This window comes from Aythya fuligula, chromosome 3, assembly GCF_009819795.1.
Source record: "Aythya fuligula isolate bAytFul2 chromosome 3, bAytFul2.pri, whole genome shotgun sequence".
NCBI lineage: Eukaryota > Metazoa > Chordata > Aves > Anseriformes > Anatidae > Aythya > Aythya fuligula.
Window position 1 is genome coordinate 79,143,016 of NC_045561.1, and position 54,446 is coordinate 79,197,461.

The window sequence follows — 54,446 nt, forward strand, 5'->3', positions numbered from 1 at the left end:
CTAGCCAGAAAAGTTCTGCATCATACGGCGTTTGATGTATGACTTACTTTTTTAACATTACCATTTATTCTAACAGACTTGTGCCATGTAACTCCCTTCCCCCCCCCCCTTTTTTTTTGCCAGAGAATTACAATACCTAGATTTTTTTGTTACTAAATATGCATTTTCCTAAACCCCATACGTGCAGATCTGCTCAGCATGTCTGAACATGTATAAAATGAGCACTGTGGCTCATGGCCAGAACTGGCAGCGGTATATATAGCCAACAATACAGCAAACTTGACAGAGTTACATTTAACCTCCTACATCGTATTTGTGAATATTAAACGAACAATGGCAAATGCTGATTAACACCAGGCTCTGTATCCTACCATCAGCTATAACAAAATCCCAGTGACAGATAGGAGATAGGATATAACTCAGAGAAAAATAAATCAAAGTGACCTCTAGTCACTGAAAAGACTCAAGAAAAAATGCCAGTGCTCAGAGTTTTGTTTAGAAGTACCTCTTCAATTTTCTTCTGCATGACCTTCCATTGACATTCCCATTCCTTCCTTTCATTGTCAAATCTCTCCAGCAGCTCCATCTTCTCCTTATTCCAGTTCCTCTCTGTATTCTCCAGTTGTTTACGCAGGTCCATGGTTACAGTCTGTGTAACAGCAACAAGATAGCTCTGCTTTTTTCTTTCTTCCCTGAATGTTTCCTGAAAGTTTATCAGAATAAGTCTTATTTGTCTTTGAATCTAGCTTCCAGAAAAAAAAAAGAAAAAGAAAAAAAAAAAAGAGCAAAAATTCCACAACCAAATAATTAATGGAAATGAGCTTGCAGGAGAGAGCAGTACAAGATTGCATTATATATATCTGCAGTATGACTGGAAGATGAAAAACTAAGCGTTACAGGACACTAACCTAGGGGTAGACAGGCCCAGTCTGAGAAGAGGAGGGATGCACAGCCAGCATCACAAGATTCACCAGTGTCTCCCACAACAGGCTGTGTACCATGGCCAATTCACATCTTTGATGTTACTACTCACTATAAACATGCTTTCAAAGAAATTCGAGTCTATGTGATACTGAACGGCACTTCAGGACCTTGGGATCCTGTGAGGTCTGCCCTTGAGGGTGAAAGCTATATTTACATTTGTTCAAAAGACAACTGCAGGTGTGAAGGTATCATGTTTGCTGTCTCACTCATGCATTTAGCATGGAAAAGACTATGACATTCTTTTAGGAGTTAAGACTGTAAATGAGACATGAGAAGAAAGTTCTCATGGCTATATGAATGCTTTAGAACACACAAAGAAAAAGTCAAGAGAAAAGCAAGTAGCAGGTAACAAAAACACATAGCACAAAGCATTAATCTATAAAGATTTCACGTATTTTGGATTCACAAATCTACATCTATAAGTGTTAGTTTTAGGACTAGCAGAGAAAACTGGAAACTGTTCTCTGAGAGCACTAACTCAAATTTATTTCAAAACCTTGCTCAGAATATTTCACTCATTTGTGATTCAGTTTCTAAATCCTCTTCAGAACTCTTTGGTTTCCTTGTATGTGTGGATGAAAAAATATTAATAGAACTACCAAACACATATTTTAAAGGAAATATTTTGGATCTTCTCATTTGACATTGGAGCAAAACAGTTACAGATTTTCTGGGCCTGATATTCCTCGTGCTTTGTTAGGCTTACAGTAGAAACTCCACTACTGTCAGCACACTTACTATGCCAGCTAGGCCAAAGTAATGTTCATTCATTCAGTTACAGTGAATTCTGTGGCGTAATGGCTGGTACATGCACACTGATGCTTCAGTTGTTAACTTTGGCTCTCAAGGCATGCTGTTGTGTTATTTAGGTGGACCTGGAGTTTTTTGTGACTTTAATCACAAAATGCCTGTGCATTGCCTTGGTCTCCAACCAGAAACCAAGTGTACAGGCAGGCAAATGGCTTATCAGAGAGTTAACTAGAGGTAAGCCCCAGTTTATGTTACTGGAATTTGTTCATTTCCCTGACTGACAGTCAGTGACTCTCAGCTCACAGGAACAGCCCATTTTACCACCCACATTTTCTTTGATGTAGTGAAAATTCACCCTCAAGCTTCACACAGTTCTTCTTCATCCTGTATTTTATTGGGCAAGTCTTGTTGATTCAGCTGTGGCTACTATATAATCAGTGCTTACCAGTGTCTGCATTATTTCAGCTGACTGGTAAGCTGATGCCAAACTTGGAGTCAGCTTCTTTCATTAGCAAGTGAGCAGAGAGCTCCACTGAGCCCCATTTGTTTTGTGTCACAGGAAGGCCTCCTACAGCATCTTCCACCAGACCAGGCCATCTTGGGCCCAAACCTAACCCCGGGGTTATAGAACCATTAACCCTCAAACAGGCTGGGACTGAGGACTGAGAGAGTAAGCTAGCTATTCTCCAAACATCTCTGCTAGTCTGTTTCATAGCAATGTAACCATGCCACCACATAACCTGGTACTGGAGCTTACTCTTTCAGTCTTTGGCCCACCCCTGACTAGGAGCTCTGAAATGGCAATCTGTCCCTCAACTATTTATGAACAGATTTCAGGCCCTTCTTCTTCCACCTGCCTAAAAATGTGTGGGGCAGTTTTACAAACACATAAAACTTCCTGAAATTAAGAGCTGCTCAAAGACAACACAGCATTCTCATCATGAAAGAGGTCAAGCACTGGCTTGGTTGTGGCTCCTTAGGGAAGGTGGCCAGGCTATAGAGACTGCAGCTCTCCAGGCCAAAGCTTTGTGCCAAACTTCACTAAGTGTTGACCAAAAACAATTTACAAAAAAGAACTTACAATAACAAAGCAACAAAAAAAAAAATCTTAAAACAACTTACAAAAAAACCTTAAGATCTGTTGCAATCTAAGCACTTATTTCTAAATAACTTTACAACTGTTTCAATTCTTCCTCACTTCGTTACTTCAAAGGTCATAATTTTTAGTAGATTCTATTTATTTATTTATTTTGCTACATTTATGCCTTTATTTCTCAAGACACCTCAGAGAAATAAACAAAAGTCACCTCTCTACTTACTCTGCTCCGCTGGAGCCCGTTAAATATGTGTCAGGAAGCAACAGAAATGTGCAAGCACTGTAAAGTCATGAACTAGAGAGGCAGAAAGAATCTGTCTATAACTTGCAGAAGTGGTGATTTTGTCAGCGTACTGTAAGTAGCAATGGCCATGCTTCAATTGGCAGCATATTAGTAGTAAGAAACACAAGACATCATATCACATCATATATATATATATATATATATAAGAATACATATGTACTCCTTTCAAGCATGCATATATCATCAAAAAAGCCCCTGGTGGTTTCTTTGTGCTGGGAACTACTTTTGTTATGTTTGCATTCATCTTAACAATTTACAAGCTGTTTCATATGAGACTGTAATTATGAAAAGAACCTGAGATGATCAAAATGCAATCAAGTCTTGGAAGAGGTGAAGAGGCTAGTAACAAAAGTTACAGATCGTTACTTGTAGCTCTAAGATCCACAAAAACCTTGTATTGCTTATGTTTCTCTGATATCCTCTTGACATAAACTCTGAGAAGAAAACAGCTATTTTACTGCTATTGTAATTTCCTCTGAGAGTTTTAACTCCTGTTTCTGTGGCTCTATTCCTGTTTTTATTTTATTTTATTTTTTGTTTTGTTTTGTTTGTTGTTGTTGTTGTTTTTGTTGTTTGTTTGTTTTTTTTTCTTGGTTTTTATTGTTTGTTTGTTTGTTTGTTTTGTTTTGTTTGTTTGTTTGTTTTACTCCCTACTAGCAATAGAAACCCATGTGTAGTTCAGGTAGTATACTCTCTCTCTGTATGGTGTACCCAGATGTCCCGAGGGATATTGCATATGGCTTAAGCAACGTAAAGGGATGAAAAATTACACTTTTTCATCTGCTGTGTGGATCAGAGCAGTATCTGTGCTGTTGCAGTATTGGCACATTCTGCATGTCCTAGACAAGGTCAGAAGCTCATTGCAGCAATCAGCTTCAAACAAATAATCAATTTTGTCTGCATCATCTGTGTTTTCTCTTAACTTTTCCTTTAGCCCTCCCTCCTTTCAAACAAAACAAAAATGTTTTAAGTTATTATTTGGCATTACTGTTACTATCTGTGTCTTTTTTATCTACCAGTTAAAGATGCACAACAGTTTGAAATCAAATTTTACTAACTTCTTAAAATAATCTGCAGTGACATCAGCTGAGGAGACGTTATTTTTCAACAGAGATTAACTGGATGTTCATGACCATTCAGATACACAAAACTTCCACTGATTTTACAAAAAAAAAAAAAAAAAAAGATATTTCCTACAAGGTACTATATTTTGATATTTTGGATGACTAAAGAAACTATAAAGTAATTTATTTGTTCAATTATAAAAGTGAGTCAGGTGCCATGATACTGTGCACTTTATACTTGGAAAGAAACTACATTTGAGAGAGAGAAAGAGAGAGAGGGAGAAAGGGGCAAGGGGAAGGAAGGAGGAGAAAGAAAATGAGAAAACAGAAAAAGAAAAAGAGAAAGAAGGAAAAAGAAACTCCAGTGCTCATATGATACCTGTCATCCCTGTTCTGTTGATATATCTGTGTTTGCACTAAAGAAACCGACTAAACTAATGCCGAGTCTTTATCTAAGAATAAAAAACATGTGCACCATACATAAAACACCATATAACATATAAATAGAAACATCAGAGAGATGTTTAAATAACTGTTTGTTACATTAGCAATTTGCATTTTTTAAAATTATATTAACTGTTCAAAGCCGTTCAAACCTACTGATTTCAAATAAATCATAACCATACCTTTCATGGAATAAGAAATCCTTCAGAAGTTTTTCAGTCCATTTCTAAACAGCAGTGAAAGCAATGAAGCGCGTAGCTAGCTGAGATCCAGTTCTGCAGATCTTGATCTTGAAAAGAAACAAGAAAGCTAAGCTAACCTTTCACTTGGGACAGCATTTGCAACTCTCTTTGAATAACTCCACAACTTTTGCAAACTGAAAAACAGTTCCGCTCAGCATCATCCCAGCAGCTGGCTTCCACGTGACGTCAGCGCACGGAGGATGGCTTTAAAGCCATCTCTTCCAACCCCCAGCTCTGTAACTTTATATCTCCTCATATTTTGTGTAAACAACTCCAAGTCCAGGACATTTTTAGGTTTTATAGTGCAGTCCAGTCTTTAAAGCTTGCCAAAGCAGCCAGTGCTAACATTACAGCTATGACAATAGGCAATTTTAGGTTTCTTTTATTAGCGTCCATGTCGTGAAGGAAGATTCTTCTGTCTCCCAGACCCAGTTTCCAGGGTTATATTTTTTAGTGCAATCATTTTGAGCTTTGCAACTTGACCCTCATAAAGCGCTTTGTAAAGGGAGTTTGTTTAAAGAAGCAGTTTAGCTGTCTAATAGCTATCTTAAAGAGCTAAAAGCAAAAGACTCCTCCCTAAAATCTTTTTCTGCGTTCATATACTATCACTTACAAAGTGCAGAATTACTGGGCATTGTGTAATCCTACTGTCCCGCATTCTGGGAATGGTGACAATGGTTTCTTTGGGATATGCCCAAATATTCCTGCTACTTTATAAGCTTTCTGGATCAGATTCCCTGGTCTGTTAGGATACTTTTTATTTCAGCAAAGTGCTTGAAAGCCAACGGAATCTCCTTTGCACAGGGAAATTCATCCCTGGCATAAGGCTAGCAAGGATGGTCCAAAAGCACCTCAGCCTGGACGTAAAGCACTGGGAGTGCCCACAGCAATTGTCAGCACAGGAAGGGACATGGGAAGGGGAAGGGGAGTGTGACAGAAATGACCCAGCAAGTGAGAGTTTGCAGGAGACCCTGAAGCCACTCTGAGCACGAGGAGCTCTGGCTGGCTCCTTGCATCTCTGCTCACCACCATGCCTCGTGCAGGCAGCAAGGCTGTGCCACATGATGTGTGTGTCACACTGCTCTCCTGTGGCACAGCCAGGGAGACCCCAGGCAGGGCTGTGCACACGTACTGCTGACCCACCGGGTACTCATGTCTGTGGGCAGTGATTGGGAACAGCCACAGCCAGAAAACTCACATTTCAGGGACCATTTGTTCCCATGTGGGCCCTGAAAGGTGCTACCACGTACCTGACTAAGGGAGCATAAAACTCTGGGCAAACTGACCCATCAGATGTTTGTCTTCAAATGCATCAAGCAGGGGTGATGTATATTTTTGTGGGCAGGGCAGCTGATGACAGGAGGATCTGGGAGACAGAGGACATGATATGATTCTCACCTCCTTGCTTAGTCAGCACCTTCCTCCTCAGGACAATAAGATGCATGTGTGATAAAATCTACACACAACATACAGATTTTAGCTCTGGGTGCATTTTAAAGTAAATACCAAAGCAGGTTTCAGTGAAAACACATTTTGTCTCCTTATATGGTCTAGCTGTAAGTCTCAGAAAACACATTACTTGGGTGCTTATTCTGTCCCCATGTAACATAAATAATGGGACTTGGGCCATTTGTGAAAATTTTACAGACAATCTAAAACCAAACAAAGATCCCCAAGTATGAGACTGAATGTTCCTGAAGAAAATCCTCAGCCTCCAACTGCTGAGGAATTGCAGTTTTCCCGTTCATAAGGCAAAAGTGTGACTTGTTGGGGAGGTTATTTCCAAGCAGGCCAGCTGCCATGGCTGGCAGCAACGCCGAATGCCTGGGGGCAGAACAGAGCACACAGCTGGAGGCTGGGTGCCACAGTGCTGCTCCTCCCTGCAGCCAGCACAGCTGCACCCCTGCAAATAGAGACAATATGAAGGGATTTTTTTTCCCTTTTTTTTTTTTTTTTTTTTTTCTCTTTTCTTTCTGTATATTTCCCATCAGTATTGGCTATTATCCTTGTGTATTTAATATTGCTAACTCAACGTCCCTTATCTTGCTATGACAAGTCCTGGAAATACAGAACAGCAAAAGCAAAGGAAACAATGGACGAAATCACAGCCTTGAGTTTTCACTCAGGCAAAATCCTGCATTTCTGACAGTGAGAGGAATTAGAAATGTGTGAGACTGAGGGGCTCATGTAGAGCTGGACCCCACTCAGTTGAATGGGACTCTCCAGGTGACACTGCAGCTTCACATCCAACCTTTGCTGAGATGGTGGGATCTGCATGAGGGTGTAGGTGCTTGGCTTTCACTAAGAAGACAGAGGGCTTCATTCATGAGGACCATGAAGGAGCTCTGCTCCCTCATATCCTGGGCTCCCTGAAGTTAAACCCCCATGGAAGCCAGGCATTACTGCTGTCCTGGATAGCCACAAACTCTATTTCACTCACACTATTTTGCAGGATGATATTTGGAGAAAGAAAATTTCCTGACCTACACATCACACTGGAAGGACAGTTCAGAAACAGCTCGAGGCTGGGTAGGGAAAACTAAATGTTTCTGTGCATGGGTCAAATGGCCATGTTAAACTTCTAATATGGGAAAAGAAGAGCAAAGTTGGGATAAAAAAAAACAACAACAACAACAACAACAAAAAAAAAGTGAGCTATTAAAACCTGGGCTCAGCGCTCCTCACAACCCTAAGTGTAGCAGTAATGGCTTTTGCTCTGGGGGAAAAGTCATCCAACACAAACTGTCCATCCTTCAATATCACCAGAAAAAGTGGCAAATGTGGCTTTCTGGGCTCTGGTACAGGCAAAATAAGCAGGAAGGAAATTTTAGGTTGATTAATTCTGACACATGCCTTCCATAGGCAAAGTGCACTTTGTCCATGCCTGGTATCAGCTCAGCTTGTGTTAGAAGTTAGCACTTCAACAGAACAAGTGCAAGGGCATTTTAATCAGCTCCTCTGCTAAATTTCTCTTCATTGTACAAGGCTGAAGACAAAGGAGTGCAAGTTCAGCATGGGCTATAATCTGATTACATACTCGGGTAGTGTGTGCTGTGGATAACAGCCTGTGCCCAAGACCATTTCAGAGCACCTTTAGTACTAGCTTGGTGACAGCGCACCCATGTTGTTCTGTCAGCATCAAGTGGGTAAGAGGAGGAAAGAACAGCACTGCTGCCACTGCAGTCAACCCAATCACTACACCAGATCCCTGGAACATTACAATTTACACCTCAATAATTTTGGCAAATACATCTCAGCTGTGGATATATCTCAGGAAACGGGCAGAAAGCAACACAAATTCTGCCTCCTCTAACCATTGTGCGCTTCTGCAATCGCATCTGTCTTAACGGAGAAACAGAGCCAACAAAGTGTTATGTCATGCCAGTTCTCCAAGGGTACATTGGAAATCGGTGGCAGATACTTTAGATGTTTACTTTAAATAGAGCCACTGTAATTTTCCCCATAGGCAACCGCATGTGTAATGGCAAAAGTTGGGTTTGAATATCACTTCCCTCGGCATTAAATCAGAGACAGAAATGTAAGCCAATGAGAGCTGGGCCCCTGATACCGATGCCTTTAGAAGTCTCCTACTCACCTATCAAATTCTGGGGTGATTAAGGGGAAGGACATCTAATATCCTAAAGCTCTGCTTGTTTTTGTAAACAACACCCAAAGTTCATGTGCAGTTCATCTCTTTTTATAACACATATTTACAGCCATGTTTTTGGCAATTTTCTTTTTTTCCGACTGCCAGGCATATTTCTGCACTATAGCACCTGCTCTCTTCTGGTTTTGATTCTGAAGCACTGGTGATATGTGTCAGCAGACACTTATTCTCTCTCTAACTGGAGCTTCAGGCACAGATATTTTTGGTTGAAAAAAATATCACTGATCCTGGAGAAGACGATCTTTCTAGTATCATGGGAATTCTGCAGTAAGAATAAAGAAAATATTTATAGAGGTATTTTCTCAGGGTATCCAGAGCTGACTCTCAATAGGAAAGAAAATTAATTGTATTTTGCTGTTTGCAGTGAAGTAAAAAATGCATCTATATTCTAAGTGACACAGAAAGTCATCTGATTTACTTCCAATTTATACAAATGTTAAAATATCAGAATTAGATCTACATATGCAAGATCTCTTCTTTCTGAAAGAATGTGGAATGAATTCCCTGGGAATGCAGGATACAGAAATTTAATATTTCAGAGAAATGCAGAAATAAGGCAATCCTGAGGCTGAAATTTAGTTAAGTGTTTTGCAAGAATAGAATATTAATCCCAGCATCCAGCCGAAATTCAGCTTTGCATTAGTTCTATCCACAGAATAAAACTCCAGTGCTCATTTAAAACATGTTGCTTAATTTCATCCCCTTCAGTAAAATGTTGTACAGCTTCTTCGTGCACTTTTAAATCAGATTTCCAACATTTACACCCTAGCATAATGCATTACCAAATTTGTTTTAATAGCCCTATTAGCAGCAGTAGATATTGTATCTCACAGTTTTATAGGACTGCATACTTGTGCAACTCCTACACTGTGCTTCAGAGGAACTGCATTTCATCAGCTGATAAAACGACTTGGGATGACTTGCACAGGGTAACTGCAGTGGTGATCTGTGAGAGGAAACATACTTCATAAAAAGGTTGGTTAGCTTTATGATGCATGTTCACTTCCTTAACATCTGAGTTTTATGCTATAAAAGAAGACTTCAAAATATTAATCCTACTTATGGAGAATCTATGCCTTTTATTGTGGAAGCACCTTCCTTTCACTTGAAGAAACATATAAATTTGGGTTAATTTAACCTTCTCTCATCATGGGTTTTAGAGAGCAACAATAAACATTTCTTTAGTCTGCGATACCCACCATGTTCTGCTATTGCAGCATGTTCTAAGAAGCACTTTGCTTACAGAAGGGGATTTGTGAATCTCTATAGGTATAACAGATTTGAACTGATAGGTAATGTGGCATATCTGGCTTGTTGCCACATAAAAGCGAAATCTTATATTCTTCTTATTACTGCTCTTCAGAATGAGATGCTGTGCGGCAGACAAGTTAATGAATCAGCAGTGTGCTGTCTGGCTCTTCTCTGTCTGACTCCCACGCACTCCTGCTAGAGGATGCAAACATGTTCAGCTGCATTTATCTGCTCACCTCTGAGGTGAACTTTGCCCACCAGGCCAATAACTGAGAGGAGAAAATCTGCAGCCTTTCTTGGCAAGTATAACTGTCACATTTCTTTGTGAGACCAAGCTATTTCCATTTAGCAAAATACAGAACTCTTATTTTATTGGCTAGATGTTATCTTCTGGCTATGGGTCTGTACTCATTTTATCAGCTTTCTCAGAGGCTTCTGAAATAGTGAAAAATGGAGGTCTGTGAATTTCTCTGCAATACCCAGTGTGAAAGTTAAGCAGCTCTGATCACTCCCTTCAAGCTGAATGCAGCACATGAAGGATGCCTTTTATTTCATAGAATTATAGAATTATTTGGGTTGGAAAAGACCTCCAAGATCACCAAGTCTAACTGTTAACCTAGCACTGACAAGTCTACCATTAAACCATGTCCCTAAGCAACACATCTTACATGTCTTTTGAAAATCTCCAGGGATAGTGACACAACCACTTCCCTGGGCTGCCTGTTCCACAACCCTTCCAGTGGACTTTTTTTTTCCTAATATCCAACCTAAACCTCCCCTAGCACAACTTAAGGCCATTTCCTTTTGTCCTATCACTTGCTGCTTGGGAAGAGAGACTAATGTCCACCCCACTACAACCTTGTCTGAGGTAGTTGTAGAGCAGGATAAGGTCTCCTTGAGCCTCCTTTTCTCTAGGCTAAATAACCCCAGCTCCTTCTCTGTAGTTCCTTCTCTGTAGTTCCTTCTCTGCACTGAGGTTTGCGGAGGTCCTCACTGTTCTTGCTCATCACAGATTCAAAGACTGCGGGGACCTTCTAAAATGATTTTGGATGCTTCAGGATCCTTTAATTTCAGATTGTAGCCTGTACAACAGCTCCCTAAATGCCCCCAGAAGTCTCAACATTGACTGGCTTTCTTGATGCTTGACATAATTAGGATGAGGAGTTCAACTCACATAAAGGAAATCTAAAACTACATGAAACAAAAATCACCATGACTAATCAGTGGAGATATAATTGCCAGTTCTGTGCAGAGGACTTCTTGGCCTCTTGACTCAATAGATTCATGGTTACTTTTCTGATTTCCAAGAAAGACACAAATCTTTTCCAAGTTATTTCCAAGACATATCCAATGTATAAATTCAGTGTATTAACCTTTCCTACTACTTTACAGTAGTATCCTTACCAATCCACTCAGTGTAAAGCAAGATCTCTCTAATCATCTTGACTACATATAAGGCTGAGAAAGGCATAAACAAGTGTAGGTTAAAACCTGAAAGCCCAGAACTTCAGATCAGGTTTAAGCATGATTTGTCATCCTTTATGGAACTGAGCCTCTAACATTTAAGAAAAAAATAAATCTATTCTTCTCCCAAGGGCAACAGTAAAACAAAAAGAAACTCAAAAAGTCAGTCTTGCTCTAAGATTTAATATGACAAGTTGAAGCCTAGAACTATTATATTTTAATATCCAAATGGCAAAGCCATGAGGAAAAAAACAAACAAACAAAACAACAACAACAACAAAAAAAAACAACACAGAATTTTTCAAACAGTTGCTGCAAAATCTGACTGTGACAAAAGCAGCAAAAAGGCCTTTGCTCAGTGATTTGAGAACTATCTTTAAGGTTACAGAAATTCACTGTGAAGGTAAGTTGTGACTGACCATATCTGGTAATAGTTTCTAATATATGTAACTTAACTTTTAGGCAACTGAGCATAAATTAGAGCATCTTAGAAACTCTTCAAAGTTTCAAACTCTCCTGGGCCTGACTTTCTCTTTAAACAGGACACCAGATCAATTAATCTCTACTTATATGTTGACTATCATTTCTTTTACCCATATCTTGATAACTACAAAATAAATACGAACAACAATATCCCCTGATAGGAGTAAGTATTTGTATTATATTAAGATTAAGTGATTTAACTGATCAGTGTTACTACACATGCATAGAGTACACAGTAGCGCTAGACAAATACGTAGAGCTAGACAAATACGGAGAACACTAAGAGTTTTGTTTAATACTGAAAGTAGTAAGTTTACTATCTTTTTTGTTCTTCTAAAATAAATTCTGTTGTCCAACCTCAGCTTACCTATAAGGGGTTTCTCTAAAGACATTGTCTCTGCTATTTCAGGTAGTGGGATACAGCCCTTGGCAGGATTCTGATTAGTTGGAGAGAGGCATGGAGGTGAACTCTTCTCACACAGGAACACATTAAGTGAACAGAGTGCTGGCATGGAAAGGAAGTCCTTATTGTCAGCTGTAAAAGCAGCTGCTTTATTCACTAGATCCTTTATCATGGCATCTGCACGAGACTTTCATTAATACACTCACTTGTAAATGATCAATTTTGGAGAATTCAAAATTGTGTGACTCTGGTTTCAACACAGGTTGAAAAAAATAGATAAAACTGAGCTCCATTGGGGCACTTCAAATGAGGTTTTCACAGTGGAAGATCTTGTGTTTGTAGTAACTGCCTATGTTCAGTGTTATAGGAAGATCATGTGTGGCCTCTGCTCTCTGTGCAGCCTCTTGTAGGCAAGACAGAAATATTCAGTGGCTGATGATGCACACAGGCCTCCCTGATCTATGATTGCTCACCACCGTCCACGTGGTTAAACAAGGGTCACTCAGCAGGCCAAGAGTTACAATGTTCCTTCATGCCCAAACTGGAGGGAGAGAACCCAGGGCCCTAGTAGCTACAGAGCACACAAGAAAATGTTACCTAATGCAGTAGGTTGCTAGGAAAAGATAATTGGCATCAGAGAAGGTGACTTCACCGTCTTTAGTTCAGACTGTATTGTGACCACCTTTCTAGAGCAGAGAATGCAGCCAGCCTACATCTCTCAGAAGAATCCTTGCCTGCTCTGATACCTCCTCCTTTTGTATCTCATTCTCAGGGTTCCAGCTCCTTGTCACATTTCCACATCAGAGTGTCCAATCTCCATTCTCATTTTGTCCCTCCATGGTGTCTAATACACTTAATACGGTGCTGAAAAGTATTATCATCAAAACCAGGCAAAATATATACAGACTGTGAAATACAATTTCAGAACACACATCAAAAGTGGTTTCACTATTCATAGGTGGCTAGAATACAAATTCTTTTTCTGAGAGTGGGAAGACAAAAGGAACAGACTCTTCACACCCACTCTGCATATTTCTATTTTGCTTCTGATTTGGTACAAATTAATGAATATTAAATTGGTTCCAGACACTCAAGAATATTTTATTCAAAAATGAGAAAAAGTAGGCAAAGTGAAAAATATTCTTTTATGTTTGCTTACCTGGAACACTGTGATGAGCAGTCTTTCTATTCAACTGGGTGATTTTCAGGGTGCTTTTTTCAGTTTTTTGGGGGTTTGGTTTAGGTTTGGCAAACAAGTAGTCTTCAGTGTTTTTACAGCAGTGGCTATTACAGAAACTATGTCTCTTGCACGTCTTATCTTGGAGGGTGGACAAAATAAACAAACTGAAAATAATACTACAATGAACAGTAAATGATGAATGGCTTACAGTACAAAAAACAGTGTAAAAAGGAAGACAAGTTTAAATATTGTTGTGTATGAAAGGGATGAAAATAATACAAGGATGAGAATAAGTAAAATGATAGGCTGGAACATCTGGGAAAGTAAATACAAAGACAAAGAGAACAGTCAGTTAATGGAATAGCAAGTCCAAAGTTTTAACAAAATAAATAGTGAATCAGACTATGCTTGTGGAGGGACCAAGTGCCCATCTCCCATTGACATCAGTAGGAGTTCTGCATGGTCTAACGTTGAAATGCCAAATTTAATTATTACTGTTATTTGTTCAGAGAAAATACCAATTAGATTGCTTTAAATTTGTATGAACCCATGCAGTGCTCTGCCTCTAAGTTAATGGGAGCTCTACAAGCTCAGAGGTATTGCTAGATCAGAAAGTGAGCATGCCAAATGTCTTTTCTGTTTGATTTCATGCAGTACATGTATAGTAAATGATTAGCTTCAAACTCACTGCGTCTGTGACTTTCTGATACAAGGAAACAAAAGACTAATTAGTCAGCATAGGGATAAGAAATAATAGCTTTCAGCTTCACCTGGTAACTACTTTGACTGTAAACTAGCAGGACAACACAAGTAAATTAACATAGCAAGAGACTTACTAAAACATCTGGATAATACCGTGAGCAATAACAGCATTTGCCAACTATAGGATTGCAATATAAGATAAGGGTAGGTAATTTTCATTTTTCATGGCAGAAGATCTTGAGTCAGCAAGGAATTTGCTCCCCAAAACCTCTTTGGAACAACTCTGCACATCACATGCAGGATGCTCGTTGGCTCTTTCCTTAGAGGATGAGAGAAGAATAAAAAAGAACTGCAGAAAAGACGCTAGTCACTGTTTCATGTAAGCAGTGACCCACAGCCTTTCAACAAAAGATACAACGAGTTACAGCAATTCCAATATTTACACACTACTGTGCGGCTCTGTGACTTTATAATTTTTCATGGTTTATTTTTCTCCGTGGTTTGTCATAGTCTTTATAATTTTGGAAACTGTATGCTTCCTCCTGTTTAAAATTAATACATTTTGTTTTTATTAATTTAACAGGGACCCAACCACCAAGAAAATAACCATGCTCATTTATGTGCCAAAAATGCTATCATACACTGCTTTAGAAGGCACAACTCTGGCAAATGCATCTGCAAAGCCAGAAGAAGGAGTAAAATCTTTCACCTCCTACAGTACAATATATTCTCTATTATACCTAGAGTATAATTCTTTTAAATTCATGCAGACATGATTTATTCACTGTTCATGAGTAGGCCCCTTGGTAGAACAAGGTTTCATATGGCCAAATGAGGATTTTAAGTAATTTAAGAAATAGAGACTTTTGTCCACAGTTTAGTGTAAGAATTTTAATATGCCATACGTCAAATTTTAGGCTTAATTCATTTGGCCAAGCCTTTTTACCTGTAGGCCGTAATAAGTAAAAGTCTACCTGACTCACTGACAAAGGTTCGTCTGCACTTCGATCATCTGAAGACTTTGGAACTTCAAGTCTGTCGATGAAAGTCTGGAGCTCTTTCCTGAACGCCTTCATCTGCGCATTGATCCGGTAGAGAAGCTCATGCTCACGTATTCTGCTGCCATCGTCTTCCTCATCCATCAGTCCAAACAGGTCCCCATTAGCTACATAAATTCTTGCCTCTGTTATGATGGTGCTTGTGTCAGAAATTAAGCGATCTATTGTCTTGCCCAGTCGCTCAGCTTCACAGCGAATGTCCTTCATCTGCTGCCTATCAGTGAAGCTTTTCTGCCATCCAGATGGTGTTGGATAAAAAGACCTCGTGGGTGTCAGGCATCGGATGTTTCGTACCTCTTCAGAGTCACTTTCCCCACCAATGGGCCCTTCCCTTTTGCGGTGAGGGGGGCGGGAATCATCATCGCTCTCCTTTTTTCCTGCATCACTTTCTGCATCACTGTCTCTGGGGCTGCCACGGATGCCAAGATGAGAGGCTAAATCATAGCGCTGCATGTTGGACATGAGAACTCTGTTCTCATACTGGAGTTGCATGACTTTGCCACTCAGCTCATTGATCTGCATTCGTGCAGCTTTTAGCTCCTCCTGCAGTGCTTCTGTCTTGGCATTATCATGGTGCCTGGAGCTCTCATGGGCCCCAGACTTGTACTTGTATTTGTTCAACTCAGCGGTTATGCGCTTGTTTTGTTCTTCCACATCAGCTAAATTTCTCCTCAGCAATTCTGTTTCATCTTCTACTAGCTGCAAATGCTGTCGCAATTCTGACAGAGATTCACTCTGTTCTCCCAGGAGCGGATTAGAGGTCCCTGAGAAATCGTCTCCTCTTAAATCATCAAGCTCTGCTTTCAGTCCTCTATTTTCTACTTCTAGCTCCACTATTTTCCTCCCAAGAATGTTAGCTTCCTCTTCCACAAGTCTCAATCGAAGCTTAAGTTCAGCTTCTCTTGTGGTAGGTGGCCCACCTGCTTCACCTTTTGGCAAGGGACTGTCCAAATCCCCATAAAATGATCTGTATTTTTGCAGCTCATGTTCAAATCTGTCCTTCTCCTTATCAATCTTGGCCATTTTCTTCCTCATCAAAGCTGCTTCTTCTTTGACAAACTGTAGCTGGCATTTCAGGTCTTCATTGTCCTCCTTAGGAAAAAAAAAAAAGGAAAAAAAATATTTGAAGAAATTTGATGTAAAAGAGGAGACCTCCAGTGGATGGTCTTAAATTACAAGATCACCAATCACAGGTACATGGTTTTATAAACAAAGGATTTCCCATGATCATTGTTTTTCATTGATTTGGCAAAAGAAGGAGAAATAAATATTTAAATTTAAAAGAGGGAGAAAGCCTATTTTACTTGCAATGAAAATCTGCACAGTCTCCAGAAAATACAATTGGGGGCACCTTGTATTTTCGAGACTTGCAATGCTGCAACAGACTTTACACCACTCAAAAATCCTGAACTTTGTGTACAAAGAGTCTATAATCTTGTTCCAATGGTGGTCTGTTTACTTATTTTGCCTAAAGTATACAGAGCACATGTAAGCTGGTGGGTTCTGTTGCAGCACCAGTGGTTCATTTAGGTGGTCCCTGACACCATGCAAGATGACTGTAGGTATGGGGTAAAAGTTCGCCATTTGGCAGCATATATACATATAAAGAAAACACCAGAGAAAGCAAGCAGCTGAAGTGTTTATACATCATATACATCATTTCTAGAGTGTCCCTGAAGCCTAAACATGAGGATCCAGAGTACTGATATTTTAACATACCTCTGTTGGTGTCTGCTGTGACTTTTTTTCTGATTTTTGTAGGTCTTTGCTCCCTCTTCTTTTCAGTGATTGCTGCAACAACACAATGAGAGGCACTGAATATTTCACTGAAGATGTATATAATTTAGTCATTCTTTTTAAACAGTGAGACAAATGCAAACATAAAAGCAGTAATTTCTTTTAATCCTTGACACGATGCAAACCACACAGCCAAACCACATAATCAATGTCAGTGACATCCCACCAGCTGACCTGGGCATGTATCTACAAGCACATCTTTCTCTGTGTCCCACCCACAGGCTTCAAGCTTGCAGTGGACTACCATCACTCATCTCACAGGCATACACTGTAGACAAACTCTGTGCAGACAAACACATAGATCTGGTCACTGGGGTCGTTCTGTTCTCTGAATGTATTCAATAAATGTGACTTAAAGCTGCTCAGACTACAAAGTCTTACACAAAGTGAATTAGCTTGTGACCAGCACCACACAAACACATCTGTGTACCACCATATGAACATGTTCCTATGGTATCTTCACCTGTGCTATGTAGCCAAAGTGAACAGGAAAGAAATTCCTGCTTTTATAGCAGGATGCACTGGGTTCAAAACCTACTGGAAAAAAATCTCATAATTGCTAACAATAAAAAGTTCATTAGCAGGCAAGCGGTAGCAGTGGAAAACAACTGCAACCATCCCACTGTCAACACTCAATACAGATCATCAAGAAAACAGCAGGAGAGAGGAAAGTGCCTGAGAAAATATGTTAATACATAACATCCCACTTGCAGCTGTTCCCAGTTTTTATGCTCCCCAGGTAAAATGTAGGCCCTGCAGCAGGACAGGAATACAACTGTCACCAACTCCCTCCGAGATTATTCTCTGGTAAAAGGACCCTTTGTGCCACTGGGAATCGAGAAACATGCATTTCCCTGCGGCAGCCAGGGAGAAAGCAGCTGTGTCTAAAAGCCATCCAGTTCTATATGGTGGGAATTCAAATCTGTTCATAATCCTCAAGGAGCAGAGTACAATGGGCAAGTATGCTGTACATTACAATCCTTTGCTGTATTCGCCTGCTAGTACCAATTTTTCTCCTTCTTCTACAGATCACCTTCCTAATGAATGTTAAGCTCCATGGACTGCTCACTCCAAAGGAAAAGTCAATGCCATAGAAGTGACTCAAATGTAAATCTAAGCAACCTTAAGAGGTAGTTTCTTATAAGGCTTTTTGCTCAAAATCCCTATAGAGTTATGCAAGAATTAAAATAAGCTCAGATTTAGAAGAACTAAAATTCACAGATGGATTCACTAAGAATCAGAATCAAAATTTTTTAGTCTCTTGAAGGAATGCTCAGTGCTCTCAGCAGATAAGACAATAAAGCCAAAGATGATGCATAGGTATCTAGCTGAGATACTAATCACAGGATTCTAGAAGAATCTAGAAAAGACACAAGAATAGTTAAATTAATTCACCCCTTCCTTTAAAAATAAAGCTAACTACTTAGGGATTGAGTCTACAAATGATTCTTCTCCAGGGTCACCCAGTAGTTATCCTATTACAGAACTGATATGTGCATGTGGAAGGCTTTTTGTTGTTTTTCTTTCTGAATTGCATATCTATAAAGAGTTAAACTTTCAGAGATACATCTTCCTCCTGTTCATTGCCATTAGTTATACCACTATAAAAAGCCCCTTTCCAGAAGAGTTATCACTGCAAACTTTGGCTTGCACCAGATTCTTGCCAATGCCACCCACTGATAAAGTAACTAAGGGATAGTTAAGCTATATTTCTCCTTGATTACATAAATTCCTTCTTGCCAAGCTCAGCATCTCTCCACACATAATGAGGTTCTGAAATGCTGAACTACATCTTCTTGTGTACCCTACAACTTTTTGGAAGATATGAGATATATGAAAAAGTTTCAAAAGTTTCAGATGACCAAAAAAAAAAAATAATCCTAGAGGCCGAAAGTATTTTTATGGACTTGACATAAAACTAAAAACTTGTGTTTCTCCTTTCTCTCTTTTATGTTTTTTGTTTGTTTGTTTGTTTTGTTTTGTTTTGTTATTTTGTTATTTTTTTTTTATGTTAAAGTCCCTTTTGATATTGTCAGGATAGTTCCATTTTAACTACAACAATAGTTGTGGCTATTTAATGACTAGGCATGACTTTCTACTCTGCTCTACTTGAATTACAACAAACCATGCACAAAGCTTATAATATTCACCAATGAAATTATGGTGTGTATTAACATAATTTCATAGCAGAAAGCAATGAAGAACATACACAATTCAATGGGCCGGATGATTTGGGTAAGTAGGTTAGACCCAGCAGGAATTTATATAATCTCTTTTCTTGTGAAAAACACCAGGACACAATTTCTGTTCACCAGAGGTTAAGATCTCATTTACACACCGCAGCTGACAGATGGCATCTTCAAAATCACAGTGCCCCATAAACATCATGTTAGGACACTGAGGCAATACCCATACTGAATGAAGAATGCCACATATCAAGCAGTATATCCTGCTATAAATAATCAATATTGAGAGATTTATTCAGAGTTCAAAAGTTGTTTGTTCAAAAAGCTTTGTGTTTGATCCTCTTTTAATATAACTCTCCACTTGCTGAGCCTTTTCCTATGTCACAGTGTACCGCAAAGCATATTGTAATTACCCTTAGAGGTCACCTCTACTGTTTCTCAACTAAAGAAAAACAAAACAAAACAAAACAAAACAAAACAAAACTCAAATTTTAGAACTGGTTTTGAGAATTTGTTGCAAAGGGTAATTTCAGGGCTCAGAAAATTTTTCTTCCATTTTTTTAAAATTACATTCAGTTCAGTCTATTTAATGATGATGAATTTTAAAAAGAGAAAAATAAAAGTAACAAACACAAGACTGCCTTTGTACTATCTGATCAGTATGCTAGCCAGACAGCTTTATGGTTTTAATAACCTCGAACCAAGCTACCCATCTGCAGGAGAAACGAATAAACAAAAAATGCCTATCATACTGTGATATCTACAATGGGGAGTTTGCTAAACTGCTCAAATAGTATTGAAATATTTCAACAGTGCTAGGGATAATAAGAGCTGCAAGTAGGGCATATATGCCTGTATTGTACAAGCTCTGCTTACCTCTGGAGGAAGGAAGTACACCCAGGTTTGAGCTGACTATCCCAGCATTCGCTGTTGTGAGCACACATAAGGCTGCATCAGTGTCCTGGCAACGCTGAGGAATTGCCACAGCCTAGATAAGCCCACAGACAATGTCTGCATTATATGCACACCGGATCACATGCAATGGGCAATTCTGTTGTGATGTTCAGCAGCACCAGTTCTCCAGTGACCCCTCACTGGAGTTATTCCAATGTCTTGCTGGAGATGCTAAGCACTTCTCAAGACCAGATGGCAAAATCCTTCTCTTGCCAGCCTTAAGCTGCAATCCAAATGTGCAATCCTAACCACCTGCGATGCTGAGTGCTTCACGGATACAAAAAGACCTGAAATCTACTCTATAAAAATACAATGCAATGAAATAACAGCATCACACTCCAAGTAGCAAAGCTGTAAAATGAACTCAGTTATCACTGCCTGACTCTAGACTACAGTAAATCTCCCTGCAATTTATAAAGAAGCCCTGAATAAAACATACAAGATTTCAAGACACTTAGGTTGATTATTTCAAGCCTGATCCGAGGGTAAATGATCAATATATAAAAATATATATATAAATATATATATATTTATATATATATAATATATATATATAATATATAAAAAATCAATATATAAAAAATCAAAAATCAACCACAGGAGGAATTCCCAACACATAAAGGGTTATATGGGTGCACAGGGCTCCCCAACCAGCCCTTATCCCTCCTCACAGAGCAGGACAAGGCAAAGGATGTACAGCGTCTGAACCTCCACAGCTGCAACTGGCCTTTCTCATTCCCACACAGTTGCACTGTACACACTCACAGTTAGCTGCCTCCTAACTGCTGTGACAGATCAACAAAGCTTTCAAAAATCAGAGCAAACCTAACACCGTCTTTATAGTCATGAAGCAACATCTTTACAGCCTTTGATCTGCCTCATCTGGTGGGAGGTGTCCCTGCCCATGGCAGGGGGTTGGAACTGGATGGTCTTTAAGGTCCCTTCCAACCCAAATCATTATGTGATTCTATGAAAAGTCACTGAATATTGAACAACTTTGGGGCAGCACAAACTTGCCGCTGGTACTGAGTGACCGTGATCAGGGAAATGGAAATTTGCCCTAAGACTCTCACTGTACTTTCCCTTCAGGCAAGTATGGTCGGTTAGCTCATGGATCTGGATCAAAGCAGACACAAGACAGATTTTTCAGTTTACTGCCACTGAGTCTAATTCAACATATCAGATTATGTAGTAAAAAATAACTGGACACTCTCCATGCTGTCAAACTGAAAATACGCTGTCTCCTGAAAGCAATCTTTGTTTTTTAAAACGTCTCCTTTATTCTGCAACTCTATCAACCTTTTTCACATACGGACTCCTTAAAATGCCAGCCAATCTGTGGCTGTTTACCAGTAACAAACTCAAGACACTGGCTTTGTCTGTCATTGGTACCAGTATGTAGAATCACACACACCCTCTACTCCTTCCACACTGTTTCAAGGGCAGCAGCCCCAAGTATTTCAGTATTACTTGCCTGCAAAATTAAGGCAAGAAAGAAAATGCAGAGGATATGGGAAATGCAAAGAAGCACAGCACCCAACTCCATGAACCAAACACCGAGCTGTGGTTCTAAGCATACCCCTAATAGCTCTAAAAATGTTCTCTTCATATTAAAACTGGTGTATTTGAAAACACTGCTGAAGAACAATATGAAATGAGATCAATGAGAGAAAAATATATATTATGTAGTTTTTTGAATATCTTCGTATTTTAGAAGAGAACAGCTATTCTGCAATGTTTGAATTATTTCATTTTCATTTATGAATTACTTCAGTTATCATTTTCAGATCATTTGCCATTATTCGTTTGTAAATTAAAAGAAAAAAGAAAAAATATAAAGAGGGAAAAAGACACACGCTTGAATTTTACCTAGAGAAATCCTTTACATTTTGTATGAAAAACACATTACTACAGTAAATAATCATAGAATAATAGAATGGTTTGGATTGGAAGCGACCTTAAAGACCATCTAATTACAACCCTGCTGCCATGGGCAGGGATACCTCCCACCAGACCAGGTTGCCCAAAGCCCCATCCAGCCTGGCCTTGAACACCTCTAGGGATGGGGCATCCACAGCTTCTCTGGGCAACCTGTGCCAGGGCCTCACCACACTCATAATAAAGAACTTCTTCCTATAATGTAATTATATTATAATACAATTATACTAAAACTTCTTCCTATAATAATGATAACTCTGTGATGCAACCAGATAAAAACATTCTTTGCAATGAATAAAACAAAGCAGCACATTTGCTTCCATGACACCTGCTTCCTCTGTTTTCCTATTTGAAAAAAATCCTGAGCAGTAGAAGATGAAAGCTGCCTTTTCAAAGCTCTCCATATGACCAGGTCAAATAGCCAACTGATTCTGATACTTCATTTTTCTGTGATCGTACACTCCCTCATCTACCAGTATATCTGAAAAGAGTGAAAGAAAATTCCTGAAGAGGAAGATGCCTCCTGCCATTTGAACCTTTTAAATGATGAATGAGCTAGACATGCTTAGTTCCCCAGCACTATCCAACTAGGCTTCATTATGGATGCAGAAATCAGCGTCAGCTAACACTCAGCTCCCTAATCCTGAAATGCAAGAGTAAATCTCAGAACATGAATCCTCTGAAGTGAAAACGCTGAAATAAGGTATTCTGTTGCAGAGTGATGCTAGTTAAATCTGTTTACTAGTGCTTGTCTAAATTGCTGTTTATTTGTCAGCTTCATTATTTATGTTTTCTGAGAGAAAAGAGTCAGTCTTTTTGTCAGGGTTTGCACAGTGCCCAGTACAATGCACCCCAGCTGTTATCTGGGACTGCCAGTATGACAGACAGTATACCAACACAGCTCAAAAAAAACCACCATACAACAACAGCAATAATCATAAATCACAGACATGGACGTGGAAGTTATCAGTAAAATACATCTCAGATTTTACCAAATCAAAATAAAGTTTTACATACACTGCTCAGTAGAGATGTATACAGAAGCTAGCTCTGCAAAGCTGGGGGCTGACCACAGGTGTACAGTGGTTTCAAGTTCATTTTATACTGAAGAGCATGCACAGTCAGCTCTTAAAGTCACTCAGCTGGATTCACAAGGAATGGTGGCATCAACAACATGCACATGTATACGAACTCATTTAGGTTTCCAGGCACACAACAGAGAAAGGAGCTTTGCAGCTCTCCCTACAAGTCTGTGCACCAGAGACAGCACTTCTGGTCACAGGAACAACTCACAAAAAAAAAAAAAAAAAAAAATTTACAGTAGAGAGGATGCAAAAATTTGAGATGGATTCAGTTAGGAAAAATTCTGAAATCTACACTTGGTCTAGAGGTCTTCACAGTGAGAAGGAGATTTTCTGTTAACAGAGGAAAGAAATCCATTTCTCACATGTCAGCAATCACCACTCTATCTTCTCACTAGAAAGAGGGGTCTTCTTTTTCTCTTCATCTCTTTTTTGTCTTTATTTCCTTGGGGAAATTTTATAGTACATTCTGCAAATTGGCTGAGAAATATTTTCTATATATAATATGACATGAGGGGAAGTTTTAAAGGTGTTTAGGAATTTAGATGATTGAAAACTGAGGACCGGACTGCAGTGCTCTGAAGTTATGCCAGTGTATCACTGCCACAAATTAAATCTATGTTTTGTTGAGCAACTCATGTCAAGAACACACATCACAAAAATGAACCAAGGAGTCTAGAGTTTAAAATGGAGGGAAGACTTTTTTGCAGTTTGGACATCCTCTCACCCACTTTTCTCACTCTATCTCGTATCTTATGCTCTCTGTCTGGTATATTACACTCACAAGCCTGCACCCAGTGCTTTTCCCAGTATTTCTACCAGACAAAGATGGAGATGAGAGAAATAGATTACTGCAGCATTGGCTAGAGCAGGGGACCAGTGACTTGCTTAGATTTTTAAAGATGCTCATTCCCAGAAAGGGAAGGGGCTGTAGATCATAGGCTGACGTAAAATCTGCATGTAGATGTGCTGTAAGATTCTTATTTAAAGGTTCCCTTTGCCAGGAATGAGGAAATTTCATTCTAAAATGAAGTCTTCAGCTCATTATAAATATTTGATCACTGGGATGCATTTTTAACTAGCCGTCATGAGCAAACATCCACTCTTCTGCATTTATCATAAATGTCACTGAGCCAGCAAATCACCTGCAAATTAACACCACAGCAGTCCTAATAGGGTCTCACAGGAATCAATTCTTGGTCCTACGCTAATTAACATTTTTCACTCCTGCCTGGGAAAAACATAAAATAATTGTGGATTTAAACTGCAGATGAAGGTTGGAAAAATGTTAAAAAGGAGAGTCACTCATACTACCTAGGTGCAATGAAATAACTTATGTTTAAACATGACTAAGTGTGATAATACACATGTGAAAACAGAATGAAAGCTATGCTAAGACAATAGGAAAACAGCCTAGACAATACAGAAGGAACCTGAAAAGCTACATCTCTGAAAAAGACTACAGGGTCAAAGAGGATAATCAGCTGAAGTGATGTTCAAGTGTACTTTTGTGACTGTATAAAGCTTATAAATCAAGGTTTTTGTAGCAGGGGGGCTGAGAGAGAGCCTAGCAGTTGCCCCATGTCAGATCAGAGCCAGCTCCAGACGGATCCAAAAGAGACCTGCTGCTGGCCAGAGCTGAGCCAGGGAGTGTCACTGGGTGGGCCTCTGGGAGAGCAGATTTAAGGAAGGGGAAAAAATAAAAATAAAAATTATAATAAAAAGGCTGTGCAACAGCAGCTGGGAGAAAGCAGTGAGAAAAATGTGAGAGAAGCAGCCCTGCAGAGCCCAAGGTGAGTGCAGCAGGAGGGCAGGAGGTGCTCCAGGCACCCCACCAACAGTTCCCCTGTGGCCTGTGGAGGAGCCCCTGGTGGAGCAGGCTGTCCCCCTGCAACCCATGGGTCCCATGTGGAGCAGATCTCCATGCTGCAGCCTGTAGAGAGGAGCCCCCGCAGGAGCAGGGGGTTTGGGGGGAGCTGCCACCCACCCATGGGGGACCCGTGCTGGAGCAGTTTGCTCCTGGGGGATGGACCCCATGGTATGGAGCCGTGTGGGAGCAGTGCTTGAAGAGCTGCTGCCTGTGAGCAGCCCCTGCAGGCTCAGTTCAGGAAGGACGGCATCCATGGGAGGGACCCCATGGAGAGCAGGGGCAGAGAGGGACCACGAAGGAGCAGCAGAGATGAAGCGTTAGGGACTGACCACAGCCCCCATTCCCTGTTCCCTGGGCTGCTTGGGGCAAGAGGAGGTGGAAGAGGGTGGATGGGGGGAGGTGTTTTTATTTCTCACTGCTCTAGTTTGTTATCAACAGGCAATAAATTACATTAATTCCATTATGCTGAGTTTTATTTTGCCTGTGACAGTAACTGGTGAGTGATCTCCCTGTCCCTATCTCAACCCATGAGCCTTTTTCATCATGTTTTCTCCTCCTGTTCTTTTGAGGGAGTGTGAGAGGGCAGTGAAACCACCATGGTGACCAAATGGCTTAATTAGTCCTAGGAAGTAGATGTCAAAACTGAGGTTCCCTGTGAAGTCTCTAGAGACGGATGTTCCTTTCCACAGTTGTGCCACCCTCAGACCAGTGCAATGAACCACTTTCAAGCAGTGCCCATCTTTCTTCTTCGATGGAGGCCAAATTCCTATCTTAGGTTAACAGCTTTATTTTTAGATGCCTAAATGATATCAACCCTAAGCATGCAGATTAAAATGAACAAACACAGCATTGATGCTAGACTCATCATTCTCATGCTGGAATGTAGCACAGTAGCAGGCTGGTAACTGGCCTTCAGCTAGTTCAGATGAGAAGAGAGGTGCAAAATTTTACCCATTATTAGAACAGTTCAGGAAGAGTTGTGGTAGGCTGTTTGTAGCTGTCAATGTTCACAGAAGACCAGCAACTTTTTCTGAAAAGTAGGTATTGTTTAAATAAAATGTCTTGAGACATTCTGTGACCCATGGTATTCAAGAGGCCAGACTGGCTGATCATATTACACAGTTCTGGCCTCAACTTCAACTGTATGAAACTCTACCAAAGTCTGGGAACTCAGCAACACTACTTGGAGAAGCACGCCACAAGGAAAATGAACCTTATGAGTGTATTTGTGTCTGTGTATCATCAAGGCAACATTCCAGTTCAAAACTCTTTCAGGGGCACTGTTACTGGTGCTTCTAATTAGTCACTTAATCAAAGCTCTAAACTGCAAGCATCTGTAAAAATTGAAATAATTCAGCCAAGCCTGTAATATAAAACACTCCTGGTAATTAGGCCACTTTGATGTCATCATCAGTCATGCTTTACAGGGACATAGAAGCCTCTCATTATACACAACACTGATGGAAACAGATGCATGGCAAATATACTGTAAGTGCAAGTATTCATCTGTGACCTAAGCAAAGAGCTTGGTTATTATCCTAACCTGAACTCACGGCTGAGACAGTCAAATTCAATTAACACAATCATACAACTAGGATCAGACAAAGCAAAACAGAATTGATATCCACTCACTCTACACAGCTCAATGTGCTATTGTTAATGTGAGCAATAGGAAGAAAAAATATATAATATGCCAAAACATCTCAGCAGAAACAAACACTTCAAAAAAATTACCTGCACCTATCAAAGCTTAATCCACTGCCCTTTACTTCAGATTAATAAATGCAATGTTTGCAAATCATAACTGTGGAGCATTATCAAGACCTGGATCTTAAAATGCCAGAGGGTTGCATTTCTTGATCTTACAAACACTGCAGTAAGAATAAACCTCCAGGTTGCAGTGAACAAATATCATAAGCTTGGTGTTCTTGTTCCTGTCTAGTACACTTCAGAAGGGCAGTGTGGCAGATCACAGCGCCCAGCACACCCTATACCTGGATGCTCTTCCTGTTAAGTGACTCGCCTCTATACACCACAAACCATTGTTATAAACATATGCAAATGTAAGAGCCTAATAGAAGATGGCTCAAAACATGCCGTTCTGCTCTTCTAACTGTAGTACATTTACAGGACTGTTAAGAGACAGAGCACAACTAGCACACTGGTAATCAATGAAGAATCACATTGCACAATCACAGTCTTTACTGTTGTACAGCCCAGCCACAGCAGCTATTCATTGGGCAGTATTCCCCACTGCTGGTACTTTCTTTGTTATACTTCATTTGTCATACATCACTCCCCTTAATGCATGTGAGGTATCTGTCTGATGGAAGGTTTAATACTCTGCACACACACACAGTGCTATATTGCACAGAACAAACTAGTTGCTCTGTGGGCACATCAGAGCAGCAGGGAAAATGCCCTTGATGTACCTGCATCTGATCTCCTGTTCACTGGCTGTGTTCTGCCTGAGAAGACAATTTTACAGACTCCCAAGTCTCCCTGTTTAACAGAAATAACCTGGAAACCATTTCCTCTCCTCTCTTCCAGAACTGACCTTTTCTACCCCTGTACGCTCTGCTGCAAAATGAGATGTTAGATTATGCTTTTTATTGCCAATTACAGACAACAGAAGTGAGAAAAAAAAATCAAAGAATCACGAAATAGTTAAGGTTGAAATCAACTTCTGGAGATCTAAACTAATCCCTGTGCTCAGAGCAGAGTCAAATAAAGCAGGCGTCCCAATGCCATGTCCTGTGGGGTCTTGCGTATCTTGAAGGATGAAGACTCCTTCCTCTACAACCAACGTGTTCTAGTGTTTGATCACCTTCACAGCAAAAATGTTTTCTTATGCTTAAACAGAATTGGCAGCACTGCAATTTGTGCCTATTGCCTGTCACTGGGCACCAAAGAAATGAATCTGACTCCACTTTTTTCCTACCCTCCCATTAGGTATTTATATATATTGATATGATTCATATGCATGCACACACCCCATTATTCTTCTCCATCCAGGGCCCTCATGGCACCCAAAGGTCTGCCTTAGTGGCTCTGACCACCTTCACTCATGCACTCTGCCCATGGGCCCCATTTCAGTTCAGCACAAGGGCTTCAGTCCCTTCTTGAGCAGTGTCAGAGGGTCACTGGCTTCCAGCTCACCACAGTTGTGCTCAGCCATGGATTCTATTGATCCAGTCCCCTGGGGTACTGCTAGAGGCCTGAGCATGTTAATAACCTTGATTACCCTGATGAGCTTCACATGGGGCTTCCATCCACACCACATGGGTCCAGGAGCTCCACCTAAACCTGTGCCTCACAACCCTGCCTGAGCTATGTGATAGCTGTACTCATCTGCAGCTTTGTCACTCTGCTCAGTTGCAGACCCTGTCGATCTTAACCTTGACCTGTGGCCTGAATTTCTAGGTTGACCTTGCTCTTTCTTCATCACTGGACCTGATGCCGACGTGTGGATTGACTTCCCCAACTAATTTCAGACTTTCCTTGTCACCACAAACTTGACAGATGATCTGGCCTCAGCTGATGACAGCTGCTTTCCTCAGGCCTGTTCTTCTCTCCATGCTCAGGCACTGTTGAAGTGGTCACTGGGTGGTGGGGCTCCTGCCCTGCCAGCTGTGTTATTGCATTTGTTTCCTGGCTCCCAGTCATTGAGAGCAGTTGGCCCGTGCTGTTAGAGGTATGCCGCTATACACCAGCTTCCAGATGGACTTTGAGCTGCTGATTACAATTGTTTGAGCCTAGCAGTTCATCAGCCAGTTTGCAATCAACCTCACTGTCCAGTTATCTAGCTCATGCTTCCTCAGCTTGTCTAGAACATTATGAAAGACTGTTGAAAGCCTTACTGAATTTCAGATAAGCAACATTCAGTGCTCTACCCTCATCCACTGAGCCAGTCATCTCTTCATAGATAGCTATCAGTTTTGTCAAGCATGATTCCCTCTTTGTAAATCCATGCTGACTATTCCCAGTCACCTTCTTGCATTTAGTATGTCTGGAAATAGCTTCCAGAATTATTTCTCCATTGCCTTCCCAGGGATCCAGGTGAGGCTGGCCAGCCTGTATTTCCCCACATTCTCCTTCTTGTCCTTCTAGAAGACAGAAGTGACATTTGAACCATCACAGAACCACCATTTTGAAAAAGTAATGAGCAACATATTGAATAGTAAATTCTGCAATATCTGTGAGAGTTTTGCTGCATATGGCTCTTTTGTCCATTTTCCCATTTGAGGGCTTGCCAGTCTCCTTCACCTGTTTTTACACTGGAAACTGCACTGATATTACTCCCTGAGGGCCCATGACATGCTTCACAACAGCCATCTGTATTATGACATGACAAGGTTCTTATTCCTCACGCTGGCAGCTGAGTTCAGCCAAAACACAGAGCAGTGCTTACCTCCACAGTGCTACTTTCTGCTTACTTTCCTAAGGCAGGGAGAAATGACTTGCCATTGGCACCAAAGAACGTAACACGGAAAATTGTTTAATGTGGGGTGGCTGAGGAACTCAATTTAAGACCATGAGGAAAAAAAGCCCTGAAGACAGCAGTGAGTACATGTGTTGAACAAAAACAGAGCCATTGTAATATTCCCTTCAGTCTGAAGCAACCTCAGCTTTGACCTTTATTAACACAGTGCAAATGCTCTGTTTTACCAGGTGTTTCTTGAAGGGACTAGTGCACTTAAGCAGTGGACTGAACACAGTGGTATAAAAGGCAGAAATTATTTATTACTGTTATTCATCAAAGCTTTGGTGAGACTTCCAGTAAGACTATGATACTTGGTGTATATTGATTCTGTACTACAACATGCCTCTAGACCTCTGGTTTGGCACTCAAAAATGTCTCTGTTCTGCCTCCATTCCAGCTGATAGAAAGTACTTTTGCAAAGTCATCTGGATTTCCTCCTAATCTAGAGAATCCTGGTCTACCTCTATAGTCCCCTTCATGCTTCTGTAGCATTATAAAGAGTTTGAATTTGGCCTCTCTATTACCCAATTTCTTTCCTTAATAAACTGAGCAAATCACACATAGTGTCTTACAATTAAAAATAAATAAATAAATCCAGACACCTGCCAAAAAGACAACAGATAAAAATAAAATTGCAGTTGGAATTTAAAAAGCATAATAACCTTTTTTAAAAATAAGCAATTAACAACAAAAGAACCAGCATGAATTATGTACTGTCTGTGCACACAACTATGGATACAACTGTGGAAGGTAGTATGACGGTTGTTGACATGCCAGCTAGAGCAGGGAGCTCATTTTTACACTTGGACTTTAAGTTATTGAGCATCTTTCATTCGAGCAGTCAAGTTGCTACCTTTATGTTTAAATTATATATTTGGACATTTAATTGTCCACCTAAGTTAAAAAAAAAAAAAGAAACTGGGAAATGCAAAACTAAAAACTTGTCATTTGTAATTGAGGACCATTGCAAAGTCCCATAAAACTTTATGTCTTTTCCTAGAAAATAAGTAAACTTCTCAAGCTTACAAGCAGCACAGTGTCAGCATGAGATTACAAAATGACTGAAGGTAAACCAAGGAATACTGGATTTCCCAAACCTTCCTTCATTTGTTAACATAGTATGGTACTTTGAGGACCTTTCTGAAGTCATTAGCAACATTGCCTACTGAGGTAGAGATAAAAAAGCCCTTTCCTCCCCTTCAGATCTCAAGAAAGTCATGCCCTAAGGTCTGTAAGTAACAGAGATGTATCTTTTCCAGCCTTCACCTTTGTGAGTTCACGCTCACAAACCATTTTCTCTCATAACCAGTTACCCAAGCCACAGTCACCACACATTTATTACCTATTTTATTTTATTTTATTTTATTTTATTTTATTTTATTTTATTTTATTTTATTAGAGCTTAATAAAGAGGGACACTGATTTTACCTGTAACATCAATAATAACATTTTTGACTGTAGAACTTGCAAATCTAAGGCTGCTCATATCCATCACAGAGAAAAAAGGCAAATGAAGTAATATCCTGCCAAAAGGATGGAACTCCTTTGCCTCCATGAAGGCAGAGCAATAGTAACATGTTTACAGATTCAAAAATGTTGCTCAAACTTAACTTCATTTTGTGATGGCTAAATTCTTTTCTGTTTTATACATATGCTATATATATTCTTTTTGACTACAGATGCCACTTTTATTAATGCTTTCCCATTAGCAAGCAAATCACCCACTCCTTTTGCATGTCCTTGCAAGCTTTATGCTGATTTAATAAGAATCCACAAAGCAGCACATTAGCTTCAATGACTCTCCAAAAAAAAACCCTTCTAGGCATCTTTCCTCACAAAACCTCTTCACAATGAGTTATCTTTCCAGCTTTACTCTTTTGAAATCTTCCACTATTTATTATATATGTTTTGAAGTTTATTATTATTGACAATCAGGCTGCTTATTTTCAGTTCTGATAAGCACACATCTCATGAATTGCTGATGGCTAGCACATAATTAAAATGTAATTTTATGAGGTCTGAGTGTAAACTGCTTTGCAAATATACTTTTTTTTTTCTTTTCCCCTTATGGCATGACATTTTTAGAGAATTATTAATACAGATTTTGTAACAGAAATTAATGTATTTCTTCATTATTATTCTTTTCACATGCTCAGAAAACTAAACTGCAGTAAACTCTGCTTATACTGCTCACTGTGAAATCAGTGGAACTGATCACAGTGTGCTCTGAGCAAAGAAGTCAGAATCACACCCTCACAGATTATGAATAGTATTCCCTGCTGAGTACAGTTTGTAAAGGAACAAATATTTAGGCAGGATACCAAATGTAATAGAAGCAAATCATAAGCAAGTCTGACTAAAGTAAACGGGGATTCTGCATCTGCAGGGATGTGACACTTAAGAGAATAACTGAGCCAGGTTTGGAGACAGGATTTTGTTTGCTTTTTCATGCATAAACCAAGGCAGAGATTTGTTTCTAATATTTTTTTTTTTTTTTTTTTTTTTTTTTTAAAGAAATCTCATAATCATGCTGCTGTTCACCAAAGCAACTTGAATTTTCATGAGGCAACAAACAGATTCCAGATCACTAAAGCACTCTGCTTAAAGGGACCTCTAGTAGCAGTGCTGCCGAGACCTGACATTTGGGTCCTCCAAAAAACCCAGGGAGGAACTGGGCTTGTGCAAGACTTATTAAATCCTACCCTGCTGCCATCTGGTGCCAGGAGCAAGTAAATTACTCTTTGAAGAATACTGGTTTACTACAGTGATCCTATGCAGCTGATCAGCTCCATCAGCAGGTGTAATAACATCTCATCTCATCTCTCTCTCTCTACCTTGTCCCTGCTCCCTCCATTGTAGCTGTTTGAAAAGACATCAAAGTTGAAATGGAAGCATGGGGGTGCAATTAGGAGGTTACTGGAGGGCAACATGATACTCAAACATTCCCTGTCAAAGCAGCACAACCAGGTTACTATCTCCTGTGACTTGTACACATGCAGCATGGGAAAGAAACACAAGCTAGAAATCCACACCCAGTTACAGAGCTATGACCTTGCTCAGATAACATGGGAGACAGGACAGGATAGCTCACATGCCTGGAGTGCTGCCATAGATTGACATGATCTTGAATGCTGAGGGAAAAGGGTTCTACTTTATGCAAAGTTCAAATGCATTGCACTGTTATGGGTGATGGGCTAGCTACAAGCTATGGGTAAGGATCAAAGGACAGAGAAGCATGGGTAACATCTTTTTGGGTATCTCCTACAGACCATCTGATGAATAAGATGAAATAGATGAAAGCTTTTTTACAAAACTAGAAGACGTGATTTCTGCAATGTGTTGAAGACATTAACACCGGTAGTATTTTAGAACACTTCAGCAAAGTGATACTCTCTCCAAGAACAGAATATCCTGGTTTGCTTGTATTAAGTTATTCTAGCAACTGTTCTTTTGAGGGGTTCCTGTATGCCTCTGTTCTGGAATGTTTTTGTGTCAATATATAATATACACTTTGTGCTTTTGCAATTCATCCAATCATGACTGACCCAATAGTATCCCTTCTAAAATCTTCCATTCCCATAGATCACCAGGTAATTATTTCTTGGAGTTTACCAGTTTAAACTGCAGAAAAATCTGTATTTATAAACTATCACATACTCTCCCTCCCTAGCTGTTAATCTGTACGTTTACTCAAGCTGACAGATTATGTTCCAACTCCAGAAGACAATGCCTAATTACTCCTGCTACTATTGCTCCATATTGGTCTAAGAAAGGCTGAAGTCAGGCATTACAACCAGAAACATTTTCTCTTGTGCTCATAGTTGCTGATATAATTGATACAGTTGTGTTTCACAATAGAGTGAATGATCTTCCACTGCCCTCAATCCAGATGCAAAAGTGAAGAGTTAAGAGAAATCCGTGGTTGTTGTTAGATGACAGAAGAAGAGACTTAGAGAGAAAAAAAATGAGAGATTTTTATCAAGGAGACATAGTGGCTGATATTAGTGATCAAAGGTACTGGGACGAGAATATCCCTTACTAGTTCTATTCACAGCTCTCCAGTTTTGTTTTTTGTAGTGGTGGGTTGTTGTTTTTTTGTTTGGTTGGTTTTGTTTTTCCCTTTTTTCTTTCATTGACAGTAGCTTTTGTTGTGAAATCTCCAGCTACTGTCCTGATTTCTGCTCAGCCTGAGCACTCAGTGATATATGGAGATCTAATCTGTGCCCACAGGTTACATAAACAGGGCAGAACAAATGTTGCAAGAGTAAGCAGAAAGATATAACTACTTTCCTGTGGTCCCACAGCCAGTTTGTATCAAAATCAGGAACAGAATTCAAATTCCTCCTTGCAAGCCCTGTACCCAGCTCCCTAGATCACGCTGCTGTCTTCCATCTTCATGCAACATACGAAACAGACTGATAAGACAGGCACCACTCCAGGAAAACACAGATCCATGCAGAGAGATGCAAACTCCTCTGCCTGCATTCTGAATTGACTGGGCACAAGATGTCTCTGGTTCATGCCACGTAGCAATGGTTATTGCAAGCTCGCTACCTGAGCTAATAACCAGAGCTCAGAAGAAGAAATTGTCAGCTTGATGACATTACTGTAACGTGGCTGTAAGAACTGAGCTATCTTGCATCTGCCCAGCTTGGAGCATCTATTTCTATCCATAATAATCTATTTCTATCCATAAAGACATATGTCTCTGAAAAAAACACTGTGCCTTCTGCAATTACATATCTGCATTGCAATGAGGATTTATGAAGCCCAGGGTCCAGTACATCTGTCATACTCTCCCCCTACTTTATTTCTCTCATGACAAACCTTCTAAAACATGGCTAACTGGGCATTTCCTATATAGCTATAGCAAAGGAATGAATTCTTATTTTGTGTTCATATTTCACCATTAAAAGGTCTGTAAGTGTTAATTAGGCTTCAACAAATGCTTACCATACTTTGAATTATTAAGCTTCTGTCAGTAGAGTATCGTTGCCAATTTGAATACTACTTACTTTTCTTACTGCATATCTAAAATGAGTGTAAGAACTAAAAACAAATTAATGAATATGCTAAGGAATGCAAGCCATTAGCTTTTTTTTTTTTTTTTTTTTTTTTTTTTAACATTTAAAAATTGCGTCTAGCTACAGTTGCTTTCTCTTTATTTCAGGAAACATTTTATGTCTCTAGTTTGTTCTTAGCTTCAAAATAAATAAATAAATAAAAAGCATTAGAATTATTAATATCAAACAACAAAGAGGAAATCAACAGCGGTTCCCAGAAATAAATTATGAAAATTGACAACCTAGATTAAAAATCTTGTGTTTCCATGTGGATGCATGCAGGAATAACACTGCAAAATGAAATACCTGCAGGCTGGGGTCTGCAAGTAAGAGTAACTGATAGAAAACATATGCCTTACTGGAGCACCTTCCAAACCTTGGATGCTTGCAAGCTTCTGCTGCAGTCATCAACTTCTGTTTGTCATGATATATATATATTATATGCATATATATATATATATTTCCAAAAGCTCCAAACCAGGAAAGGAAATTGCAACTATTTCCTATCTCTCTGTAAAAATACATTCACAAGTCTATATTCACCCCAAAATGTTCAGTGGAGAACTCTGGATCTGTCTCTACACCCTAGCTTTGTCTACACAAACACATCTGCTAGCATTTATATTATAGACATGTTTGTGGTCAAGTCTTGTGTATTAAAACAATATAGAATCTACACAGGAAACTTTGACTCTGGTCACACTCTGGAGACCAACTGACAAAAAATGCTGTTTCTGCCTCCAACATTTTCTATTAAGTCTTTTAACCTTTCTTTGCTACCTCACACCATTCATCATAAAAGGAGAACAAATTTCCCATGGCAGTTATAAATAAATAGATTTTGAGAAGACTGGGAAGCTTTATCAGCTGGTGCACAAAATTAAGTCTGTGTTTCTGCAGTACGCTAGGTAACATAAAAGTATAGAAATCAGATATATATACTCTGAGCACTGCTACTATGCTGTAAAATCAAAAAGCTTCATTGACTTTAGAGTTACTTCTGTCATTAATTCAAAGCACAGTAAAGTGAAGAACACAATCCAGACAAAAGGCCTTGACTCTGCATTCCTATTTATGCTGATTAGAACTTACTTGACAAGATTTCATTGGTTATAATAGGTGTACCGAAATAAGAGTGGGTTGTAATACTGTGAAACCACAGGAAGTAACTCACATGCAAACAGATTAATGTTGTAACTATCTGACAGTGACATACAAAAGCTCCAATTGCTGAAGAATAAGAAAAAGCTTTTGTCACAGAAAAAAATCTAATTCACTTTGGACTACTATGGGTTGTCCTCACGGTTGTTTCATGTTAATATTTTCATAGCTTTTTCACAGATTCTAAATTTCAAATTGTTAAGCATTAGTGTTCTTCATCTGCCTTCTTCCATTGGTTCCCAAAGACATGGCATGTTTGTAAAGTGCATAATAATTTGCCTTTGCTTCAAACTTGCTTTTCTCTGACTTGCATCTCCTCAACCGTTCTCCAGTATCTCCCATCCTGTGCTGGAAGTCTTAGCCCGACAAGTAGCCTCCTCTGCTCACTGAAACTCAGCAGTCTGTGTGAAATATATAAATGAAAACTCCTGCATAATTCTGATGACACACATAATAACTGGGCATGGCAGCTCTCCCAAGCTCAGTATAAGGATGTATTTCTGACTCTTCATCAGCTCCATCTCTACTCTGGTGTAGAGTCTTAATGCATTTCTCAGCTCTGGCTCAGTGCCCCCATTCTGTGCCAAAGGAAATCATTCATCTGCTTCAGCTTCAGGAAAATAGTATCATGTAGAAGAGCCCCTAACTTAAATACATTTTTTGTTCTGGAGCCTGAAGTATCCTTCCTTTGATGGCTTCCAAGAGCAAAGACATAAAGACGCAAATACCTAAGCTAAAAAAGAAGTGGAATATGAGAACAGAAGAGCCACAGTTCAGCCTAGTGGGCCAGAGGGAAGAGACAGGATAAGGAGAAAAAGACCACTGATGAAAGAGATGAGGAAGCCTAATTATTGGGTTAATGTCCTGCAGCTACACAGCTCCCAAAGAATGCAAGGTATTAAATTGCCACTATGTTTCACTGTAGTGCAAAGACCCATAAGAAGAAACAAGGAAAAAGCAAACTAGCTACCTGTGGAACAACCCATCACAGGGCAGGAGGAAAGGATTCAGAAATAGGAATATACAGGAAAGTAGAGTCTGAAGGACAACAAACATTGAAAACTTGGAGTAAAGTCAAGCTTAACAACAAATTGTAAGGACAATTACAGAAAGTCCATGCTGTCATAAAGAAGATGGTCCCAGAAACTGAGTGGTATTTTACGGCATAGACCAGAGTAAAAACAGAAAAAGGAAATCTCAGAGAGGAGAGGAAGCTAAATAAGGCTCAGATTTCATGTCCTTTTCAAATCTGCAATTATCTGGAAAAGCAGTAGAAGGTGACAAAAAATAACCACCTGTTTATCCTCTACTAACATGGTTGAAATTCAGTTCCTGTAAAGGAAACATATGAATATTTTTAATACTACATCACTTAGAGTAAGCATTTGCAATTCTTAAAAATACTGTAACTTATCATACAACTGAGAATCTCCTCTCTTTCTTAACATCTCAAATACATCTCTTCTGCTTCATGTAAGATCAAAGTAGATATTGGCATTTCTGTTAGGGAATATTACTAAATGTGAAAATCAGTGTCATTCATTGAATTTTAAACATTGAACATGAGAATTGTTTCTAAAATCTGTTCCAAGAATTCATTCTTATTCAACAGTTTCTCCTTTTACCACATGCTTTATTATCTCTGTCAGCCAAGCTATTACCGCTGTAATACAATTTTCTGCTTACTTAATGGGATGGTATCTTGCATCTATATAATGGCAAATGGAGTAATTTTGTAGATGAATTAGATGTAAAATAAAATTATGCTAAGACTGAAAGGCCAGGTGGAGTCCCCCACTCCCCAGTACTCCAGAAGAGCATGCCTGAACAACATGGAGATGTGTCTCAATTCCCTGTCTTAGTGTGCCTGCCAGTCCCTTGCAAAGGGAAAATACTGGTCTTTGTAACAACGTGGGGGGAACATCATTTGCAAAGTCAGATGCCTCTGACTCCTTTCAACATTCTATCCACACGTCTTAACTTAAGTACCAAGTCTCAAAGCTTCTGAACTCTGTTACATCTATGTTCTACATTTATTATAGCTACATAGTTACAGCTATGTTCTACATTTCCCTCCCAGTCTGGGAAAAACAAAGACACAGTTTGCTTTCCATTTCTTCTAGAAATCACTGAATATTTTAGTTCATTCTCTGCTTGCCAGTCACCAATCTGTATCTCAGCACTCTTTGCTACTTCCAACTTTTGTCTGTCATATTTTTTGCCCCCAAAACAAGTTACAGGAAGAAAAATAAGTTTAACAGTAAGAATTTGAGAACTTCAAATACATTGTGTAGAAGTAAATAGAAACACTAACCTCTTTCATTTTTTCCAGTTCATTCTGTAGTGCTTGTTTTGCAGTTTCAACTTCTATAAGCTGCTGCCTTAATTTTTCATTTTCATCTTCTGTTATTGTACGTTTTTCTTCCACGTTTTCTAACTCATGATGAAGTCTCACTGATACATCTTTTGCAACCTAAATGAAGTGGTATTTCAAAAAGAAGAAGAAAAAAAAAAAAAGAATTACAAAAGAATTAGTGCTGAAGTGCTTAGTGTCTAAGCAACCATTTACAGGTCAATTCTGATGTTTTGAGCAGCATGTAAGGAAACATGTAGACAATGGCATACACAGATAGAATTTTAAACAATTCAAAATTCAATTCCTGCAAAAAGCTGGCATGTTCTTCCTATGGACTTCACTGGAGCCACTGGTAACCATTTCTTAGGTTCTGTTACATCAAAATGAAACCGTATCTTCATTATTCCTGGAGTATCTGTTTTCTTTCTACCACTGCCAGCCCCCTGCTTTTCAATGCACTAAGGGATATGCCCTTCAAACACTTGACATGTGGAAGCATCAGTTTAAAAGCAGAGCCCACCTTCTCCAGGCCTACTGTACCTGTCCATTGCATAGAACCACAAATGGATGAACCTTTATTTCTACCCTTTCAGTTTCTCTCTCCTTCATGGACAGATAATCTAACTATTTGGCATTTAGTGCTACTGGTTAATTTAAAGAGTAAAATATGAAAAAGCAATATCCTTACTGACCTTGTATTTATCCAAATGTAATCCAATATTTTTAAATTGAAATAAACATGAGGTGGTTTTTTGTAGTTGTTTTTGATTTTTTTGTTTCTAAATTGCATTTTCACAGGAAGAGCTAAAAGGAACATGACAATATCTAATTCCTTTTCCTTAGGTAAGGTAAAAAGAATTTTGCCATTCAAGCTATTTGCATTCTATTTGATGAAACCAGCAGAAATTATAATCATACACTAAAAATATTTAAATGTACACTAATTCCTGCTATGATGGTGATTTAGACATATAATTTGAAAAGGCAAATTCATGCTTTTTTAAAACATCAGAAAGTAAAATTTACCTTTCCTAAAACTATTTAGGGGAGCTCAGAGAGCTCGCGTCAGGGTTATTCACTACGGTATGTCAAAGAACTCTATTTGACATACTAAAGCTCTAAAGAAAAAGTAATAATTGTAAGCAAGCAGTCTAGAAGAATCCGATCTACCAGAAAACAGCAGCAGCTAGTGAGTCAGCCTCCCCTGACAAGAAACACAGTGTGTGTGAATTACTGATACAACACTGCAGTGTAGCACAAGACTATTCAATAACCTCCCCCACTGCACACACACTCAAGACACATAATGCCCAACAGAAAGAGAGGGTGGAGGGGAATTTCAATTATAAGCATACTCAAAGGAGACTGCAGAATGAGCTGAGAATCACACCAAAGGGCTGTATTTTGATGGATTTTCCCATCGTCAGTATTAAACTGCTCATCTAGTTGTCCAACCAAAGTAAATGGAAAATCATTGGGGACATATTTTTAACAGCAACCTATCAGAATCTGTGTGCAGCCCGCAGTTACACTCTGAATCAGTAAATACAATGAAATAACAAAATCCTTACTGGTAGTGATGTTTTGTAACAAAATTTAGTGGAGAGGTAATTAATGCAGGTAAATCCTACAGAGTATTCAAGATCACCTGGGAATAGGGGCTTACTTATTCAAGATGCATTTTAACACAGCTGTATGCAAGACCGTACCTCTGAAGAACCACGTTCCCTCTTATATCACCCTTGTAAAATGGAGAACATTATTTTGGATAGAAATTCTTCAGAAGCAGATTTGGGATCACTACAAAGAACTGCACAGGAGTTACAAATATGGCTAGCAAGAACCAGAAATTCAGTTTGGCAGAAATATGGAACTTGACAAACATCCCTACCCCAAAGCAGGACACAATCATGTGGGAAGGCTCCATAAAATCATTATTCTTTCCCAAGTAGTAAGTTGCATGGTTATTAGGAAAGACACAAGAGAAGTCGTAACTGAAGTGAGTCCTTTCTTCAACCTGAGGCCTTAGCTGGTACCTCCTATGTGGCAGGTGAGCACCTAACTACAGAGTCAACTTCCCTCCCAGCCCTCTGTTTAAATCACTTGCAAATACAAAGTAGCATTGAGCCAACAAATAAATCAACTCTAGAAGCTGGAATCACAACGTTCACTTGGGACAGGGAGGTTCCCATTCAAATTCTGCCTGCAAGGTGTGCAGCACAACTGTTCACATCATTTTGAGCATGCAAAATGCCCCTTGTTTTGATTAGAAATTCTACCTAAGCCCTGAGTAGGGTGCATCAAAAAAAACATTTCACTAGTTTTGTTTCTGACCAGGAAGGCACAAGTTTGTCTATAGCCACGTGAGCAGCTACTTACAGAACTGTCATGGCCAAAACAGCAGATGCGTTTTTTTAATGTGCACGGAAAAGGATTATTAAATAGAAGTACCAAGAAGGATATTAGCATTATTAATGGCACGAGCAAGAAAATTATTGGAACATGCCTTGGCCTGGTATCTACGTTTTAGTAAAAATGATGATAAGCTGGAAACTTTTCAGAAAAGGTGATCCAACTCCTAAAAACAGGGCTGGGAATAACAGACTCTCAATCCATTGTGTTTATCAGAAAGAAGTTTGAAATTGACCTGTTCATGACCATGTATTGAATTATCATTTCTAACTGCAGTCCACAGAATTCAACATAGGTAACTAGTCCCAGGCAGTAGCGTGATCAACAAGGTCCAATTTGCTATAGCAGAGGTCTGCATTTCCATGAGAAATAACTGGGAGACCCATCAACTGAAGAAGGTTTAGAAGTGCTGATTCAGTAACAGCCTTAACAAAATCTACAGTATGGAAGCAAATATAAAACAAATTCCAACTAGCACAAGAAACTTTTTTTCCCTGTAATTGGAGAAATCTAGAATGGAGATGATGCATTATTTACTAATGTCAGTCTTTAAACAAAGGCTGAAACTTGTCCTCTGCAATGGGCTGTGGTTCATTCAGATGCTATGGATTAAATACAGCTGATGACACACTGAAATCTGATGGGCTGCATCTACGGTTCCAGGTGGATGTGGAAAATCCAGGCTTTGTTGAAGGTAAGAGTTTTTCCACTGACACCCACCAAGTCAGGATTTCATGTATTTAATATAACAGTCCTCTGAAATCTTTAAGAAGGAGTACTGCAATCCCCTAAAAGTCAGTGGGACCGTTCAGTGAGGTTGGTTTAATTTTGCAGTGGTAGGACACAGTTTATGTTCATCATAAAAAGATCCAAAACTCTAGATCCCAATTTGTATTTGAGTCACTTATTGCACATTACCTTCACGAAAAATGATTGGACCAAAGCTGAGAACAGCCTACCCACGAAGCCTCACCACTGGGCCACTCACTGAAGGGCTTACATTACTACAGTAGGCTTGGCCGCTGCAATCCTACGTGCCGTGTAGGGTGCGCGTTGTACAACAGAAGGGATGGAAACGCCTGAGTCATGAGGACTGAGAGCACGTCCGTGTCTCCGTCCCTGGCGCTCCCTCTCTCCTCGACACCTGCTCACGCCCGTACCTTGAGGTCCTGCTCCATGCTGCGCAGGAGCTCGCCGTCGATCTCGCCGGTCTGCGCGTAGCGGAGCCTCTTGCGCTCGGCCTTGCGCAGCCGGTACTGGAGGATCCGGCAGTTCTTGTTGGCTCGCTCCAGCTCGTGGCGCATCTCTTGAAGCTGACAAGCGTCCTCCTCGAAGAAGCTGTCCCTCATCTCGTCCATCTCGGTCCTCAGCTCATCTATCTCGTTCTGGCACCGGGGCGAGAAGGGGTGGGGACGCAACAGGTGGGTCAAAAACACAAATGCCAGCAAGCACGGGGGGAGCCGGCCAACACGGAGCATGGGGACCGGCCCTCATCCCTGCGGGGACACCGCCTAAGCGCTGCCGAGCTCATCAGGAGCACCGCAACGAAGCAGCGAAGCGCGGCTGCGAGCCCACCAGGGTCTCAGCGACCCCACCGGGAGCTCCCACCTCCCACCCCCCGCCACCTCCCAGCCCGCAGCCCCCGGCCCCTCACCTTGAGGCTCTCGTTCTCCTCCCGCAGCTTCTCCATCTCCTCCTGCATCTCGTCCTGCAGCTGCGGGCTCAGGGAGCCCTCGGGGGTGCCGCTCCGGCCGCCGCCGCCCGCCTCGCCCTGCCGCAGCCCCTCGGCCCCGGCCGCCGCCGCCATGGCAGAGGGCGAGGAGGCGGAGGATGCCGGGGGAGGCTCGGCCGAGGCGGCGGCCGCCGGGGAGGCGGAGGCGGAGGCGGCGCCGGGGCCGGGGCCGCCGCTGCCGTGGTTGCTGCCCTTGGTTTGCATCTGGGCGGCCGCCGCCAGCCCCTTCCTGAGGTGGAACTGGATGAGCTCACTTTGCAGGCATCCCTCCCTCCAGAACCCGCCGCCGCCGCCCGCCGCCCCGCGGCCCTTGGCGGCGCCCGACGAAGATGGAGGCGCCGGGGCCGCCTCCCCCGCGCCCTTCAGCGGGGACCGCCCCGCTTTCCCCCGCCACTGCCTGGGCGGCGGCGGCGGCGGCGGCTGCGGCTGCGGCTGCGGCGCCGCCGCCCCCTCCCGCTCCCGCTCCCGCTCCCGCTCCCGCTCCCGCTCCCCCGCGCCGCCGCCCGCAGGGGGCGCCTCCTCGGCGGGCTCGGCGGCGGGCGAGGCTTCAGCACCGGCTCCGGGCTGGACAGCGCCCGGCGGGGCCGCGCCTCGCCCCGGCCGCTCGGCGGCGCGGCCCCGGCCGCCCCTCGCCGCCTGTCCCGGCGGCGGCCGCGGAGCCCCGGAGCCGGCCTTGGAGGAGGAGGCGGCGGCCGCGGCGGCGGCGGCGGCGGCGGCTGGCGGGGCGCGGGCGGTGGCGGGCGGGGGTCGTGGGGGGGCGTCGCGGGCCCTGGCCGGGGAGGAGGCTCGCGGCTGCTTCCTGCCGCTGCTGCCCTCCGGGTGCAGGCGAGGCTCGGCGGCGGCGCCCCCTGCGGGCGGCTGGCTCATGGCGGCGGCTATCTGCGGGGAGAGTCCATCGCCGGCGGCGTCCTCCGCCTCCTCCGGCCGGCCGGCTGCGGGAGGAGAAGCGGGGAGAACGGTCGGGGGGGCAGGGGGAGACCGGGAGGGGGCCCCGGCCCTGCCCCGCCGTGTGCCCGCTGCTGCTGCACCTGCCTCCCCCGGGGCCTCCCCCTTCAGCCTTGACAGGGCCCCTTCAAGGGAGGCCTCCAAGGCACGAATCGAGAGCAAAAGGGACACTGAAACAACTTCTACACCCATCTTTGCATCAGTTTGTCTCCCAGAAGCATTGTCAAGACCTAAGGAGCGATTCGGGCTTGTTACCCGTTACACTGAAGCAGCACCGGGGCAAAATCCCTCCAGCGCATTTCCAAAACATAGGGATTAAGGAAGGAGTGCACCCTGGCCCAGCACTAGATGTGGCACTGTATTCACCTGCGGGTGCTCAGGTGGCAATTTTCCCCCTAGGGCCTGACCCTAGTAGAGTTTTCATGGTCACAGCAGATGACTGAAATAGGCTGCTAGGTGCCATACCGTGCTGCAAAGATGTGCCGTAAGGCATTCTAAAAATAATAGCTATGATCCATAAACTGTTTTCGCATAGCCTTTATTCAGCCATCCTTAAAGGGAAAATGTGGGCCAAAACTGAAATGACAGCATTCCTAACGTGGCCTTGTGATTCCCAACTGTCCCATCGCAAAGTACAGAGAAAAGAAAGCCAACTGGTCAAAGTCAATGTAGACATTATGCCCTGCCCTGACAATTGGTTTATTCCCTGCAACACACCAGACAATGACACTGTGTTTACTCTGCACTCACTGGCAGGAGTACAAGGTTTCCTCTCAAATGCACTGTCATTATCACCCTGATTTTAACCAATCCATTGAAAATTAATGCTCAAAAGAACATAATTTGGCAGGATTTTTCCAGGCATTAATAAGCAAAAAGGGAGCATGTAAGGGAGTGTAAACCTACCAAAACTTATACTTGCACCACAACACTGATTTGCTTTGCTTCTCTAGCAATCATAAATACAATTCCCAAACTGCTGCTTTTCAGAGCTGGACAGGTCCAAAATGCCACTCTTTAAACCGAAACCTAAAAAAAATTGCAGGAAGTCAGGGCTCAGCCTAGATCCTGCATCCTCCTCTTAACTCTGACTCTTCCCTACTGTTTTTCTGATTTATTTTTTTTCCCCACAACGCAAGCCTCCTTTGAGCCCGGGTCCGAAACCTCCGAAAACCCTCACAAAACTCCGCGACCCCATCTCCCCTCCAGTGGCAAGCCCACGTGGCGCCAGGACGCTGCGTCTCTGCAGGTGGAAAAAGCGCAGAAACACCCGCCGGCAACAAAAGGGGAGAGTCCAGCGGCTCCACCCGGCAGCGTGGGGATGTCCCCAGCCCCTGGCCCTTGTCCCCCGACCCCTGTCCCTCCCGGGGGTGGCAGCTGGCGGGGCACGCCTGCCTTTTGTCCGGGTTTTAGAGGCGTGGGAGGCTTCTCGCAGCTCCCCCTCCACGCCCGGCGCTTTTGTTGAATCTGAATCTGGAGTAACATCCCCCCTACCCCCACCTTTAAAAAAGAAAAAATAAAATAAAAAGAAAGAAAAAGAAAAAGAAAAAGGAAGAAAGGCTTGAGGGTAAAGCAGCCGGGTTACTCACCACCGCCCTGCCTGCTGCCCGGCTGGCGAAATGCATGCACGGGGAACCGGGCACCGCACACGAGGTCCCCAGCGCTGCCGGAGCCGCTCAGGAAAATGAAGCAATATTCATGAGCTGACCTCACCAGGGCCGGGGAGAGGGAGGAGAGCAGCGGAGGGAAGAGAAAAGAAAAGATGAGACGGCGAGGACCCCGCCCAGGCCTGAAGGCTGAGTTGCGTCCCCTTCCTTATCTATCTGCACATGGTGCCACCGGATTACGGCGCAAATGGGGGAAGGACGCGCCCGGCTTCCCTTCCCGATCCACCCCGGCGATCGATCCTGATCAATTATTTAGCGGCTCCTCCAGGGGAGCCGGCTTGGAGCGGGCGGGATGCCGGGCGCCTTGTGCATCAGCAGCAGGACGATAAGAGAGAGGCTTTCCTTTGTTCGCCGCCTTTATCTGCGCTCGCAGGGCAGCGGATCCGCACCGCGTCCCTTTGACAAAAGCCTGCTACGAGCCGGGAAAGGTGGAAACAAAGGCAAAGCACGGTGGTCTATTGAAGATAACCCCCGGGCGTTATTTCTTCGCGTGAATATTGGACTAACCTACCCGTGACTCTTTATTCATGGCGTGGGCAAAACCCGGAGGCAGCCACCTGATTACCCTGGGGGAGCTCCACCTGCTTGGTGCACCGTCAGCTGAATTTGGCTTTGCTCTGGGGCACCTTAGGTGGCTTGTCGAGCTGAAAACCTTTCCCGATGACAAAAAGGAACAGAAAAGGGGCTTTCAAAGGGGTTTTCCCTCCTTTCCCCTGCCTCTGAGCAGGGCAGCGCGGGCGCACAGGGCGTGTTTCCACCCCACGGCCCCACCCGTGTGCTTATTCATACATCCATACGTCGTAATGCACAGTATATATACACAAAGACATTACACATACATATGTACATAAATGTTTGTGCATATGCACATGTATGGCACACGTGTCTCAATATAAAGATATGCCTGTGTGTATATATATGTATATATATGTACTTTTGTATGGATGCGGGAAGATACTTCCCCTGTCTACACGTCCTCCAGTCCTGAACTGAATGAAGTGGACATAGGAAAATGTGATGAGTTGAGTACAATCAGAAAATGAGAAATGAAAGATTAATGCTGAAGGATATGGGTTTTGAAACTCATCCTAAATGTTGACTTCTGTCATACCAACTAAACAGAGTGATTGGTTGAAACATGAGGAATAAAAATACAAAATATTTCTGTAATTGGAGCTGAGAAATACACCCAATGTGCTGTAGTTTTCCTAAGGAAGTGGTGGATAGATTCTGGTAGAAGATAGGTTGTGGACTCCTTGTATCCCAAATATACAGAATTAAGGCAATAAAGCCATCACAATAAGGGAAAGCGTAGCAATTCCTGCCTGTAAGCACTGAACATCCTTTAGCATCCTTTCTGTTCCCTCTGTATTGTCTGGATAGACTTTCTGTATTAAAACAAAAATGGGGGGTTATAACATCCCATGCTGTCTACTACAAGTTGCATTGTGCTGTTGGAAAGATAGAGATCCTTATTGTCTCATGTTAGTGTCCAACTGAAAAGCAGGTCATCAGGTTATCTTCATCTGATAGTAAAGATAAGGTACTATGACTTATGGTAGAAAAAAATTGCCTGTTTCATTTGGGATTGTTGACTTCCTTCTCAAAATTTCTATTTTAGCTGAAACCTCAGTGCTGACACAGTTATAAAAATTGACATGGGTACAAAAATGATTCTGTTCATATAATTTATTTGAGTGGGGGAGGAAGAGAAAGGGGAGCACAGGTGTAATCCATGCAATACACACTTTTGCTTATAAAAGGTGTATTTCCATTAGGAAATTTTCTGATAGATTCTGTAGGCCTTTTACATGACCAGCAGGTCCTTTTCAAGAATAAGTCTAGCTTGGAAAAAACTATTACAGAAATGCTAATACAATAAAAATTAAATTTATATATACATATTTTTTCAGGTTCTCTAAAGACTTGTGGATGGAAATAATACACAGAAAGAAAGATCTAAATTTTACATAGAAAACAAGGGGCTTTCAGGTGACTACTACCTTTCAGGAATGAAACAGTGTCATGAGGTGAAATACATTAGCACAAATGTCAGTGTCAGGCAAAACACTGAAAGTCAAATATTAGGAATTGCTTAGGAAGAGACAGAACAAAACAGGAGACATCTTTATTGCTCTGTCATAATTCCAGGATACAGATACATTCTGATTTTCAAGTGTCGTTCTGGTCCCCCAGCTCATCACAGCCCTGGTAGAAGGTGCAGAGAGTGGCAACCAGGTTCTGAAGTGGCTCTGTGCAATGGCTTCTTCAGGCTAGAAGAGGGGTGACTGAGGAGAAATATGACTCAGGTCCCCGCTACCCTTAGTAAGGAGGCTAAAAAGCATTACTTCATTTTGTGTTATTTTTTGTGCTATTCACAGTCTCTTCCCATAAAGGATGAGATGCAAAACCAAATGAAAGAAACAAGCAGATGATGAGTTCCAAAATGATAAAGAAGATGGTTCTTGTGGTTAAGCTCTGGAACACCCTGCCGTGGTGTGATGTGAATTTAATGGTCTACATGGCTTTGGAAAGTGATCGAACAAAGGCAAGGAAGGAAAATCAACTGAAGGCAACTAAGGCAAAACACATAGTTCAAGAAAACCTCTGCAATGCCACTTTTTTTATTTGGGAAACTGTCTGGGAGTAATAACATTATCTTGTTTTGTGTTCATCTCTAGCATCCACTGTCAGCCACAGACAGACACCTACCAGTGAGCTAAATAGGTCTTTGGTTTGACTCCATAAGAAAATTATTAAACTGTTATGTATAGATATATCACTCTTTACTTTTGTTTCTCTCTTTTCATCCTTCTGTTATTTTCTTCATTTCTTTTTCACTGTTTTGCCTCAGATTTCTTGTCATGCAGAGCTTTGGTAATCTGCTGCACCCTTGTAGAACAAATGTATGACTTTTTCAATAATTTTTTTTTTTTTTTTTTGCCTTTAATGGCTAAAAGTATTTTGACCCCAAATTAAAACTGTGAATACCTTATTTTCTAGTATCCATTACTGCTTGTTCACATACAGAAAGATTTCTAAATCCAGCCTGCAACTGTAGTTAGTTATATGTAGTTGTACAAGAGAAGTAAAGGCACTGGATTGAAAAGGGAAGAGGGAGAAAGGAGACGCAGAATTTCCAAGCAGAGTTTCAGTCTAAGCAATATAAGTGTTTTTTTTTTTTTTTTTCTTTTTTTTTTTTCCTAGGGCGAAGATGAGAATCACCTTACATAACACCCTAAAAGCATGACCTCCAATCTTTCAGTAAAGAATACTTTACCAGCAGATTTCAGAAGCTGGTTTGAGAGGATGTTTTTCCAGGAGGCTCCCTGGGTGGCACTCAGCTGCTGTACTAAGGCCACAACACATACTCACCTTATCTGCTCTCTTGGGAAGGTCCTGGGCTATGTGGGGGCAGAAAGAAGAGCTACTGGAGTGTGCTGTGCAAGCTGCATGGTGCTGCCCCAGCTGTCAGCTTGTCTCCCTGCCCAAGGAGATGTGCTGGACATGACTAATTATACATCAGACCACAGTCTTTTTTCTCTTTCCATGGAAAATTGAAGGTTTGAGACTTCAATTCACCAATGTCTAATATGTTGACTAAATGGCCCTGATGTCTATTGTATCAAGCAGTGATTTGAGAATAAACAATTAATACTTTATCACTGGTCTCTTTTCCTATTTATTTGGAAATGGAAAAGCTTTCCAGATATATTGCATAGCAGAATTGCACAGCATAAAATCATGATACTGGAGAAAAAAATAATAAAAAGCTTTGTGTTAAAGAGGAATAACACTGGGGAAAAAAAAAGTAAAACTGAAAAACAAATAACATTTAAGTTCATACTACTCATGAAATAGGAATGTGCTGGTAGCACCAACTAGTTTGTTCGAACTGGGTTATTTATTTTGGCATACACTATTGGCCATATTATTCTGTAAGATAATGGTGATCCTGGTTTTCACATCTCTCTTCTTTTTTCCTCCTCTGTAGTGACTGCTCCTCAGCCAGAGGCTGCTACAGCATGGCACATTGAGGCTGCACCTTCTGTTCGTCCACATCCTCATACCCACAGAGCCCAACATGGGGACAGCGATGCCATCTGCACCTCCCCAACACTTCACCCCAATGAGAAAAGGATGTTGTGCTGCTTTTGCCACTATGTAAAGGAAACTCTTGGATCTGATCCACTGCCTTCAGCCTTCACAATTCTAATGGATCTCTAATTTCCCAGGTCAGGGAGTCTGCTTGTCATGTGCTGTGTCATAGAGGTCTTGGTCTGTTCAGTCCTTGCCTTTAAACACCTGGGCAGTTTCTCAGCCTCACAGGGGTGACCAGGTACAGAAAAGGAAATTAAGATTAGAGGATTCTTCACAACACCTGGGCAGTTTCTTAGCCTCATAGGGGTGACGGGGTACAAAAAATGAAATTAAGATTAGAGGATTCTTTGGCTTTGTCACTGGGGAATAAAACTGGGTAAAATTAGGTCTGTTGCTTATTAGAACTCAATAGTTGTAGTCATAAAATAAAGGCTCAATTCTATTTTTGTTGTCCAACATTTCATTCAGGCTTTCTGAAGGCCACAGGAAATCTTATGTCCTGCCTTTTATTCTTAAAGAAATCAATTGTGCCTATTGTTTGGAAATAATGACAGAACTGAGCATGCCTTGAAAAAGGCCAGGGCATCTCAACCATTCCTAATGAAAAAATGACCTCTTGCAGGCTCCCTCTGCCTCTCATGGACTTGCTATACTTTCTGCTACCAGAATGATTTTTTTTTTTAAATAATTTGTGAATTTGGAACTTAAGATATTATTTATACTGGAAAAAAACAAGCAAACAACAACAACAAAACACGTAACAGTCTTTCTGTATCACTGTTTCCTGTTACTTTCCTATGGGTCTTTTTTTGTTTGTTTGTTTTTGTGTTTGTTTTTGTTTGTTTGTTTGTTTTGTTTTGTTTTGTTTTGTTTTGTTTTCATATTCAGAGGCTAGGATTATCCCAAAATTATATAAATCCTACCATGTATGCATGCATCTGTATAGGCTATATATTACATTCCTACCTAAAACTCATTGATTACTTAATGAGGCTACTAGGAGAGGAACTGTACAGAAGATGTTATAGCTAAAACTGTAGGAAAGAAAGACAAAATATGGAATTTCTTTGAGTTAATCAGTCTTGCACCTTGTCTTATTGCATTATATATAAAATGCTCAGTGACTGCTAGAGAAAAAAACACTTTTTTTTTTTTTTGAACATATTACCAGTAGGCTCAAGTAGCCATTTCTAGAGAGAGCTTTCAAATATAAAGGCAAACGACTGAAGACAACCTCAGAGCTGTTCTCTAGAGCTAAACAGATGAGTACTCATCTGTTTACAGTTACAGAGTAGTAACTCATGAGCAGACTGTGCTCTGGGGTCTGCCCACTTCATCCCTTGAGGGAGGCAGTGTGGACCTGTCTGCCTGCTTGTGCACACCCAGCCACAATGGGTGCATCGTATAGAGCTGCTCTATGTTCAGTGTTAGGGTTTTGTTACTCATCCTAATGCCTAAGGTCCTCATAACAACGTGCTCCAACAGGTTGCACAGCTTCTTACCCCATCACGCTCTACAGCTTAAAGTAACCACAACAGTTACTGCACCCAGGAGCATTTACAGGCTCCTTCTTCTATGCCTAAAGAGAGTTTGGAAGAAGCAGGATTGTGCCATGGGTGGGTGAGTTTTCCTCATTATTTTATTCCAGTAGTTAGTCATTACATCAGTCACATAGGTGTAAAATGAAGCTGCACAACCTTAAAGGTGCTGTGGTGCCCAATTCCCTACGAGTATGAGGGGACTTAGACCCCGACCTTGAGAAGACAGAGGCTGAAGTGAGGGAACAGGTGATGAAAAAGCCTGCATTTTGTTATTTTGTTTATGCTTTGTTTTGTATTTATTCATCACTTAATGTTAATATATTTTTTATCTCCATTTTGTTTATTCAGAATGCTCATTTTGATTACATATGATTGTGTATAATTATTCAGGCTGGAACTGTATCTTGTTATTTTGACTTCCAGGTGGCATCGCATTACTACACATGTAAGCTTCCAGGTGCAAAACTGGACACAGTTTTACCAAGATCTGGTCTTAGACGATTGTTTCCCTTCCACCTTTGGTGCCTCCCGAATTGCTCTCTGCCTTATTGTCATCTTCTGACTGATAATCTGTCTCTTCTTTCATCTTTATTCTCTCTGGTAATTATCCACTATAACTTGTATTTCAGGATCAATAGCTTTTTGCATGTATCTAAGACATTTTTGAGCTTAATGCCATTTTTGGAGATAACTCTTGGACTAGAACTTTTGAAAAATGTTGGCAAATTTTTTTGTGTTCTTTATGCTCCTAAATGCCTTTAAGAGCTTAGCATAAGTTGTTTTGAAAATAAGTTTTTAATTCCTATGTCTTAACGGCTTTGGAATATGATGAACAGAGCTGGAGAGTTTATTAGTTAAATTATACTTGCAAAGGCTAGGGAAAAATCACTGTACTTACACAAGCTAAAAATTAATAAGTCAATAGTGAATCAGTTCCTTTGTTTACCAATTTATTGGACCTTCTATCATGAGTATTATGTTGTTATTTACATCCTGGATCATATCCAAGCTTCTTACATAATGCCCTGTTGGTTGTTGAGAAATGGAACAACTGCTGGCACACATCAAAACAGTAAAATCAGGATATCAGGTTCTCCACCTGGTACACATAAACACTGCCTGCATAGGAAAAGCTCTGTGGGTGTTTCGACAAGCACATATAAGAGGATTGGTGCATGACTTTTGATTCAAGGACTGCATGTGAGAATGGCTATTGAGAAAACAATTTGACCCAAATATCCTTCCTCGTGTACACTATTATTGCTTCACAAGGCTTTGAACTAGGGATAGATCATGCCTACAATGGCTTCTGCTCTCTCTCTGGGCTGCCGGAGAGCAGTTTCATGTGTGAATGAGGCCAGAGTCGCAGTTTCTATGGTGACTTCACCCGCTTGTCACCCATCCAGCAGCCCCTCTTCCACAGCCTTTGGCATGTTTTCAGTGCGATCGTGCCCATGTGGGGGTAGGGAGAGGAGGACGAAGCGAGGAAGGAGCCTTTCCAAAGAGCAGCCAGGGAAATCACAGTCAGTGCATTACCTTTGCAGGTGCTTTGATAGTCTCAGATGATCTGGAAATGGGAATAAGAGAGAGATTGTCACTATGGGACAAGCTGCAGGGGTCTGCTTTTCTTCTCCACTTTTACCCCCTGTAGCAGAAGTGCAGAGAGACAAGGCACCGGTAGCCTGATATTTATTATTCTGAGTCCCAAGAGGGTGATGTTACTCAATGCAGCGCGTTTACTCTGGTGTAATTCTTTTAGTGGAGAATTAGCAACCCGGTTCAGTGGCATAGGGGAAGGGCAGGTGAGATCGGCGCCTAGCCACGAGGCTCTGTGTCACATTGGCACAGCGGTGCCTAAACCTGCACAGCTGCCCACAGGGAGTCACAGCACTGTGGGACAGATCCGAGATAATCGTTTATTGATCCAAGGTACTGGAGACCATGATTAAAGTATACCCTTAAGGATAAGGCAATGCTTGGGCAATGGGTTGAAAAGGATGCTGAGGGGACCTTTCTCTCCCCCTCTCCAAGCCTGAACTGGGGGGTTTAGGTTGGTATCTGTCTTAACAAAGCCAGTAATAACTACAAGTTATTAATTAATTAATATTATTTTATTTTATTTTATTATTAATTTAGCCGTTAATAACTCCAAGGTCCATTGCTGATGTCCAAGGAAAGCACAGAAACCTATGCTTCTGCAAACTCATGCTTGCTCAGATCCTATAATGCGCTCTTTCCAAACACACCCTCTAGCCCCATGTTCCAGTTTGCCCTGTAATTGTAAAAGAGGCACGTGTAGGAAGCAACCAAACCTTGTATTACAAGGATCTTCGACGTTCCCTTAAAATCCTCTGGGATTAAATTCTGGGTCCACTGAGGTCAATAGCAAATCTCACACTGTCATTAAAAAGGCCAGGCCAAGACTTTAGGTTTCGTTGGCCATTTTACTTAAGGTCTCTGGTTAGCTGACACAGGTTTGTTCACAATGATTTGAATATTAACAGATTTTATTTATATTTTTTTAACTAAATAAGCTGCCATAAAGTTAATACATCTTTTCATGTCACTGATTATTTCTCCCATGACTAAAAAAAAAAGCAATATTCTGTTCACTTGAAATGCTTCATATAACCTAGGAAACTCTACAAATCATAGTAATGAATTGTACTATAAATTCCCAAAATATGTTTAGAAACAAACTTTATTAAAGCAGCAATTGTCTTTGCTATATTTGCATTTTTTGTATGACAGAAAAAAAAAAGCAAAAAAGAAAAAACAAAATAAAACTCACTTAACACGGTAAAGCAGATGTTCCAAATTTTATTACGAAGATTTTTTTTAGAGATGAAATACTATAGCTACTGGAAACAAGAGGCCTCCATACTCACTTGGGACTGCTGAGGCTTTTGCACAGAGCAGAGAAATGCCTTCTGCTCTCCTGCTGGGTGTATGACACAACTTTGAGTGTCACAGGCTCCTAAAGTCATCATAATATTTGCTACCATCTCTTTCCTTCCTACCCTTGAGATCTAATCCTTGAAAGACCTATGAAAAACAGGTTAATTTAGGGAAGTTAATTCCTTGCTCTCAGACTAAATTGATTTTTTTGCTTGTTTGTTTTTGTTTTTAAAAGTATTTTTACGCACTTTTCTTTTACATGTACTTCCCACCAATCCATAATACCAACAACAAAAAAAGCCACCTGAGTCAAAGCATAATACTATCTTTCAGTTTATCATACTTTTAATAGCTTGAAATACTGAAAACTCTAGTGCTGAAAGCTTCACTATCATTAAAGCGCCCACCCCCCCCCCCAAAAAAAAAAAAAAAAGACATGTGGAAACTTCTCTTGAACCCAGAATCTCCCTCTTTCAGCAAGGATAATTGGCTTCTTCAGCTACCACTACAGCAATGGTCTCTCTCTTTGTAGGATGTTTTGTGAGCCATTGGGAGTCTAAGCACTGAAGCATGAATCTAATTTGATTACATTTATTTTTATAGCCTTTCGTCTGCATTTTCTAGGGCATATGTGAGAATTTCATAACTATAATAAAGCAGTTATATTTGTTTGCACATTGGGTACTCTCTGTCTAAGGCAACAGAGATATATCAAAAACAATGTTGCACTCCGGCAAAAAAAGAGAAATTGAGGAGTTATGGAGCAGCCTCATTTTATGACTTCACAGAGTAAGGAAAGTTCCTGCTAGCATCATTCTTGGCATACTGGCAAAATATAATAGTTTCCCCACATGCACAAAGGAGGGTGTTGATCTCTCCATAAAGCACTTTAATGCACACAAAGAAAACTCTAAGGCAGGTGTGTACTGCTATTGAAGTAATACTGAAGAAACAGAATATGATGGCCATAAGTTCAGGGAAGCTGTATTTCCTCTTATGGGAAGCTGAAGGTGCGTAGAGGGATTAAGTGCAAAAGTTCATCTGTATATTAAAATAGTCTTGATGAGAATGTGAGTTTAATACACCACAGGTAGAAAAGTGTTGCTGACAGTGAGGGCATCGTACATCAGAACCTCTCCAATCTGCACAACAGGTAACAGCTTCTGTT

General features: G+C 41.1%; 1 protein-coding gene across 1 annotated transcript; it reads right to left on the bottom strand.

The window, feature by feature from the left end:
* Positions 1-640: 640 nt before the first annotated feature.
* Positions 641-45,267, bottom strand: SOGA3 (SOGA family member 3). Its single transcript, XM_032184475.1, has 10 exons — positions 45,246-45,267; positions 44,661-44,885; positions 42,049-43,058; positions 41,555-41,779; positions 37,941-38,099; positions 16,812-16,883; positions 15,018-16,184; positions 13,312-13,647; positions 4,825-4,931; positions 641-703 (listed from the first exon to the last, which is right to left on the bottom strand). The coding sequence occupies exons 1-8, from the start codon at positions 45,265-45,267 to the stop codon at positions 13,537-13,539; spliced, it is 2,991 nt and encodes a 996-aa protein (XP_032040366.1). The 3' UTR covers positions 641-703; positions 4,825-4,931; positions 13,312-13,536.
* Positions 45,268-54,446: the final 9,179 nt, after the last annotated feature.

Excerpts from the sequence above, each read along its gene's own strand:
- SOGA3 (XM_032184475.1), bottom strand. The coding sequence starts at position 45,267 with ATGAATAAAGAGTCACGGGTAG. Across the intron at positions 41,780-42,048 it reads AGGAGAACGAGAGCCTCAAG|AACGAGATAGATGAGCTGAG; the intron begins GTGAGGGGCCGG and ends CCCCGGTGCCAG. Across the intron at positions 16,884-37,940 it reads AACTGGAAAAAATGAAAGAG|CAATCACTGAAAAGAAGAGG; the intron begins GTTAGTGTTTCT and ends GTGTTGTTGCAG.